We start from the raw sequence: 72089 nt of genomic DNA on the forward strand, positions 1-72089 counted from the left end.
CACCCTTCCTGAGGTCACATCCCTGATCCAATGTAAAGGGAGTTTCCCTGGGATGTGGCCTGCAAAGAGATAAAAGGAAAGGGAAGCAAGAAAAGTTGGGGACCTTATACCACCGTGAAAAAAGTTCTGGGAGCAGAGTGTGTCCTGTGGACCTAAGGTTCCTACACTGAGATGCTCCCAAACCAAGGGAAGACTCACAACAAGGACCTTCCTCCAGAGCTGACACAGAGAGAAAACCTTCCCCTGGAGCTGATGCCCTGAATTTGGACTTGTAGCCTAGCAGGCTGTGAAAGAATAAACTTCTCTTTGTTAAAGACATCCACTTGTGGTATTTCCGTTATAGCAGCACTAGATAACTAAGACAGAATTTGGTACCAAGAATGGGGTGCTACTCTAACAGATAACCTAAAATGTGGAAGAGGTTTTGAAACTGCAAATGGATAGCAGAGTGGCAGTGGTAAAGGACCACCAATAGCAGAGAAGCGACAGCGACAGAGAACCAGCACCAGTAGAACCAGAAGACCAGTGCCAGATAGCACTGGAGCTGACCACAGAGCAAGAGCTGAGTGCCTCTGTGCAGGAGGCTTCCTGGCACAGTGGGGTGCCTCTGGGCACTTATCGGTGGAGCTAGGCTTGCCAATCCATGGAGCAAGAGAGTTGAGTGCCTGTGCGCAGGAGGCTTCCTGGAGGAGCAGGGTGCCTCTAGCACTTATCAGCGGAGCTACAGAGATTTAGAACACTTACCCCAGCAAGGCAGACGCAGGCGGGAGGCCTGATGAGCCGAGAGGCCAAGAAACCAGGAAGCAGAAACTGAAGAGACAAAGAACACAAGAAGCCAAGCTGTCTCAGTCTCAAAATGTATGGTCATCACTTTAGGGGTTTCAAAGGGTAGAGCCACGACCTCTGGTGTTTCTAAGGGTGGTAGTCGCCACTCAGATGGACTAGGAGAGTGGTGTGCCCAAAGCCAAGGGAGCAGAGTTCCTGTCCCAGTGGGTCTAGAAGGCAGAGCTGAAGCCCAGAGCCAAGGGGTCTCCACTCAGAATCTGGAGAGTGTGGCCAATACCTAGGGTCTAGAGGGCAGGATTATTGTGTAACTTGTCTCAGAGAACAGAGGATTATTTCAAAGCCTTGAGGACTAATGTAATGCATTCTGCTGACTTGCTTGGTGCCTGGTATCCCTTCTTTTCCTCCAGTTCCTCCCATTTTTAACGGAAATGTCTAGTTTGTGCCTGTTCTGCCATTATACCTTTGGAAGCAGATAACTTGTATTCTACATCTCAGAGATGAAGAGGAATTTTTGGATTTTGGACTTGGAATTAAGACTTTTGCTATGATATAATGGGATAAATATGTTCCCCATGTTGCAAGGATGTGATTTTGGGGGGCCAAAGCGTAGAATGTCATGGATTGAATTATGTCCTCCCAAAAATGTGTGTATCAACTTGGTTAGGCCATGATTCTCAGTATTCTGTGGTGGTCCTCCCTTTTGTGATTGTACTTTTATGATAAGAGGATGAGGGTGGGATTTTAACACCCTTACCAGGTCACGTCCCTCATCCAATGTAAAGGAAGGTTCCTTGGGGTATGGTCTGCGCCATCTTTTCTCTCTCAAGAGATAAAAGGAAAGGGAAGCAAGCAGATAGCTGAGGACCCATACCACCAAGAAGGCAGCACCAGAAGCAGAATGCGTCCTCTGGACCTGGGGCAGGGACTGGCATTCTCCAAAAGGACCTCCAGGGAGGTTTGCTCGTTAATATCAGAGCCCCACCAACAGTATGTTTGGCAGTGCATACAGGCTCCACTCAAGTCTCCTGCTTCCTAGCACACAGCAGCCTCAGTCAGTAGTCCTCAGTACTGACTGGAAGGGGGGACTGACAGACCTGAACTGACCCCCAGAGAGATCTGTTCTGTCTGTTTTGGAGGCTTAAGTTATGGGTGTGCAAGCTGGCAGAGTTTTGGTTACACACCTGTTTAATCTTTGGCTGAAGGGTGAACCTCAGAAGTGACTTCATTACTGGGCTAAAAGGATGTCCAGAAGCCATACTCTCAGGGCTTTTCCAGTCTCTTTCAGGCCAGTAAGTCTGGTCTTTTTTGTGAGTTAGAATTTTGTTCTGCATTTTTCTCCAGCTCTGTCCAGGACCCTCTCTTGTGATCCGTGTGAGAGCAGGGCATGATACGATGATTAAAGGGATGACCCATCATGAAGACATAACCATAATAAACATCTATGCACCCACTGACAGGGCTCCAAAATACATAAAACAAACTAAGACCACTGAAAAGACCAACTGACAGTTCCACAACAGCAGCAGGAGACTTCAACACACCGCTCTCGGGAAAGAACAGAACATCTAGAAAGAAACTCAACAAAGATACAGAAGAGCTAAAGGGCACAATCAGACAACTTGACCTCATAGACATATATAGAATACTAAACCCAACAGCAGCAAAACACACATTCCTTTCCAATACACACGGAATGTTCTCCAGATCAGACCACATTTTAGACCACAGAGCAACCCTCTACAAAATCCAAAACACTGAGATAATACAAAGTATCTTCTCTGACCACAATGCCATCAATGAGAAATTTAAGAACAGGAAGAGCAAGGAGAAAAATCAATTCCATGGAAACTTAATAACACCCTGCTTAAAAACCACTGGGCAATAAAAGAAATCAGAGATGGAACAAAAAAATTCCTAGAATCAAACAAGAATGAAAACACATCATACCAAAACCTGTGGGATACACAAAGGCAGTGCTCAGAGGTCAATTTATAGCAATAGATGTACACATGAAAAACAAAGAAAGGGACAAAATTAAAGCATTAGCCATACAACCTGAACAAATAGAAAGAGAAGAACAAAAAAAAGCCTACAGCCACCAGAAGAAAGCAAATAAAGATCAGAGGAGAAATAAATGAAAGAGAATAGAAAAACAATAGAAAGAATCGACAAAACCAAAAGTTGGTTCTTTCAAAGGATCAACAAAATGAACAAACCACTGACCAGACTGACAAAAGAAAAGCAGGAGGGGATGCAAATAACCAAATAAGAAATGAAACTGGGGACATTACAACAGATCCAACTGAAATAAAAAGCATCAGAACACAGTATTATGAAGAACTATACTCCAACAAATTTGAAAACCTAGAGGAAATGGACAAATTTCTAGAAACACACTACCTACCCAAACTAACACAAAATGATGAAAATCTGAACAGATTCATAACAAGAGAAGAGACTGAAAAGGTAATAAAAAAAACTCCTAACAACAACAAAAAAAAAAACCCTGGCCCAGATGGCTTCACTGGAGAATTCTACCATTCAGAGAAGAGCTTACACTACTCAAATTATTTCAGAACGCAGAAAAGGAAGCAACAGTCAGAATTCATTCTATGAATGCAGCATAACCCTGATACCAAAACCAGGGAAAGACACCAAAAAAAAAAAAAATTACAAACCAATCTCTCTCATGAACATAGATGTAAAAATTCTCAACAAAATTCTAGCCAATAGAAGTCAACATCATATCAGAAAAATACACCCCCACCAAGTAGGATTCATACCAGGTATGCAAGGATGGTTCAATATTAGAAAATCAATCAACATAAATAAAAGGAAAGAAAAGAATCATATGATCATCTCAAACAATGCAGAAAAGGCATTCAGCAAAGCCCAGCACCCATTCCTGATGAAAACTCTCAATAAAATAGGTATAGAAGGGAAATTTCTCAACATAATAAAGGGTCCCCCCCCTCAAAAAAAAAAACCCAGTGCCGTCGAGCCGATTCTCACTCATAGCGATCCTATAAAGGGCATGTATCCAAAATCAACAGCCAACATCATTCTTAACAGAGAGAGGCTGAAAACACTCCCTTTCAGAACAGGAACAACAAAAGGGTGCCCATTATCATCACCCCTGTTTAACACTGTGCTGGAAGTCCTAGCTAGAGCAATGAGGCAAGAAAAAGAAATAAAGGCCATCCAAATTGGTAATGAAGAAGTTAAACTGCCCCTATTTGCAAATGATATGATACTATACATAGAAAACCCAAAAGCGGCAACAAGAAAACTACTGGAACTAATAGAAAGATTCAGCAGATTAGCAGGATACAAGATAAACACACAAAAATCAGTTGGATTCCTACACACCAATAAAGAGAACAATGAAGAGGAAACCAAGAAAACAATACCATTTATAATAGCCCCTAATAAATAAAATAGTTAGGAATAAATCTAACCAGTGGTGTAAAAGACCTATACAAAGAAGACTACAAACCACTACTGCAAAAAACCAAGAGACCTAAATAAATGGAAAAACATACCATGTTCATGGATAGGTAGACTCGACACTGTGAAAATGACAATTCTACCCAAAGCAGTTTACAAATACAATGCAATCCTGATCCAAATACCAACAAACAACATGCTTTAAAGAGATGGAGAAACTAATCCTTAACTTTATATGGAAACGGAAGAAGCCTGGATAAGCAAAGCACTATTGAAGAAGGATAAAGTAGGAGGATTCAAACCACCTGACCTGAGAATCTACTACACAGCTACGGCAGTCAAAACAGCCTGGGACTGTACAATGACAGATACACTGACCATTGGAACAGAATTGAGAACGCAGATTTAAATCCATCCAGCTATGGTAACCTGGTCTTCGACAATGGCCCAGAGTCCATCAAATGGAGAAAAGACAGTCTTTTTAACAAATGGTGCTGGCAAAACTGGATGTCCATCTGCAAAAAAAAAGAAACATGGCCCATACCTCACACTATACATAAAAACTAATTAAAAATGCATCAAAGACCTAAATATAAAGCCAAAAACTATAAAGGTCGTAGAAGAAAAAATAGGATCAATGCTAGGGGGCTTAATACACAGCATTAACAGGATATGAACTATAACCAGCAACACACGAACTGCATAAGATAAGCTAACCAGGATCTTCTAAAAATTAAACACTTATCCTCATCAAAAGGCTTCATCAATAAAGTAAAAAGAGAACCTACAGACGAGGAAGAAATTTTGGGGTATTACAAATCAGACAAGGGTCTAATCTCTAAAATCTACAGGAAAATTCAACATTTCTACAATAAAAAGACAATAATATCCAATTTTAAAAATGGGCAAAGGAAATGAATAGACACTTCAATGAGGAGGACATTAAAGCAGCAACAGACACATGAGGAAATGCTCGTGATCACTAGGCATTAGAGAAACGCAAATCAAAAACCACAATAAGATACCATCACACCCCCGCATTACTGGCATGAGTCAAAAAACAGGAAATAACAAATGTTGGAGAGGCTGCAGGGAGACCGTAACTCTTATGCATTGCTGATGGGAACGCAAAATGATGAAACCATTCTGGAAAATGATACGGCGCTTCCTTAGAAAGCTAGAAATAGAAATACCATAGCATACAGCAATCCTGCTCCCAGGAATATATCCTAGAGAAATAAAAGTTGTCACACAAATAGACATATGCACACCCATGTTCACTGCAGCACCGTTCACAAAAAGATGGAAACAACCTATATGCCCATCAACAGATGAATGGATAAACAAACGATGGTACATACATACAATGGAGTAGCATGCAACAATAATGAACAATGATGAATCAGTAAAGCATCTCATAACATGTATGAATCTGGAGGGCAATATGCTGAGTGAAATCAGTCAATCACAAAAGGACAAATATTGTATGAGACCACTACTGTAAAAACTCACAAAAAGGTTTACACATGAAAAGAAACAATTTTTGATGGTTATAAGGGAGGGGAGGGGTGGGGATGGAAAAATACTAAATAGATAATAGATAAGCGGTAACTCTGGTAAAGGGTAAGACAGTACACAATACTGGGGAAGCCAACACAACTTGTACGAGGCGAGGTCATGGAAGCTCCATTGACACATCCAAACCCCCTGTGGGACCAAACTGCTGGAGTGAGGGCTGTGGGGACCATGGTCTCAAGGAACATGTAGCTCAATTGGCATAGCATATTTTATAAAGAAAATGCTCTATGTTCTACTTTGGTGAGTAGTATCTGGGGTCTTAAAAACCTGTGAGTGGCCATCTAAGCTACTGTACTGGTCTCACCCCTTCGGGAGCAAGGAATAATGAAGAAAAGTAAACATACAAGGTAAAGATTAGCCAACAGGACTAAAAGATCACATCTAACACAGCCTCCACCAGACTGAGTCCAGTACAGCTCGATGGTACCTGGCTACCACCACTGACTGCTCTGACAGGGACCACAATATGGGGTCTTAGACAGAGTTGGAGAAAAACGTAGAACAAAATTCTAGCTCACAAAAAAAGACCAGACTTACTGGCCTAGCAGGGACTGGAAAAACCTGGAGAGTATGGCCCCCCAGAAAACCTTTTAGCTCAGTAACAAAGTTGCTCCTGAGGTTCGCCCTTCAGCCAAAGATTACACAGGCCCATAAAACGAAACGAGACTAAAGGGGCGTAACAGTCCAGGGCCAAGAACTAGAAGGCAGGAGGGGACAGGAAAGCTGGTAAGAGTAGAGAAGGGAGAGTCGTGAAGGGAGAGTACTGTCATGTCATGGAGTTGTTAACCAATGTCATAAAACAATATGTGTACCAACTGTTTAATGAGAAACCAGTTTGTTCTGTAAACCTTCATCTAAATAAAGTACAATTTAAAAAAAAAGAACAGAGACTCAAGACTGCTGAGCAGTTAAATGGAATTATGGGACATCAGGAGGCCTAATATACACATCATAGGAATTCCAGAACGAGGTAAGAAAAAGGGAGAGAAAGAATATTTGAAGAAATAACACAATTTCCTGGTTCTGATGAAGTACATGAATCTATAAATCCAGGAAGTTCCATGAAATCCAAGCAGGATAAATCAAAGAAATCTATACCGAGGGACATCATAATCAGGACCTGAAAATCCTGAAAACAGTGAGAGAGAAGTGAACAGTCACATAGAGCGGATCTCCAATGAGAGTAAATGTCAATTTCTCAGAAACATGGGAGGCCAGAAGGCAATGGAATGGTATATTTAAAGTGCTGGAAGAAAAAACAAACAAACAAAAACCTGTCAAGCAAGAATACTATGCCTAGCAAAACTGTCCTTTAATAATGAGGGTGAAGTTAAAGCATTCCCAAACAGAAGCTGAGGGTTCATATCCAGATCGGCCCTACAAAAAAATATTAATGAGATTCCTCCGGATAGAAGAGACACTAGAAAATAATTCAAAACCATACATAAAAAGAAAGAGCTCTAGTAAAGGGAACTGCATGGGTAAGTATACCAAAAATCAAACCCATTGCCGTTAGGTCAATTCTGACTCACAGCAACCCTACAGGGCAGAGCAGAACTGTCCCTGAGGGTTTCCAAAGCTGTAATCTTTAGGGAATCAGACTGCCCCATAGTTCCCGCATGGAGCTGCTGGTGGCTTTGAACCACCGACCTTTTGGTTAGCAGCCGAGTGCTTCACCACTGTACTACCAGGGCTCCTTATGGATAAGTGTAAGGACTAGTAATAAGGTATTCACACTTGATAATTCTAATTGTTTTGTTTTCATGCTTTTTAATGCCAATGTATAAAAAGGAAGGATAAAACTATGTTATAGAGCATATCAACTATAAAGATTTAATTAGTGATAACAACATTGGCGGGGAGGGGATGGTATAGGTATATAATTTTTTCCATGTTCCTGAAGTTAGGTTGGTATAAACTTACCTTAGGATGTTATAAATAAATGCAAGATATCAAATCTAATATTCATGGTAACCACTAAGAAATTACTAAAAAACATACATAAAATGAAAGGAGAAAGGAACCAAAATGGCTCACTATAAAAAAACCCAGCAAAACACAAAAGCAGGCAGTATTAGAGGGTTTGGGGACCATGGTTTCAGGGGACATCTAAGTCAACTGGCATAATAAAATCTATTAAGAAAACATTTTGCATCCCACTTTGGAGAGCGGCGTCTGTGGTCTTAAACACTAGCAAGCGGCCATCTAAGATGCATCAATTGGTCTCAACCCACCTGGAGCAAAGGAGAATGAAAACCACCAAAGATACAACGTAATTATAAGCCCAAGAGACAGAAAGGGACACATAAACCAAAGACTACATCAGCCTGAGACCAGAAGAACTAGATGGTGCCCAGCTACAACCGATGACTATCCTGACAGGGAACACAACAGAGAACCCCTGATGGAGCAGGAGAGCAGTGGGATGCAGACCTCAAATTCTCGTAAAAAGACCAGACTTAATGGTCCAACTGAGACTAGAAGGACCCTAGAGGTCATTGTCCCCAGACCTTCTGTTAGCCCAAGACAGTGACCATTCCCAAAGCCCACTCTTCAGACAGGTATTGGACTGGATCACGAGACAGAAAATAATACTGGTGAAGAGTGAGCTCCTTGGATCAAGCAGACACAGGAGACTATGTGGGCAGCTCCTGTCTGGAGAGGAGATGAGAGGGCAGAGGGGACAGAAGCTGGCTGAGTGGACACGAAAATAGTGGAGGGAAGGAGTGTGTTGTTTCATTAGAGGGAGAGCAACTGGGAGTATATAAAAAAAAAAAAATTTTTTTTTTTTTTTTATAGCAAGGTGTATGTAAGTTTTTGTATGAGAGACTGACTTGGTTTGTAAACTTTCACTTGAAGCATAATAAAAAAAAAAGCAGGCAGTATTAAAGAAAAAGTAAGGCTTCATACAAAAAACCAATTAACAAAATTGCAGAAGTCTTTCTAATCTGTAATTAACCCTTTATGTAGGTTACAACATGGATGGAGCTTAAAGATACTGTGCTGAATGAAGTAAGTCAATCAAAAAAGGACAAATATTGCATAACTTCACTTACATGAAAAGACAAGAACAGGCATATGTACAGGGACCAAAGTATATTAATGGTTATCACGGGCAGAAGCAGGGAGAGGGCTATTGCTTATGAAGCACTGAATTTCAGTTTATGGTGATAGAAAATTAGCATTCATTAAGGGTAAGGACTGACCAGCTGATTAATGTAATTGATGTAAATAAGTTGTACAGCTATGAAAACTTGAATTGGCAAAAGTTGTGTGATATATTTACAACAAAAAAAGGGGACAGCTACTCAGCCTGCTTATGTACAACCAAATGCATCATGGGATTTGGTTTCTTGGTTTAGAGGTTTAGGGTAATGGTTTCATGAGATACCCCACTTAACTGGTGTAATATCTTTTTAGTGCTTCTGTTCTACCTCCTAATTTACTGTGTAGTGCTAGTTGGTCTTTAATTGCTTGGAGCATTAAAAGCAGCAGGAGAGTCAAAAATAAGATGAAAGAGAACGCATACCTAATTGCCTCCATGAACAAATGCCTCCTTTGCCATGACACTGGAACTGCTTGGGGCCTGGCTACCATTACTGAATGTTTTGATAAAGATTCTATAGAGGAATCCTGATCAAAAAGGGGAAAATGTAGAAGAGAATTTCAAATTTTCATGGAGCTCAGACTTTCTGGAGCCACAGAGGCTGGATAAACCCCCAAAACTATTTCCCTGAGATAACCTTTGAATCTTAAATAAAAAATATGCCCTGAAGTCTCTTTAAGCCAAACAATATTTTAGCATAATTAATGAAGAATATGTCTTGAGCAGTGTACTCTTTTAAAGAACTGTCTATATAGCATCAAATTGAAAACAGCATCTTGAAAGATTAGATAAAGAGAATTATGGGGCAGAGAGTTTATGTAAATAGAGGAGGAACAATTTAGAAAACGAGGGTTAGAATGGTTGCACAACTTGAAGAATGTAATCAGTGAAACTGAACTGTAAATATAGAAATTGCTGAATTGGTATATGTCACGCTGTGCACATTCTCAACAACAAAAATAAACTATTTACAAAAAACTGCTTAAGAAGTCCTATAATATCACAACACAGTACAGAAGACAGACACCTGTTTTCATGACTCAGTTTTGTTTTTTTTAATGCTTTTAGAATAACCATAAATGAAAAAATTGAAGATGTTTTTCAAACTGCTGCAGTCTGAAATTGATCAAACGTGCAATGCAGATGCACTGATAATTACTGGTGATTGCAATGCAAAAGTTGGGAACAAAGAAGAACCAGTAGTTAGAAAATACAGCCTGCTGATAGCAACAATCCTGGAGACCTCATGATAGAATTCTACAAGACAAAGGACTTATTCATCAGAAATAGTTTTTTCTCAACAACACAAACAACTATAACCCGGATCTCACTGGATGGAGTACACAGGAATCAAATAGACTACATCTGTGGAAAGAGCTAATGAAGAAACTCAAAGCCAGGGAATGACTGCAGAGCAGACCATCAATTGATCACATGCAAGTTCGAGCTGAAGCTGAAGCAAATCAAAGCAAATCCATGACTCAAAATATGACCTTGACCTTACATCTCACCTGAATTTAGAGACTATCACAAGGATAGATTTGATGCACTGAACACTTACGACCAAAAACCAAAAAAGAGCTGTGGGAGGACACCATACATAAAAAAGCAGAAGGTCAGTAAAGACAGGAAACAAAAGACAAAAATGGATGTCAGAATAGACTCTGGAACTTGCTCCTGAGTGCAGAGTGGAAGCTCACAGAAAAAACAATGAAATAAAGGAGCTGCACAGAAGATTTCAAAGGACAGCTCAAGAACACAAATTAAACTATTATAATGAAATGTGCAACGAACTGGTGTTAGAAAACCAAAAGGGAAGAACACAACTGGCATTTCTCAAGCTGAAAGAATCAAAGAGAAAATTCAAGCCTCGAGCTGGCAATATTGAAGGATTGAAGAAAGCGTTAAAAGATGGAAAGAACCACTGGTGGCACAACCGTTATGCACTCACTCAGCTGCTAATCAAAAGGTCGGAGGTTTGAACCCACCAGCCACTCCTCAGAAGACGTGGCAATCTGCTCCCGTAAGGATTACAGCCTCGGACACCCTATGGGGCAGTTATGAGTCGGAATCAACTCTACAGCACACACCAACAACATGCTCACGTGTAGAAAGTGTGGAATTGGTGTATGTTTTGCTGTGTATATTCTCAGCAAGAACAACAACAACAAAATGATGGAAGGAATACACAGAGTCACTGTACCAAAAAGAATTGGTTCAAGTTCAACCATTTCAGGAGGCAACATACAATCAACAACCACTGGTACTGAAGGAAGAAGTACAAGATGCACTGACGGCACTGGCGAAAAACAGGGCTCCAGGAATGGACGGAATACCAACTGAGATGCTTCAACACACAGATGCAATGCTGGAAACATGTATTCATCTACGTCAAGATATTTGGGAGACAGCTACTTGGCCAACTGACTGCCTATCAAAACAGAATTCAGAAATTATCAAACGATATCATTAAAATCAAATGCAAGCAAAATTTTGCTGAATGTAATTTAAAAATGGCTGTAGCAATACATCAAGGAATTGCAAGAAGTTCAAGCCAGATTCAGAAGAGGACATGGAAGAAGGATGTCATGAATACCAGAATGATGTTTATTGTGCTTTTTCAACTACGCAAAGACATTGGCAGGGCTGTATCCTTTCACCTTACTTACTCAATCTGTATCATGAACAAATAATCTGAGAAGCTGGACTGTATGAAGATCAGAGCATCACGATTGAGGGAAGTCTCATCAAAAACTTGCAATATGCAAATAACTCAACTTCGCATGCTGAAAATGAGGATGACTTGAAACACCTACTGCTGAAGGTAAAAGACTACAACCCTCAGTATGGACGACACCTGAACATGAAAAAAACAAAAACTCTCACAACTGGCACCATAAATAACATCATTATAAATGGTGAAGAAATTGGAGTCCTCAGGGATTTCATTCTACTTGGATCATCAGTTAGCGGCCAGGGAAGCAGCAGTGAAGAAATCAAATGACGTACTGTATTGGGCAAATCTGTGGCAAAAGACCTCTTTAAATTTCTAAAGAGCAAAGATGTCACTTTGATGACTAAGGTGCACCTGACCCACGGCATGGTATTTTCAATTGCCTCATATGCATGCAAAAGCTGGACAATGAAAAGTGAATACTGAAAAAGGGCTGACACATTTGAATTGCACTGTTGGTGAAGAATACTGAATACACCATAGACTGCCAGAAAAAGAAACAAATCAGTGTTGGAGGAAGTACAACCAGAATGCTTTTTAGAAGGGAGTTGCTCACTTACTTTGGACAAGTCATCAGAAGGTACCAATCACTGAACAAGGACATCATGTAGGTAATGCAGAGGGTCAGCAAAAAATAGGAAGACCCTCAATGAGATAGACTGGCACAGTGGTGGCAACAATGGACTCAAACATACCAACAATTGTGAAGATGGTACAGTACTGGGCAATGTTTCCTTCTGTTATACATAAGGTCTTTATGAGCTGAGGTAAACTCCATGGCACCTAACAAAAATACGACCAAGAAAGCCTATGTGATAAGATACTTTAAACTGCAAATATTACCTTTAATACATCAAAAGTTTTAATAATATAAAGAGACAACAATTTAGTGTGGAAAATCAAAGTTTATTTCACAATTTATTAAACTAAGTGTAAACATTTCCAATTTAATGCTGTCACGCTTCAATACACAAAAAATGAAACATCTGTTATGTAGCCTTCTCACATTTAGAAGCAGCAAACATTGCTCAGAGGCTGCACACAAATTTGTTCACTACTGTGGCCCTGAATAACTCCATTTTTAAAACTGCACATTTCATAGGTATATGTTTTACTACAAATTGTCTATAAAAGCTTCAGCTATCATATACAAATCATGACTTCTGGTACATCACTTGTAGGTGAAGGTTTAATCCAGAATTCTGGAACAGATGCATTTCCTTCCAGAAAATATAGAATAATGCAAAATAAATGTTCAATATTTGTTGAAAATGTTCATACATTCAAACTATTTAAAATTTCAGGCCAATCATAACCAGTTGATGTTCAAAGGGATTAATTGCTTGCTAAAGGCTTTCACATGTTTATGTGGATTTTTCCTGAGATTTCTGATTTCTACTGTGTTTGACTTGCAGGTAAGAGTTTTTGATCATTATGGATGTTGACAAGAGTTCTTTTGTTATGGACTGAATTGTGTCCTGCCAAAATATGTGTTAAAATCGCAGTGGTTAGGAGCTACGGCTGCTAATCTAAAGTTTGGCAGTTAGAAACCACCAGCCACTCCTTGGGAACTCTATGGGCAGTTCTACTCTATCCTATAGGGTCACTGTGAGTCGGATTCAACTCGAGGGCAATGGGTTTCAGTTTTTTATACCTGTAAATATGACTGTTTGGAAACAAGGTTTTTCTTATGCTAATGAGCTCATGTCAGAATATGATGGGTCCTAACCCTGTTTGTTATAAAAACAGCAAAATTAATGCAGACAAAAACAGGGGGAAGACAAATGCAAAAAGGCTGCCAACAAAGAAAACACCTCCCTCTACAGCCATCCCTTGAATTCAGAGTTTTAGTCACCAAGACAGTGAGAAAGCAAATTGTTCTTTACAGCTACCTGCCTGTGGTATTTCTGTTATGGCAGCGCTAGGTAACTAAAACACCTTTCCTGTCGACTTTTTTCTGACGTACAATGAATGGCTGGATTCTCACTTCATTGGAGTCACAGGGTTTCATCCATCCTTACCAGACAGATAACTAAGCAAGGTACAGTAACAGCCAAATCTGCAAGAACTAAAGAGAACACAAACTTATTTCTTCACTGAAAAAAAAAAAAAAGTCAACTACTGAAGATACAAAAGGGAAGAACTGTGGTCAACCCAGTTATGCAAGGACTCTAGCTTCCTTCACTCTGTATTCTGCCACATTAACGGATAACATCCAAAGTTTACCACGGAAATCATCTTCATTTCAACAGGGTCAGAAACAATGTGAGGTTTAAGTTTCCGATCGGCCAGACGTGGATGTGGCATATCCAACTAACGTGCAATAGACAGTTGGAAAAACTAGAATAGCTATGAGCCTAAGAAAAAAAGAAATAGAGGTGAAGAAGTTGCCAGTGTATAAGCTGTGGGTTTCTCCCTTATGTGAATTATCTAATACGTATGACATACCTGCAAAGGGTTTCTCTCTTGTGTGAATCTTGTACTCCAAGGGTTGCCTTCCCCAAAAAAACTTTTACCACATTTATTGCATGCCTAAGGTTAATCCCGTGTGAGTTCTTTGATGTCTTCTGAGAGTAGAATAATGAGCAAAATTCTTCCCACATTCGTTACACTCATAGGGTTTCTCACCTGTGTGAATTTTCTGATGTGCACTGAGATTTTTCTTCTGAGAGAAGGTTTTCCCACATTCATTACATTCATAGGGTTTCTCCCCTGTGTGAATACTCTGATGTGCTCTGAGGCCTGAATACTGGGAGAAAGATCTCCCACATTCATTACATTTGTAGGGTTTCTCGCCTGTGTGAATTTTCTTATGTTCACTGAGGTTTTTCTTCTGAGAGAAGGTTTTTCCACATTCACTACATCCATAGGATTTCTCTCCCGTGTGAATTCTCTGGTGTACTCTGAGATTTGAATTTTGGGCAAAAGCTTTCCCACATTCATTACATTCATAGGGTTTCTCCCCTGTGTGAATTCTCTGGTGTAGCCTGAGACCTGAATTTCGGGAGAATGTTTTCCTACACTCATTGCATTTGTAGGGTTTCTCCCCAGTATGAATTCTCAAATGTGAAATTAGGTACAATTTTAGGGAGAAAGATCTTCCACATTCATTACATTCATAGGGTTTCTCTCCTGTGTGAAGTCTCTGGTGCAGCCTGAGAGTTGCATTTTGGGTAAAAGCTTTCCCACATTCATCACACTCGTAGCGTTTCTCTCCTCTGTGAATTCTCAGGTGTACTCTGAGAGATGTATTTTGGGTAAAAGCTTTCTCACATTCAGGACAGTGATAGGGTTTCTCCCCTGTGTGAATTCTCTGATGTGCTCTGAGCTGTGTCTTATGGGAAAAGGTCTTCCAACATTCATTACATTGATAGGGTTTCTCCCCTGTATGAACTGTCTGATGTCTACTGAGGTGTGACTTCTGGGAGAAGGTTTTCACACATTCATTACATTTATAGGGTTTTTCCCCTGTGTGAATTCTGTGATGTGCTCTGAGGCCTGAAATATGGGGAAACACTTTTCCACATTCATTACATTTAAAGAGTTTCTTCTCCGTGACTGTTTTCTGGTGTTCTTTGAGAGCTAACCTCTTGTAAGATTTATTATGTTCATAATGTTTCTCCTTTTTGTGAGTACTCAGATGCACACTGAGGGTTGACTTCTGACAGAAAGTTTTGCCACAATTATTACACTCACAGAGTATGACACCCGTATGCGTTCCATGATGTTGAATTAAGTGTGACTTCTGACAAAAGGATTTCCCACATTCCTTACATTCATATGGCTTCTCCCCTGAATGCATCCTCTGATGCTGAGTGATGTGTACTTTCTGGTAAAAGGATTTCCTGTGCTCATTACATTCAAAAGTCTTCTCTCCTGTGTCACTTTGCTGATGACTACTCACGGCTGAGATTTGGGAGAAATTATCAAATTCATCACATTTGCACAGTTTCTCTTCTATGTGAGATTCCTTATGTACCATTAGGTGTAACTTTGGGTAAAAAGAACTCCCGTATTCATTATATTCAAAAGATTTATCTTCAGTTGGTGTTCTCCAATGTACCATGAAAGTTGAGATCTGTCCGAAGTTTTCTTCACACGTACTCCTTTCAAAGGTACTCTGTCCCGTGACACTTCTCTGAGGTTGAGTGAGCTGTGACTTCCTGCTGAAATTATTCCCATTTTCATTACATTCACAGTGTGACAAAGCCACGTGAACTTTATTGTAGTCCATGAAAGTTGACTTCTCACAGGATTTCACACACTGGTTAAGACCAGAGTACTTCTCCACTGTGCTAGTTCTCTTGTGGTCAAACAGAATTGTCTTACCACAGGTTTTACTCAATTTGTCATCCTTACTGGATTTCTCTTCTATGTGAGAACTTTCAGGGGTAATATAGGCAGCCTTATCACAGGAACCTTTCTCAAATTCATTATATTCAAAAGCTTCTTTCAAGATTTGAAACTTCTGATTCTGGGAAAGACCTTCCTCGTAACTGAGACCCTTCACATTTTTATTACATTCATAAAATTCCTCTCCAGCATGAGTTCCCTCATTATTAATATCAAGATGTAATTTTTCACATACGGTAATATAATCAGCCTTCTTTCCTGAAGAATTTCTATCACTCATAATTAATTCAGAAACAATTGGGAAACTAATTCTACATAAGTCGCATTTACAGCGAATTTTTCTTGAAGAAAATGAAGCTGTGCCCGGATTACATGGTTTTTCCAAAATTTTCTCTCCTTGTCTAGTCAATATTTTGTTATTGATGGGTATTACTTCCCACAGATGTTTTTCTTCATTTCCTTTACTCCTCTTGAAATAGACATCTGCTTTGTAATTTTCTAAAATAAAAATAATGGGAACATTATAAATCCTACATTCCTTATCAAGGGTGGCTTATGGACACATGTCATATCATGCATTCTATTCTATGGTATCTGATTCTGTTCCCTAAGCCTAAATAATTTTCATACATACCCAAAGAAAAAGACACACATACCCTTGGTTATCCACCTCATTGTTTAAAAAAAAAAAAAAACTGGTGTAGAAAAAATGGGAGAGGAAATGAGTAGCATTTGGCATTTGGTAAACAGAATTTTAAATACTGAGTAGAGAAAGGGAAAAATAAGGAACAGTGAATAGAGGAATAGAGAGTTTTGTAGTACTGGTTTTATCAGACAACCAGAAAATCAGAGAATGGGATGAATCCAATAAATACTATAAACTTAAGCATGTGGCATAAGAAGATAACTCAGTTTACAATTTTTTTCATGGATATCAGGAGAAGGGTTTGGTATGGTAGACCAAAGTTTAGATCCCTATACCATCTAGAATCTAGAACGCACTAGTAAGATACTCACTAATCTACATGTTTCTGATTCCATATCCTCCTTTACCACTCTACCTACCAACAAACAATTACATTTATAATATCACCAATTTCCTTGTGTCCTCTAGTTCAGACCCTTAATTCTTTCAGCTGTAATTCACAGGAACACAAATATCCAACAGGAAGTTAAAAATTAATGAGAGAAAAGCCATCATTGCAGATAAATTAGATCCACCACTAGATTTTGGCAAGGGGGTCTTTGGTTTAATCTATCAGAATTGTTCAGTAGTTAACATGATCATTTCATCTTCAGTTTTCGCATGTCAATCTGCTCTTTGACTTTTCCCAAACCAGTGTATTTTTACACAAATGTGAGCCTTCTACGTTTGTTTGCCAATTGCTCCCTTCCTCTGTGAGGCATTTCCATAAGCAGTCTGTGCTGATTTTTTTATGGCAAAATGTGAAACAAATTGGCATTGCTTATGAAAATACTTCATGGGGAAAGAGAGTGGCTGGCAAACAAACAGAGCATGCATGTTATTTGTGTAAAAATATGGTAGTCATTCCCCTGAAACAAGAAGACTCCTTAATAGTTACTTTAAGAATCTAAAATATTCTGTTTCCAACTGCTCTTAAGACCTTTGGTAATATCATATATACCCTTTTATCATCAACATGTTCATGTGTGCTTGACTATCGCTACTCTGATGCTATTCACATTCAGCGCTACAATGTGACCCTAAGCTGAAAACCTTTGTTGGTCCTAAATCTACCACAATAAGGATCAGGTAAAGACAGGTAAAGGTCGCCATACTGACAAAATTCTACACTTACTGGATACATGTTAGATGTTTCAGGTACCATGCCAAAAGTACACATTACCATCAGTAGTATTCTGGCCGGGCTTTTTGCTGCATGGAAAGGCACAGTCTCAAAAATAATCCTGTACTCATACTTTTACTCAGTCTGCACTCCTGCCTTGGCCATTCTGGGGTGACGGATGGCTTTTGTGTGGTCTTTCTTGCTATGGTCTTTAACTCCCACCGAAGTGACTGAGTGGGACTGTGCAAACAAGGTAACTGTGGCCCACCGAGGGCATTGGTCAGTGTCGCCACCCCATTAGGCTTAAAAGAGAGCCAATTTCAGAGCAGGAGAGGACCTCACCACCTCCAAGGAAGGAGGGCCAAGAGCAAGAGCGGACCCAGGATCCCTGTGCTGAGAAATTCCTGGAGCCAGGAGACCCGAGAGAGCTGTGACACCGAAGATGGTGGCAAGCAGTGGCAGAGAAATGGCGGCAGGAGTGACCAGCAGAAGACAGCACGGTGGGCTTCCCAGCCCCCAGAGCAAGAAAGCCTTTAGGCAGGAGACTTGCTGGCAGAGGAAGGTGCCTCTGGGCACTTGGTAGAGCTAGGTTTGCTGACCCATCGAGCTAAAACTGAGAGCCTTCTGGCTGAGGCTTACTGGTGGAGTGGGGTGCCTCGTGGTATTTATCAACAGAACTGAAAGAGCTTTGTAAGACTTGCCCGAGCAGGGCAGAGGCAGAGGGCCAGAGAGAGGCCTGCCTGCAGGCACAGTTGGAAAAAAGGTTGCTCTGATGGAAGAATTGTATCCTGAGCATTCCTGATCCTGAAATGTAACCTATTACCTCCCTAATAAACCCCATAATCGTGAGTACTGTCTGTGAGTTCTGTGTGACAACTGCAATGAATTATTGAACCCAGCAGAGCAGTAGAGTGCCATGGGAGGGACGGTTGGCGTCAGAACTGGTAAAGATTGCCAAGAGAGGAGGCATGTCTGACCTCCACCTCATTGGAATCAGCCTTGGGCTGTTGATCTTGACTCTCCCTCCCCCTTGTGAAGTTACAGAAGGTCAGATGCTACCCCCATGCCACTTTTACAGCCCTAAACAGAACCTAGATATCTTATAGTACAAGGCATTTTCTCAAACCTTGAAGAAAAACTAAACAAAAAAGCTTATAAAAGCCTTCTCCCATCTTCCTATACACATTTTAAAGTCAAAAAGCTGTTACTACCTATATCATTCATTCATAATTTTTTAAATGAAAAAAGTTACTGTTGAATCAACTCCAACTCATGGCAACTCTGCATGTGTCAGAGTACAGCTGTGCTCCATAGGGTTTTCAGTGGCTGAGTTTTCAGGAGAGGATCACCAGGCCTTTCTTCCAAGGCACATCTGAGTACACTCAAACCTCCAAGTATTTGGTTAGCAACTGAACATGTTAACCATTTGACCACCCAAGGACTCCCTTTTTAAATGAAAAAATATCATAAATACAGAAAAGTGCATATATAAGCATACAACGTAATGATTTTCAAAACCTGAGCAAATCAATGAAACAAGAACCCAGTTAAGGACACAAACGTTTACAAGTGTCCCACAAGCGCTCTTGAGTACCTTTTCACTCACTACCCTCTGACAAAGATAAACACTTATCACGACCTCGTCTTTGTATTTCCTGTAAGTAACTTTATATATATATGTCTGTTTATGTATCAGATTAGCTGGCAAGATCCGTCAAAGTTTCCAGTGTAGGACTTCCATATCCCAACGGGATGCACTGTTATTATTGTTGTGAGCTGTCAAGTTGACTCCAACTTATAGCAACTATATATGACAGAGCAGAACTGCCCCATAGGGTTTCCTACACTATAATATTTATAGAACAGATCACCAGGTCTTTTCTCCCACTGAACAACTGGTGGGTTCAAATCACCAACCCTTCTGTTAGCAGCCAAATGTTAACTGTTTCACCACGAGAGCTCCTAAGGGGATGCACGACCCTCCCCAAAACAGATGTTCACTCTTACCAACCAGGAAGTTCCATCTGAGCCACAGGGCTCAGGGCTCTTAGCGGCCTCATCACTTGATCATGATAAATTACATCATGACATATGAAGCCTAGTCAACATCAAGCACCCAAGTGGTACAGTATTTATATTTTAAAAAACTGCACTGAGCATAAATCATACTGCTAGCATAAACTGTCTGGTGTGGTTCAATGCCACGAGTATACAGAGACACATAGTAGACCCAACACTACAAGTAGAATGGAGTTGAGCATTTCTGAAAACCACACGCCTAAAACCCAGGGAGGACACAATCCATCCAATAGCTGAATTTAATTATTCTCAATTGCACATGGAATATTCATCAAGATAGACCACATTTTGGCCAATAATCACTGTCAAAATTCTCAAAATTAAAAGAATAGAAATCATATAAAGAATGTTCCTGAGCCACAACAAGGTTAAACTAAAAATCAACAGCACACCAATACACTGAAATTCCCACGATATTTCAAATTAACCAATGCATTTGTAAAGAAACTACTGGTCAAAAGAAAATTTCAAGAGAAATTAAACATTTTTAAAACTGAATGCAAATTAACACAGTACACATGGAGACTGTGGCACGCTGCTAAAGCTGTGCCCAGCAGAAAACATATAAATGCTCACGTCAGAAAAAAGGAAAGATCCAAATCAGTAATAGGATCAGAAACTAGAGAAAGCAGAACAAACTAAACCTAAAATAAACAGAAGGAAAGAAATGACAAATATTTGACCAAAAATATATGGAACTGAAAACAGAAAAATGGACAAAAATCAATGAAACCAACATTGGTTCTTTGAAAAGATTAAAAAAAAAAGATAAACTCCTAGACATATTGACCAAGAAAAAAAAAGAGAAAAGAAATAAATTATCAGTATCAACAACACAAGAGGACATAACTACTGATACAACAGTCATTAAAGACATACATAATAAGGGAATATTACAAACAACTCTATGCCCAATAATTTGAAAATTTAGATGAAGTGGGCCAATGTTTCAAAAGACAGAAGCTGTCAAACTCATCCAAGAAGAACAAGAACATTTTCCATCTTGTCTCCTTTGACTTCACGGTGAACTTCCATCTGTCACAGTAAAACCGTGGGTGTTTTTTTCAGAAACAGATCACCAGGAGTTTCTCCCAAGGCACCCCTGGTTAGACCTTTGGGACAGCAGCTAAGCAAGTTAACTGTTTGCACCACCCAGGGACTTACATGACCTAAATGAATGTATATTTGTTTTAAATATTGAATACATAGATAAAAGCCTTCCAAAAAGAAGGTGACAGGTCAAGTGATTTTATTAGCGAATACAACCAAACATTCTCCACAATCTCTTCTGCAAAACAGAAGATAAGGGAATATTTCTAAGATCATTTTATAAGGCCTACATTACCCTCATTTACCAGAAAAATGGCAGTTCAAGGGAGGCTGTAGACCAATACCCCTCATGAATGTAAACATAAACATTCTCATGAAAATAACAGCAAATCAAAATCAGCAATTTATAAAAATAACATGTCACAACCCAGTAGAGTCCATCCCAGAATGCAAGGCTGTCTCAACATTCAAAAGTCAATCAATGTAACCCACCATATTATAAGTCCAAAGAATGAAAACCACATGGTCACATTAACTGATACAGAAAAACCATCTGACAAAGCTGAGCATCCATTCAATGTAAAAATCTCACCAAAACTGAAAGAGAAGGCAACTACCTTAACCTAATGAAGGGCATCTATAAAAAATGTACAGTTAACATCACAATAAAGGGTGACAAACTGAATGCTTTTCCCTTACTACAGGAAAAGAACAAGGATATTCTCTGCTGCCACTTCTACTCAACATCACATAGGTAGTCTCTCCACATCTCTCATTTTGTTATATAAAACCTAGAAGCTTAATAATCAAATGAACACCCACATCACCACCAGTTTAAGATCATTAGCAACACACGTAAAACTACCTAAATACTCCTCACCTATCCAGTCTCCTGCCTCCCCTCTCACACCCAGATGCATTTTTACTATTGTGCAGTGACGGGCTGACTCAGCAGTCTTGGGTATTCAAACTCTCACCCGTTCAAAAGAGAAGGCTGTCCCTTGACCTGGCCTGGGAGATCACCTCTAAGCCCTTGGAATATCCTGCTTAATAGGAGTGTCTCTGTATACCTGTGTCCTTGAACCACATCAGACAGTTTATGGTAACAATGTGATTTATGCTGAACAAATTTTTTATTAATATAAATGAAATTACAAATTTACCTCTAATCACAACTTTAGCTATATCCATAAATTTCTAACATTGTTGCTGTTGGGTACCGTCAAGTTGATTCAAACTCATATCGACCCCACGTGATAGCAGAATTGCCCCCAAGGGGTTTTCTAGGATACAATCGTTACAGGAGCAGATCACCACGTCTTTCTCTTGCAGAGCCATGCGATGGGTGTGAACCGTTAACCTTTCCAATTAGCAGCTGAGAACTTAACCACTGTGCTACCAGGGCTCCTTAAATTTCTAATACACATGGTTATTGTTTTCATCATTTCACAAATGTTCTGCAATATTGGATATGATTTTAATTTTTATCCACATTATTGAGATAATTTCTAAAATTCCCATGTGGAAGAGATTTTTATTTACCTATTTTATTATCAATTTCTAGATTTGTCAAACTGTGACCAGAGAATAGTACTTGTGATAATTCTGATTTGTTGAACTTATTAGCTTTCTTTTTGGACTAATAGTGTATTTTTACTTTATTTAGGTTATTCCGTGGGCACTGGAAAAGTGTCCTTGTTTTCAGCATACACAAATATACACATAATATATGGTTCACATTAATATAAATGTTATTTATTTGTCTCTATATCACCAACAACTAACAACAATATCCATACTTATTGAATGTCCACTGTACCTGCTATGTAATCAGACGAGGACATTCTGATCTCCTAGTTCTAATGATTTTTATCTTCTAGTTATATATATAGCTCCTGTATTTTTTTTGTCTTATGAACATCAATACTAGGTTATTTGGTGCATAGATATTCAAAATGTTTATAGGTTCACTTTAAATTGTGCTCTTTAGCTTGAAGTGCCTTCCTTCTTTTAATGAATTTATTTCCCAAACTGAAACCTCAAAGATACTTAGATTATGAAACCCTAAATGACTTTGTTTGTATTGATGTAACAATTTACAATTCTTTCATTGCACCCTTTCTAAGTTACTTATTGAAGGATTTCCTTTTCATTAAATTCAATCGGTTTGATCCAATCATTTACATTTTTGACTGGCAGGCATGCTTATCTAAACTATGCCAATTTTTATATTATGCTGTTTATAGAGCTTCATAAATATATTTCAGTAAGTATGTTTTACTTCTCATAACTAAAATGATTTTATTCCTGCTCTTGGGAATATACGTAAAACTACTTTTTGAAATTCATAAAATTGTCTATCAGTTTTGGCAATAACTAGATATTGCCTCCTATAAGGAATAACGATATTAGTACAGTGAAACTTGTGAAAGCCAGAACTCCACGGGATTGCCTTGTTTTTCCAGGTCTCGCAAGTTTTCCACTTTCAATGGGTACAATCTTATCACTTTTCTACTGCTCGTTTTAGTGGAAAATATTTGAGTTTTCCTTCTCTGACAGGTTTCTGCCTTAGAGTTTCCAGCTTTTGCAGCTTCTACTGTGTATTTCTTCCCTACCTTTACCTCCTCCACTCACAATTTGTGCTGACTTTATAATGTGTTATTTGGATCTTAGACTATTAAATAAACTTGTAACTCTATTACTTGATTTGTCAGATTTAAAAACTATGTTTGGAACATCAGCTTTTACAGATGAAAAACTCATCATGCTTATCTTCCTTCCTCCATGTTACAATGTCCCCTTCTATAATTTCTCAGACACAACCTTTCTAAACTCACAAAAGCACTGTGCCTCTTAAAAAGTTTCTGAAAAAGTTTTCAAAAGATTTTTACCCTAAGGTCTAACTGTTCCAGAATTCCTTCTGCCAGGGTTCAGAAACTCACCCAGGTAGCTATGGTTTGGGGATTCTTCTTCTAAGGACCAAGGCTCTTCTCCTTGTTCCAATTTGAAGATCACCTCTGGTTTGGTAATGCAATATCCTGTAAACAGGGAAAAACTGAGAGTTTAGACCACACGAAGGCAAAAGAATATGCCTCCAAGAAAGGCAAAATGAAAGTGCTGATTTGAATTTGTCAGTGGGGCAATGACAACAGGAATGTCGTTTCTGTTGCTCAAAATGGTTCAGTACCTTAGACCCCTAAATCCAAACACTGATTAATGTTAAGTTTTACGAAGAGTTTAAAAAAATGAAATGCATTCTAAATGGAATCCCACGGTGAGGTCTGCTCACCCACTGAGACGAGGTGGCTGTAGTTCTCCAGCATCACGTCTCTGTACAGGGTCCTCTGAGCGGGGCCCATGTGCTGCCACTCCTCCTGGGTCAGCTCCACAGCCACGTCCTTGAATGACACCGATGCCTGTAACAGCACATCTCTGATCAATCTGAGGGGTCCAGAAACAGGTGTCATGGAAAACATATGTGGGATCTAATTCTTATCACGTCACTCCTAAAGTTGTAAAACAAATGACTATAAAAAGATGTCCATTTTGGGTCCAATTTTATGTTATCCTTTGGGATTACTCAAGTAGTTAGAGGTTGAAGTCACCATAAATCATTATGTATATATTTATGAATTACAGATGTTTTAAGAGGTAAAATGTTACATGTAAACAGACCTCCTACAACTTTTTCCATATCCCAATAGATTGTTCCAGTATATCCAGAGTATTCACATTCTCCTTTAAGATCACCACGGTAAACAGTGGGGAGACAAAGAAGAAAACACATGTAAGCTCTGGAGACACTATTACTGGATTCGTATTCTTGAAGGAATGCTCTAGAAGGGTGAAAAAAAGCTTAAAAGGTACTGAGAACCAAAGACAGCAGTATAACAGATTAACTTCTTCATTAGTGTAACTGCAACGCACAAAGGAAGAGGACACTCATCCTATACCAGACGCATCGACAGAACTTGCTCACTAGTTTCTTGTTGCTGGGAGGGCAGTCTGCCTTTACAAGTCCCATCCAGGACAACTCAGTTGTGGCCTTGGTCTCAGAGCACTCTCTGATAACGAGGCTGGGAACTGAGTCTCACTCTCTTTCCTATTTTATTGTCCTTGTCAGAGAAGCCTTCCTTCTGGTTCTGAGCTCACAGTAATTTTCTCTGTCTCCATGACCATCGTTAACTAATCTTGTAACTAAAACCAAAAATCAGACCTGTTGCCGGGTCAATTCCAATTCACAGCAACCCTATCGGACAGAGTAGAACTGCCTCATATAGTTTCTAAGGCTGTAATCTTTATAGAAGCAGACTGCCATATCTTTCTTTCGCGGAGCAGCTGATAGATTCGAACCACTCACTGATCTTTCAGTTAGCAGCTGAGTGCTTAATCACTGTACCACCAGGGCTCCTTCATCTAGAAGGAAAGAAATGTTCTTCTGGTTATGAAGTCTTGCATCTAAACAAGACAAAGCCAAGGCCAGGTGCACCTGAACAAAGGCACTTCATCTTACCTCCGCTCCCCTTGCTTCCCTGTAGTGCAGGACATATGCCCCTCCAGTTTATCTATATAAGTCCCAGGCCTCTTTGTTCTCTCATCCATGGTGCACTGAGAGGCATGCACGGAAGTGACAAAAATATCCCACCATTAGACAGGAGCCTTTTGGAATAACCTGGCTCTTGATAAACCCTGCTCCGTTTATTACCATCCTGATTACTGTTACAAAAGCCTGTGACAACGCCACGAGTAGCGTATTATCCACTCTGATCCAAACAGCCTGGCACCATTTCATCTGATTTGTCTCACTCAGTTCGTTGCACTTGGGCAACTAAATATTCTAGCTGCATTGCTGTTATTGTTGTCAGGAGTCATTGAGTTGATTTTCAACTCATAGCAACCCAATGTGACAGAGGAGAACTGCCCTATACAGGTCTGCAGGTTGTCATCTTTACAGAAGCAGATGACCAGGTCTTTCTGCTGCAAAGCTGCTGGGTTGGTGTTACATTCTGATAATGTAGTCGCACCACCAACCCTTCAATTAGAGGCCATGCGCTTAACCGCTGCACCACCAGGGCTCCTCTCTATCTGCACTAGCAGCTAGACAACTTTCCATGCCATGTGAAATACAGAAATCAGAAGAAGAACATATCAGACTGAGGCACATCATATTCATGTAGCTACTGAAGGGTCTGTGGAACACAAAGGGAGCGCTGTCCCTGAAACAGGTGGACACATGATTTTACAGCACAGAAGGAAAGTGCAGGATGGAGACACGCGTTCAGTAGTCATTAGCAAGTTAGGTCACGACCAAAGTCATCAGGGGCAAGAAGGCATCCCAAAGTCTATACAGATTAAGGAAAGAAAGTACCATGAGGAAATGTCAGTCATAAAGAGGCTGGCTGAAAAATAGAATATGATGGCTCAGAAGAAATTTTCAAAACAGTAAAACAAAACCTGGAGAGGGTAGAGTCTTGGAAATTAAGTTAAAAAAAAAAAAAAGCCTCTTCCTATTCAAGCCAACAAACTGACATACACATTTACCTCCTTTGCCTGCAAACATATCATCAGAAGCAGTGTAACATCTACAATAAACGTAGAAAAATAGTGCAATAAGGGGGAGGAGTACCATCAAAAAGCCAGACATTTCCAGTAATTTCTGAAAAATACATAGTTGAACAACCAGACAGGAAAAACCAAGGACTTATTTCCTAAAACTTAATATAGGAACAAAAGACTGAAGGAGCAGGATTCCTAAAGTCAAAATGATCTTCCAGTTCAAACTCAACAAAAGCTGGTACTTAAGAGTGGGCAGTAGGTGAATGAATGACAGAACAATTAACCAGAGTGTCCTGGGTGCTCCCCATTGTGTAAATACTAGAAAAGCCTGGAGGAAGAGTTGATGGAAAGAGCTCTCCCCACGGAATGGCAGAATTGCTTTAAGATCTTGGCTGTATGGATGCAGCCAAAGAAGGAAGAAGAGACCTATTCCTTGGTATTTCATTTTGACAATGTTTTAGTTTCTTAGAACTGCTGTAACAGAAATACCACAAGTGGGTGCCTTCAAAGAAAAGACATTTATTTTCTCATTTTGGGGGGCTAGAAGTATGAATTCAGGGTGCTGGCTCTAGGAGAAGGCTCTCTCTTTGCCCACTCTGAGGGACGATCCTTTTCTCAGTTTCACTAGTGCTCTTGGTCTTCTCAGTGTTCCTTGGTAATCTCCACCTGGCATCTATCTTTCCCTCATTTCTTCTTACTTGCTTCTGTGCCTAATCTGCTCCCTATATATCTCAAGCGAATGGTTAAGAAACACGGTACAGAGAGGCAGAGCCAAGATGGTGGAATAGACAGACACTTCCAGCAAGCCCTCTTACAACAAACACCCGAAAAAACAAGTGAAACAAGTATATTTATGACAAGCTAGGAGCCCTGAATATCAAAGGCAAGGTTAGAAAATGAATTGAGGGGCAGGGGGAAGAAGAGGCAGTTCAGAAGCGGAGAGGAGTTACCGGACCTAAATTACCGGGAGCCCTCAGGCACTATTCCAGGGAGCGGCTGTGGCGGGTTGATACTAGTGTTCAGCAGCAGTTTCCTCAGGGAGAAGCAGCCAGCCGTACAGCCTACTCACACCTCTGGAACCAGAGAAGAATGGCGCTCTTGGCAAAAACTAAGTGCTTGCACATATTTTACTGCTCCCCCCACCCACAAGCCAGCTTCAGCAGCAGTTGATTTCCCTGGGCCTGAGATAGGCCCTGCTGAGTGCCTAGAGCCATCCTCCAGGCCCTGGAGAAGCAATAAATTCGCAATTGGGGGAAAAGATAATTTGCCAGCTCCATTAACCGTGGAACTCAGGACAGGAGCGGCTCCTGTCCAGGCATAAACGGTCCGTTGACTCTGAGTACCATTCCCCCATATATGGACCTGTGTGGGCCTATTTCAGGAGAATAGGCCCTTGTTGCAGACTACAACTGTTTCACCTGTGCGATAGAGAGATGGGTGTTTGATGTTTGACACCACTTTGCCTATTGAATAGGGTCCTCACCTACCACATCAGGGGCCCAAGGACTGGTGGCTTCACTCAGGTCACCCGGCCACCCGCAACAGAAGTCCAAGGACAACTGGTACCTCCCAGTCCTTACAACCAAAAACATTGGGCACCCATGGTCCGTCTGCAGAACCCACCCACCTGTATGCTCTAGGAAACAGGGATACGCTTTCCTCAGAGACATGTGCGGGACGATTCTCAGCCCCCTGACTTGTTCAGAGCATGACCAACTGTTGCAATCAGATACCGGCACTTGCACCAATCATCCTGCCCCTTTAAGACTGTAGGACAGAGCCTGTGCCACACACTTGATAACCAGCTATGTGGACACCTGAGTTGAATTATACAAGAAAAGTGAATGGACTCCCAGAATGATATACCTGATAACAGCTCTAGCCAGCTGGGGACAGGATGTCAGAGCTCCAAACGTGAAAATAATCAAGCTAGCTCACTCAAGCAACCCATCTGGGCATATCAAAACAAAACAAAGCAAGAAGCTACAATACAGTAAGCAAACATAAAATAAACTAATAACTTATAGACGGCTCGGAGACAACAATCAATATCAAGTCACTTAAAGAAACAGACCATGATCACCTCAACAAGCTCTCAGAACAAAGAATCCAGGGATCCTCTAAATGAAAGTGCATTATCTGGAACTACCAGAGGCAGAAAACAAAAGGTTAATATACAGAACTCTTCAAGATATCAGGAAGGAATCAGGTAATATGCAGAACAAGCCAAGGAAGACACAGATAAAGCAGCTGAATAAATTAAAAAGGTTATTCAGGAACATAATGAAAAATTTAATAAGCTGTAAAAATCCATAGACAGAGAGCAATTAGAAATTCAGGAGATTAACAATAAAATTACAGAATTAGACAACTCAATAAAAAGTCAGAGGAGTAGAACTGAGCAAATGGAAGGCAAAATTTGAGAACCTGAAGATAAAGCACTTGGCACTAATATATTTGAAGAAAAATCAGATAAAAGAATTTTGAAAAATGAAGAAATCTCAAGAATCATGTGGGACTCCATCAAGAGAAATAACCTACAGGTAATTGGAGTTCCAGAACAGAGAAGGACAACAGAAAATACAGAGAGAATTCTTGAAGATTTGTTGGCAGAAAACTTCCCTGATATCGTGAAAGACGAGAAGGTATCTATCCAAGATGCTCATCGAACTCCACATAAGGTGGATGTTAAAAGAAAGTCACCAAGACATATTATAATCAAACTTGCCAAAACCAAAGATAAAGAGAGAATTTTAAAAGCAGCTAGGGATAAACAATAAGTAACCTACAAAGGAGAGTCAATAAGAATAAGCTTGGACTACTTAACAGAAACCATGCAGGCATGAAGGCAACGGGATCACATACAAAAAAACGAAGGAAAAAAATTGCCAGCCAAGAATCATATATCCAGCAAAAATGTCTCTCAAATATGCAGGTGAAATTAGGACATTTCCAGATAAACAGAAGTTTAGGGAATTCGTAAAACCAAAGCAAAACTGCAAGAAATACTGAAGGGAGTTCTTTGGTTAGAAAATAAATAATATCGGGTATCAACCCAAGACTAGAACACTGGGCTGAGCAATCAGGTATCAATCCAGAGAGGGAAATCACAAAAATAATTCAAGAGAAAAAAATGCTGAAAACAGGGAAACAGTGATGTTAGAATGTAAAACATTAAAACAATAAAGACGGACTAAGAAATGGCGTCACAGATCTTTCATATGGAGAAGAAGACAAGGCGATACAAAGAAATAAAAGTTAGGTTTAAATTTAGAAAAATAGGGGTAAATAATAAGGTAACCACAAAGGAGGCAAACTATCCTACCCATCAATATAAAATACAAGAAAAAAACAGACATTCAGCAGAAATAAAATCAACAACGAATATGAGGAAAAACCAATATATAATCTACTCAGCACAAAAAATTAAGTGTGAAAAAGAAACTGTCAACACACAGAAAAAGACATCAAAATGACAGCACTAAATTCATACCTATGCATAACTATGCTGAATGTAAATGGACTAAATGCATCAATAAAGAGGTAGGGAGTGGCAGAATGCATTAAAAAACACGATATGTCTATATGCTGCCTAAAAGAGACATACCTTAGACTTAGAGACACAATAAACTGAAAAGGATGGAAAAAAATATATCAAGCAAACAACAATCAAAAAACAGCAGAAGTGCCAATACTAATTTGACAAAATAGACTTTAAAGTTAAATTCTTCATAAAGGATAAGGACACTATATAATAATTAAAGGGACAATATATCAAGAAGATATAACCATATTAAATATTTATGCACCCAATGACAGGGTTGTAAGATACAACTCTATCAGCATTGAGAAAAGTGAGATAGACAGCTCCACAATAATAGTAGAAGACTTCAACACACCACTTTCAGTGAAGGACAGAAATACAAAAAGAAGCTCAATAAACACATGGAAGACCTAAATGCCACCACCAACTAACTTGACCTCGTAGACATATACAGAACACTCCACCCAACACCAACCAAGTGTACTTTCTTTTCTAGTGCACATGGAACATTCTCTACAATAGACCACATATTAGGTCATAAAGCAAGCCTTAGCAGAATCCAAAACATTGAAATATTACAAAGCACCTTCTCTGACCATAAGGACATAAAAGTAGACATCAATAAGAGAAAAAGCAGGGGAAAAAAATCAAACACTTGGAAACTGAACACTACCCTGCTCAAAAAAGACTGGGTTATAGAAGACATTAAGGACAGAATAAAGAAATTCATTGAATCCAATGAGAATGAAAACACTTCCTATCAGAACCTTTGGGACACAGCTAAAGCAGTGCTCAGAGGTCAATTTATACCAATAAATGCACACATACAAAAAAGAAGAAAGGGCCGAAATCAAAGAATTATTCCCACAACTTGAACAAATACAGAAAGCAACAAAAGAAACCCTCAGGCACCAGAAGAAAACAAATAATAAAAATTAGAGCAGAGCTAAATGAAATAAAAACAGAAAAATAACTGAAAGAATTAATAAGACCAAAGCTGGTTTTTTGAAAACAATCAAAAAAATTGATAAACCACTGGTCAAACAGACAAAAAAGAAAAACAGGAGAGGAAGCAAATAACCAGAATAAGAAATGAGATGGGTGATATTACAATAGACCCAACTGAAATTAAAAGAATCATATCAGATTACTATGAAAAATTGCACTTTAACAAATATGAAAACCTAGAAGAAATGGATAAATTCCTAGAAACATACTACCTACCTAAACTAACACAAACAGAGGTAGAACAACTAAGTAGATCCATAACAAAAGAACAGACTGAAAAGGTAATCAAAAAACTCCCAACAAAAAAAAGCCCTGACCCGGATGGCTTCACTGCAGAGTTCTACCAAACTTTCAGAGAAGAGTTAACACCACTACTACTAAAGCTATCTCAGAGCACAGAAAAGGATGGAATACTCCCAAACTCATTCTACTGGTATCAGCATATCCCTGATACCAAAATCAGGTAAAGACCCCACAACAAAAGAAAATTACAGACCTATATCCCTGATGAACACAGATGCAAAAATCCTCAACAAAATTCTAACTAATAGAATTCAACAACATATCAAAAAAAATAATTCACCATGACCAACTGGGATTCATACCAGGTATGTAGGGACGGTTCAACATTAGAAAAACAATTAATGCAATCCATCATATAAATAAAACAAAGGACAAGAATCACATGATTTTATCAACTGATACATAAAAGGCATTTGACAAAGCTCAATGCCCATTCATGATAAAAACTCTCAGCAAAATAGGAATAGAAGGAAAATTCCTCAACATAATAAAGGGCATTCCTACAAAGCCACTAGCCAACATCACCCTAAATGGAGAGAGCCAGAAGTATTCCCATTGAGATCGGGAACCAGACAAGGATGCCCTTTATCACAACTCTTATTCAACATTGTGCTGGAGGTCCTAGCCAGAGCAATCAGGCTAGATAAAGAAATAAAGGCATCTAGATTGGCTAGGAAGAAGTCAAAGTATGACGTGATCTTATACACAGAAAACCCTAAGGAATCCTCAAGTAACCTACTGCAACTAAGAGTTTAGCAGAGTATCAGGATACAAGATAAACATAAAAAATCAGCTGGATTCCTCTACACCAACAAAAAGAACATCGAAGAGGAAATCACCAAATCAATACCATTTACAGTAGCCCCCAAGAAGATAAAATACTTAGGAATAAATCTTACCAGAGATGTAAAAGACTTATACAAAGAAAACTAAAGAACACTTCTGCAAGAAACCAAAAGAGACTTACATAAGTGGAAAAACTTACCTTGCTCACAGATAGGAAGAGTTAACATTGTAAAAATGTCTATTCTACTAAAAGCGATCTACAGATCTAATGCAATTCCAATCCAAATTCCAACAACATTCTTTACTGAGATGGAGAAACAAATCATCAACTTCATATGAAAGGGAAAGAAGCTCCGGATAAGCAAAGCATTACCGAAAAAGAAGAACAAAGTGGGAGGCCTTACTCTACCTGATTTTAGAACCTATTATACTGCCACAGTACTCAAAACCATCTGGTCAGAGGCGGGGCCAAGATGGCTGACTACGTAGACACTACCTCAGATCCCTCTTGCAACAAAGACTTGGAAAAACAAGTGAATCGATCACATACATAACAATCTACGAACCCTGAACAACAAACACAGATTTAAAGAGTTGACCTGAATGACAGAGACAGAGAACGAACAAATACGGGGAAACAGCGACTGTTTTCGGAGCCTGGAGCCAGGGTCCCAGTCAGGTAACCTTGGCGCCGGGCTTAGGACTGGGCCCAGGAGAGCTGAACACAAAATCTTGTGACAGCGCAAACAAGGGGCACAGCCCTACCCCCGTGAACTGACCTCGGGAGGGGAACCAGCCGGTCCGCGGGCGGCGTGGCGACACAGCTGGTGGCAGAAGTCCCCGTGACGCAGTGACTGGTTTTGGAGCTGGGAGTGCAGCGTCCCAGCTGGGGAGCCTTGGCGCCGGGCTTTGGACTGGGCCCAGGGGAGCTGAACACGGCATCTACTCACGGCACGAACATGGGGTGCAGCCCTACTCCCCTAAACTAACCCCGGGAGGGGGCCCAGCCAGTCCGCAGGGGCGGTGCGGCGACGGGGCTGGCGGGACGAGAAGGCCCCGGGAGGCAGTGACTGGTTTTGGAGCCGGGAGTGCAGCGTCCCAGCAGGGGAACCTTGACGCTGGGCTTTGGACTGGCAGCGGAGGATCTGACCGCGGCTTTAGCGGGCCAGACCCTCGGGGGCAATCTCCACACAGCCAGCACACATAGGCAACAGATAAAATAGTCATCCCAAGCAAGATAAGCAACTTTGGCTACATTCTGGGGTGCTACTCTCCCGTTTTTCTGAACCACCCCCTCCCCTTCCCAGGCGGCTTCGTTAACATTGGAATTTCCTGAGGCAGAGGGAGAACGGCTCCGGCTCCGCCGCTGTTTTGCTTTTCCCTTTTTTTTTTGGTCTTTTCCTAACCCAGTCTTCCGGCCTGAGAGAAGCAACCACAAAAAACCAGAGACGAAAAATCCTTCCCTAATTGGACTAAAAACACAGAACCAGCTCCAGCCAAGCATATATGATCCAAATCTCGGACGTTCATCCTTACAGGGAACAAGGTGGCAGTTATAATCCAAAGGCAGTTCTCATAGGGATCTGACTGCACTTTTTTTAGCGGATTTACTAAAAAACAAGTTTCCCAGGTCTGATATCTCTGCTTATTCAGCAGAGCCCTAACTGACCCACAACAGGGAACTGAGGGCTGAAGCTCCCCCCAGACCACCTAGCCTCTTGCCTTAGGGGTCTAAGGAGGGTGACACCTACCAATCAGTAGAGGTACTTGCATTGGGGGCCTAAGGTACAGCTGCAGTGCCCTCCCACCAAGGTGCTATAGGAATAGAGACACACCTACCTCACTGACACTTGGGGGAACCTGTCAGCATCTGCCCCCCCGGAGGGTGAACCCCAGCTACTAATACAATCTGGTGCACACAAGTATCACCACTACTCGAGGTGGATAGGTGTTAGGGTGCAGCACACACTTGATGACCCAAAATCAAATTCTACTCAGGAATAGTGAATACACTCAGGCATATATATCTGGCAACAACCCAAACCAGCTGGTAACAGGTCATAAGTAAGTCAAGGGCTACAACAAACAACACAGCACAAGCTAGTAGCCCATCCACGTATACTGAAAGAAAACAAAACAAGATAAGACTCAGTGAGCAATTATACAATAAACCACTACTATATCTTTTTTTTTTTTTTTTATATCTTAGTGATGGCTCGGAGACAGCAGTCGATATCAAACCACATAAAGAAGCAGACCATGACAGCTCCTACAACCCCCCAAACAAAAGAATCAAAATCTTTCCAAAATGAAGATACAATCCTGGAATTATCAGATACAGAATATAAAAAACCAATTTACAGAATGCTTCAAGACATCAGGGATGACCTCAGAAATGAAATAAGGCAAACTGCAGAAAAAGCCAAGGAACACACTGATAAAACTGTTGAAGAACTGAAAAAGATTATTCAAGAACATAGTGGAAAAATTAATAAATTGCAAGAATCCATAGAGAGACAGCATGCAGAAATCCAAAAGATTAACAATAAAATTACAGAATTAGACAACGCAATAGGAAGTCAGAGGAGCAGACTCGAGCAACTAGAATGCAGACTGGGAAATCTGGAGGACCAGGGAATTAACACCAACATAGCTGAAAAAAAATCAGATAAAAGAATTAAAAAAAATGAAGAAACCCTAAGAATCATGTGGGACTCTATCAAGAAGGATAACTTGCGTGTGATTGGAGTCCCAGAACAGGGAGGGAGGACAGAAAACACAGAGAAAATACTTGAAGATCTGCTGACAGAAAACTTCCCTGACATCATGAAAGATGAAAGGATGTCTATCCAAGATGCTCATCGAACCCCATTTAAGATTGATCCAAAAAGAAAAACACCAAGACATATTATCATCAAACTTGCCAAAACCGAAGATAAAGACAAAATTTTAAAAGCAGCCAGGGATAAAAGAAAGGTCTCCTTCAAGGGAGAATCAAGAAGAATAAGTTCAGACTACTCAGCAGGAACCATGCAGGCGAGAAGGCAATGGGATGACATATACAGAGCACTGAAGGAGAAAAACTGCCAGCCAAGGATCATATGTCCAGCAAAAGTCTCTCTGAAATATGAAGGCGAAATTAAAATATTTACAGATAAACACAAGCTTAGAGAATTTGCAAAAACCAAACCAAAGCTACAAGAAATACTAAAGGAAATTGTTTGGTCAGAAAACCAATAATATCAGATACCAGTACAACACAAGGTCACAAAACAGAACATCCTGATATCAACTCAAATAGGGAAATCACAAAAACAAATTAAGATTAAAAAAAAAAAAAAGCTCATAACAGGGAATCATGGAAGTCAATAGGTAAAAGATCACAATAATCAAAAAGAGGGACTAAATACAGGTGGCACAGAACTGCCATATGGAGAGTGATACAAGGTGATATAGGACAATACAAGTTAGGTTTTTACTTAGAAAAATAGGGGTAAATATTAAGGTAACCACAAAGAGGTATAACAACTCCATAACTAAAAATAAAAGCCAAGAAAAACATTAACAACTCAACAAACATAAAGTCAAATACTATGAAAACGAGGATCTCACAATTTACTAAGAAAAACGTCTCAGCACAAAAAGTAAGTGGAAAAACGAAACTGTCAACAACACACATAAAAAAGCATCAAAATCACAACACTAAACACTTATTTATCTATAATTACGCTGAACGTAAATGGACTAAATGCACCAATAAAGAGACAGAGTCACGGACTGGATAAAGAAACACGATCGGTCTATATGCTGCCTACAAGAGACACACCTTAGACTTAGAGACACAAACAAACTAAAACTCAAAGGATGGAAAAAAATATATCACAGCAAACAATAAGCAAAAAAGAGCAGGAGTAGCAATATTAATTTCTGACAAAATAGACTTTAAACTTAAATCCACCACAAAGGATAAAGAAGGACACTACATAATGATAAAAGGGACAATTGATCAGGAAGATATAACCATATTAAATATTTATGCACCTAATGACAGGGCTGCATGATACATAAATCAAATTTTAACAGAACTGAAAAGTGAGATAGACAACTCCACAATTATAGTAGGAGACTTCAACACACCACTTTCAGAGAAGGACAGGACATCCAGTAAGAAGCTCAGTAGAGACACAGAAGACTTAATTACAACAATCAACCAACTTGACCTCATTGACTTATACAGAACTCTCCACCCAACTGCTGCAAAATATACTTTTTTTTCTAGCGCACATGGAACATTCTCTAGAATAGACCACATATTAGGTCATAAAACAAACCTTTGCAGAATCCAAAACATCGAAATATTACAAAGCATCTTCTCAGACCACAACGCAAAAAAACTAGAAATTAATAACAGAAAAACTAGGGAAAAGAAATCAAATACTTGGAAACTGAACAATACCCTCCTGAAAAAAGACTGGGTTGTAGAAGACATCAAGGAGGGAACAAGGAAATTCATAGAATGCAACGAGAATGAAAATACTTTCTATCAAAACCTCTGGGACACAGCAAAAGCAGTGCTCAGAGGCCAATTTATATCGATAAATGCACACATACAAAAAGAAGAAAGAGCCAAAATCAGAGAACTGTCCCGACAACTGGAACAAATAGAAAGTGAGCAACAAAAGAATCCATCAGGCACCAGAAGAAAACAAATAATAAAAATTAGAGCTGAACTAAATGAATTAAGAGAACAGAAAAACAATTGAAAGAATTAACAAAGCCAAAAGCTGGTTATTTGAAAAAATTAACAAAATTGATAAATGACAGGCTAGACTGACTAAAGAAATACAGGAAAGGAAACAAATAACCCGAATAAGAAACGAGAAGGGCCACATCACAACAGACCCAACTGAAATTAAAAGAATCATATCAGATTATTACGAAAAATTATACTCTAACAAATTTACAAACCTAGAAGAAATGGATGAATTCCTGGAAAAACACTACCTACCTAAACTAACACATTCAGAAGTAGAACAACTAAATAGACCCATAACAAAAAAAGAGATTGAAATGGTAATCAAAAAACTCCCAACAAAAAAAAAGCCCTGGCCCGGACGGCTTCACTGCAGAATTCTACCAAACTTTCAGAGAAGAGTTAACACCACTACTACTGAAGGTACTTCAAAGCATAGAAAATGACGGAATACTACCCAACTCATTCTATGAAGCCACCATATCCCTGATACCAAAACCAGGTAAAGACATCACAAAAAAAGAAAATTACAGACCTATATCCCTCATGAACATAGATGCAAAAATCCTCAACAAAATTCTAGCCAATAGAATTCAACAACATATCAAAAAAATACTTCACCACGACCAAGTGGGACTTATACCAGGTATGTAAGGCTGGTTTAATATTAGAAAAACCATTAATGTAATCCACCATATAAATAAAACAAAAGACAAAAACCACATGATCTTATCAATTGATGCAGAAAAGGCATTTGACAAAGTCCAACACCCATTTATGATAAAAACTCTCACCAAAATAGGAATTGAAGGAAAATTCCTCAACATAATAAAGGGCATCTATACAAAGCCAACAGCCAACATCATTCTAAATGGAGAGAACCTGAAAGCATTTCCCTTGAGAACGGGAACCAGGCAAGGATGCCCTTTATCTCTGCTCTTATTCAACATTGTGCTAGAAGTCCTAGCCAGAGCAATCAGGCTAGACAAAGAAGTAAAGGGCATCCGGATTGGCAAAGAGGAAGTAAAGTTATCTCTATTTGCAGATGACATGATCGTACACACAGAAGACCCTAAGGAATCCTCCAGAAAACTACTGAAACTAATAGAAGAGTTTGGCAGAGTCTCAGGTTATAAGATAAACATACAAAAATCACTTGGATTCCTCTACATCAACCAAAAGAACATCGAAGAGGAAATAACTAAATCAATACCATTCACAGTAGCCCCCAAGAAGATAAAATACTTAGGAATAAATCTTACCAAGGATGTAAAAGACCTATACAAAGAAAACTACAAAGCTCTACTACAAGAAATTAAAAAGGACATACTTAAGTGGAAAAACATACCCTGCTCATGGATAGGAAGACTTAACATAGTAAAAATGTCTATTCTACCAAAAGCCATCTATACATACAATGCACTGCCGATCCAAATTCCAATGTCATTTTTTAAAGTGATAGAGAAACAAATCACCAACTTCATATGGAAGGGAAAGAAGCCTCGGATAAGCAAAGCATTACTGAAAAAGAAGAAGAAAGGGGGAGGCCTCACTCTTCCTGATTTCAGAACCTATTATACAGCCACAGTAGTCAAAACAGCCTGGTATTGGTACAACAACAGACACATAGACCAGTGGAACAGAATTGAGAACCCAGATATAAATCCATCCACATATGAGCAGCTGATATTTGCAAAGGCCCAGTGTCAGTTAATTGGGGAAAAGATAGTCTTTTTAACAAATGGTGCTGGCATAACTGGATATCCGTTTGCAAAAAAATGAAACAGGACCCATACCTCACACCAAGCACAAAAACTAACTCCAAGTGGATCAAAGACCTAAACATAAAGACTAAAACGATAAAGATCATGGAAGAAAAAATAGGGACAACCTTAGGAGCCCTAATACAAGGCATAAACAGAATACAAAACATTACCAAAAACGACGAAGAGAAACCAGATAACCGGAAGCTCCTAAAAATCAAACACCTATGCTCATCTAAAGACTTCACCAAAAGAGTAAAAAGACCACCTACAGACTGGGAAAGAATTTTCAGCTATGACATCTCCGACCAGCGCCTGATCTCTAAAATCTACATGATTCTGTCAAAACCCAAACACAAAAAGACAAACGACCCAATCAAGAAGTGGGCAAAGGATATGAACACGCACTTCACTAAAGAAGATATTCAGGCAGCTAACAGATACATGAGAAAATGCTCTCGATCATTAGCCATTAGAGAAATGCAAATTAAAACTACGGTGAGATTCCATCTCACTCCAACAAGGCTGGCATTAATCCAAAAAACACAAAATAATAAATGTTGGAGAGGCTGCGGAGAGATTGGAACTCTTATACACTGCTGGTGGGAATGGAAAATGGTACAACCACTTTGGAAATCTATCTGGCGTTATCTTAAACAGTTAGAAATAGAACTACCATACAACCCAGAAATCCCACTCCTCGGAATATACCCTAGAGAAATAAGAGCCTTCACACAAACAGATATATGCACACCCATGTTTATTGCAGCACTGTTTACAATAGCAAAAAGCTGGAGGCAACCAAGGTGTCCATCAGCGGATGAATGGTTAAATAAATTGTGGTATAGTCACACAATGGAATACTACGCATCGATAAAGAACAGTGACGAATCTGTGAAACATTTCATAACATGAAGGAACCCGGAAGGCATTATGCTGAGCGAAATGAGTCAGAGGCAAAAGGACAAATATTGTATAAGACCACTATTATAATATCTTGAGAAATAGTATAAACTGAGAAGAACACATACTTTTGTGGTTACGAGGTAGGGAGGGAGGGAGGGTGGGAGAGGTTTTTTTACTGATTAGTTAGTAGATAAGAACTACTTTAGGTGAAGGGAAGGACAATACTCAATACACAGAAGGTCAGCTCAAATGGACTGGACCAAAACCAAAGAAGTTTCCAGGAGAAACTGAATGCTTCAAAAGTCAGCGAAGCAAGGGTAGGGGTTTGGGGACTATGGCTTAAGGGGACTTCTAAATCAATTGGCAAAATAATACTGTTATGAAAACATTCTGCATCCTACTTTGAAATGTGGCATCTGGGGTCTTAAATGCTAACAATCCGCGATCTAAGATGCATCAATTGGTCTCAAACCACCTGGATCAAAGGAGAATGAAGAACACCGAGGTCACACGACAACTATGAGCCCAAGAGACAGAAAGGGCCACATGAACCAGAAACTTACATCATCCTGAGACCAGAAGAACTAGATGGAGTCCGGCCACAACCGATGACTGCCCTGACAGGGAGCACAACAGAGAACCCCTGAGGGAGCAGGAGATCAGTGGGAATCAGACCCCAAACTCTCATAAAAAGACCAGACTTAATGGTCTGACTGAGACTAGAGGAATCCCGGTGGTCATGGTCCCCAAACCTTCTGTTGGCCCAGGACAGGAACCATTCCCCGAAGACAACTCATCAGACATGGAAGGGACTGGACAATGGGTTGGAGAGAGACGGTGAGGAAGAGTGAGCTACTTGTATCAGGTGGACACTTGAGACTGTATTGGCATCTCCTGTCTGGCGGGGAGATGGGAGGGTAGAGAGGGTTAGAAACTGGCAAAATTGTTACGAAAGGAGAGACCGGAAGGGCTGACTCATTGGGGGAGAGTAAGTGGGAGTACGGAGTAAGGGGTATATAAGCTTATACGTGACAGACTGACTTGATTTGTAAACTTTCACTTAAAGCTCAATAAAAATTATTTAAAAAAAAAAAAAACCATCTGGTACTGGTACAACAGATATATAGACCAATGGACCAGAATCGAGAATCCAGACATAAATCCATCCACGTATGAGCAGCTGATATTTGACAAAGGCTCGAAAGCAGTTAAATGGGGAAAAGACAGTCATTTTAGCAAATGGTACTGGCATAACTGGATATCCATCTGCAAAAAAATGAAACAAGACCCATACCTCACTCCATGCACAAAAATGAACTCAAAATGGATCAAAAACCTAAATATCAAATCTAAAATGATAAAGATCATGGAAGAAAAAATAGGCATAATGTTAGGAGCCGTAACACATACCATAAACAATATACAAAACATTGCTAACAATGTAGAAGAAGAACTAGATAACTGGGAGCGCCTAAAAATCAAACACTTATGCCCATCCAAAGACTTCACCAAAAGAATAAAAAGATTACCTACAGACTGGGAAAAGGTTTTTAGCTATGACATTTCCGATCAGCGCCTGATCTCTAAAATCTACATGATACTGCAAAAGCTCAACTACAAAAAGACAAATAACCCTATTAAAAAATCGGGAAAAGATATGACCAGACACTTCACTAAAGAAGACATTCAGGTAGCTAACAGATACATGAGGAAATGCTCACGATCATTAGCCATTAGAGAAATGCAAATCAAAACTACAATGGCTGGCAATAATCCCAAAGAATACAAAATAATAAATGTTGTAGAGGTTGTGGAGAGACTACAACACTTATACACTGCTGGTGGGAATGTAAAATGGTACAACCACTTTGGAAATCGATTTGGCACTTTCTTAAAGCTAGAAATAGAACTACCATAAGATCCAGCAATCCCACTCCAATATCCTAGAGAAATAAGAGCCTTTACACAAACAGATATATGCACACCCATGTTTACTGCAGCACTGTTTACAACAGCCCATCAATGGATAAATGGATAAACTATGGTACAGTCACACAATGGAATACTATGCATCCAAAAAGAACAGTGATGAATCTGTGAAATATTATATAACATGGAGGAATCTGGAAGGCAGTATGCTGAGTAAAATTAGTTGCAAAAGGACAAATATTGTATGAGACCACTATTTAAAGAACTCAAGAAGAAAATATTCTTTGATGGTTACGAGAGCGGGGCAGGATAGAGGAAGGGAAAGGGGTGTTCACTAATTAGATAATAAATAAGAACTACTTTAGGTGAAGGGAAAGACAACATACAATACAGAGGAGGTCAACACAACTGGATTAAACCAAAAGCAAAGAAATGTCCTGAATAAACTGAATGCTTCAAAGGCCAGAGTAGCAGGGCCAGGGGTTTGGGGACCATGGTTTCAGGGGACATCTAAGTCAATTGGCATAATAAATTCTATTAAGAAAACATTCTGCATCCCACCTTGGAGAGCAGCATCAGGGGTCTTAAACACTAGCAAGTGGCCATCTAAGATGCATCAATTGGTCTCAACCCACATGGAGCAGAGGTGAATAAAGAACATCAAGGACACAAGGTAATTACGAGCCCAAGAGACAGAAAGGGCTACGTAACCAAAGACTACACCATCCTGAGACCAGAAGAACTAGATGGTGCCCGGGTGCAACTGATGACTGCCCTGACAGGGAACACAACAGAGAGAGCCCCTGAGGGAGCAGGACAGCAGTGGGATGCAGACCCAAATTCTCATAAAAAGAGCAGACTTGATGGTCTGACTGAGACTAGAAGGACCCTGGCGGTCATGGCCCCCAGACCTTCTGTTACCCTGGGACAGGAACCATTCCCAAAGCCAACTCTTCAGACAGGGATTGAACTGGACAATGGGATAGAAAAAGAAGCTCGTGAAGAATGAGCTTCTTGGATCAAGTAGACACTTGAGACTATGTTGGCATCTCCTATCTGGAGGGGAGATGAGAGGGAAGAGGGGGGTAGAATCTGGTGGAATGGACACGAAACGTGAGAGTGGGGGGAAAGCACGGGCTGTCTCATTATAGGGAGAGCAATTAGGAGTATATAGCAAAGTGTATATAAATTTTTGTATGAGAGACTGACTTGATTTGTAAACTTTCACTTAAAGCACAATAAGAAAATTTTTTAAAAAAAGAAACGTTACACTGACACAGCCTCATTAATATAACAAAGAAATCCTTTTGCCACATGGGATCATATCTATATGTATAAGGGTTAGGATTCCAATACCTATTTTAGGGGGACACAATTCAATTGATAACAGACAATGCTTTTGTAAACAGTACTTCTTAAAAGTTTGTTTCCTATTATTTTAGCTGAGACATAGACATATATTTTATTCCTAAATTTTGACCTCATGTCTAACATCCCTGCTTACCAAAATAACCAAACCTGTTGCCATCGAGTCAACTTCAACTCACAGTGACCCTGCAGGACAGAGTAGAACTGCCCCATAGCATTTCCAAGGCACAGCTGGTGGATTCGAACTGCCAACCTTTGGGTGAGCAGCCGAGCTCTTAACCACTGCGCCACCAGGGCTCCAAAGACCCTTCTAAATACACTTAATTCAATATATCATCCATAGATTACTTTGAAGTTTGCATCTACTCAACGTAATCTGTAAAATATGACACTTTTATTCCTTGCTTTTCAATCTTTGTATATTTTATATCTCTTTTGTGCTTTATTTCACCAGCAAAGACTTCCAGTTAAATGATCGTGTAGATACACTAGATCATAAGGCAAAATGTTATTACATAATATAGTTTTGAAAGAAATACAACAAATACTTTATATGCAAATGCGTAACAAATTAAGATGAAAAGAATAAATCCAAGTATAAAAACAAAAGTAAATGGTTTAACTTCTCTGATTCAATCCATTGATTAATTAATCAGCTACTTCTTTCTCTCAGCATGTCTCCCATGTATGAGCAAGAAATCGTCTCATAATCCCTAATATCTTCTATATTTTAACTCCTCCAAGAAACTTTTACTGGCCTACAAGAAGCTTAGTGGTTCTCACAAGGGCACACACAGTGCAGAAGAGGTTAGTCTTCAGGACTGTAAGAATGACTGCCACAATACTGGGGGAAGCATAAGGACAGAGAACAAAGCGCTCAGGAAAGACTGTGCCTGGGTGTATCTCATTCAGAACGGGCCTAGTGTTTGTGCACAGGTTTCTCTGGGATGAAAACAGTGCACAGGCTCTACTTGAGAAATGAGGTGGCATTTAAGAGAAAAGGGAAACAAGTTCTCTTGGGTGACCCAGCTGTGTATTCAGGGGGTATGATCTTTCATTCAGAACTGAGCTTAATGTGCAGCCGCCATCAGTGAGGCCCAGAGAAAGAAACTGAGCTGGGCCCATTTTGGTTCAGGACCTTGAAGGATAGAGGTATAACTGCAGGGAGAAAAGCAGCAGTTCATTTCCACCACTGCATGAAGTGCAGACAGGGGCAAGGCAGGGGCCTGTGAGGACTCAGAAAGCAAGGGGTAATTGGTGAAGACATAGGCCAGGCAAAAGAGACAAGCAATTGTTTCCTTCATGGGGCAACCAGATCTGCTCGTGACAGACCAAGACAGCCAGTTTAAGGGAACACAGGTCAGTGCAGACAATGAGAACATGACACGAGGCAGGGCCAGGTGTAAACTATATTGAAGAAATTAAATGAGACTTGGTTTTGATTTAGAATAAAGTTACATTTCCAATTTTTTTAAATGTCATCTTCCCCACTAAACTGTGAAATCCATTAAGAAAGGGAAATATCTGTACTGTTCAATATGTAACTATAGCACACATCTCATCCCTTGGGACATCACAGCAGTTTAAGAAATACTTTTTGAATTAAGCTTTTCAATTAAAAAAGGTGAAATGGGCTACACGAACCACGGCCTCATCCACCCTGAGACCAGAACTGGATGGTACACAGCTACCACTACCACAACAGATGGATCCTCATAGAATGGGAGAAAAACGTGGAACAGAACCTCAAATTCTTTAAAAAAACAAAAAGACTCACTGGACCAGTTGAGACCGGAGGACTGAGACTATTGCTCTCCGATACTTTTTAAACCCTGAACCAAAACTAGCACCTGAGATCACCTTTCAGCTATATAACAGATTGGCTCACAAAATAAAGATTATCACCCATGAGTACTGTGTTCCTTTAAAAAAATCATCTGTATGAGACCAATCACTTTAAAACAAAGATGGATATACACAAAGGGGCAGGGACACTACATTAATGGATATAGAATCACCATAATGGAAATAATGAGAACATTCACGCATTATGAAGAATGTAACCAACGTCACTGAACAATCTGTGCAGAAACTGTTGGGTGGGAAACTAAACTGCTGTGCAAACATTCACTGAAAACACAACATTATTTTTAAAAAATGGGAAGGGATTGTGCCTACAAAGGCCTGTATGTCCTTCTAAAATGCTAGGGCTTTTATTGTATAGGGGTGAGGAGCCACTGCAGTGATTTCCACAGGGAACAAATGGTAGCACTCAGATGAGTTACCTAAGAGGCAGATGTAGTTGAGTGGAGGAACAAAAAGAGAAGACTCATAAAAGCTGTTACACAAGTTCAGTGAAGAAAAAATGAAAGCTTGGCAGAAGTAGGAAAAATGGAGGAATAAACTTGAGAAATACTAGGCTAACTCATTAAGATCTTTCAATCTCTGACCTACGATAGCCAACTTGAGAAATACTAGGCTGACTCATTAAGATCTTTCAATCTCTGACCTACGATAGCCAAAATAGCAAGATATAATTACTCAATGGATGTCCCAGGTGTTGGAAGACAGACGTGCTTAGAATGAATCCTACTATTATAAACTGGGTGACTGTCTCAGTTGAGGTGACATCATCTAATGATTACCAAGGTTTAGTTTGGGAGCAGTTGTCAATGTTGACTTTCATTTTGGACCAGTTGAGCTGAGGAGACCTTTTAGAAATCTACATCAATGTGAAGAGGTAGTCGGACATAGAAATGTAAAGCTGTGCTGTCCAATATGGTGGCCACAAGTGACTAAGTTTAATGTAAAATTAAGAAAATTAAATAAAAACCAAGAACCAGTTGTTTAGTTGCACTGGCCACCTTTCAAGTACTCAACAGTCACACGTGGTTAGTGGCTACCCTTTAGAGAGTGCAGATATAGGACATTTCCATCATTGCAGAAACTTCTTACATCACAGTGCATAGGTCTAACGTTGGGAGAGAGGTCTAAGCTGAAGAGACATATTTGGGAGGGCCAGCATATAGGTAACTGTAAAAAGCACTGAGACAATGAAATCGGTCAGAGACAATAGAAATTAACTGGTCAAGCATGGAAACTTGGAGATGAACCATGTGAAAGGACAAAAGAAGGAAGATGGCCATGTAAACCTCAACAGGGTAGCTGAGAGCCAGAGGAGAGTGTCACAAACACTAACAGAGAGACTTTTCAATGGACACAGCGAGGAGACAAATGCTGCAGAAATGTCAAAAAAGGCGCAGACTAGACAAGGGCCACCTGATTTGATTACAATCAGGTCACTGGTGAATGGGGATCCCAGGCAAGTAGGGAGAGAAACTAAGACGTCATCCACTGATTTTAAGTGTGAATAGTATGTGTGGAAATATTTGCCACAGAATAAAACTGTAAGCCCTCTGCAGATCAACCTCCATAGTATAAGGACTGAGAAAGATATTTATGGAGAGTTACTTTAAGGTCATGCAGTCCATTCATCAGAAAGGTGTCAATTCAACCCTGTGTTCTTGTCCCCTGGACACAGTACCGACTGAGCTCTGCTTTGGCACACGGCCCTCTACCTCCGTGCAAGAGAAAGTAGAGGTAACATACTGTACTCATTATTTTGGGGTTATTACTGGAAGGCTGTTTACTGAATCACCTACTTTAACACCAACAAAGATTTTTTCACCTTCGATTGCATTTACATCCCATGAGGAATCAGTGGGTTTACTCTTTTCATCGATGCAAATCTTTAAATAAATACTGTCTGTCTCACTCTGCCATGGCAGTCAGAAAGCTCAGACATAAACTTGCAACTCCACCTTCGAAAACCTGTAACATCAGTGGATCTGTGTCAATCCACATGCCAACTTGGCTATCGATTTGCTCTTCTATGTCTTCCATGAATGATTCTGATGCATTTCTACTTTGCTGTGTTTTTGGATGGATGCTTAAACACCTATAAAATCTATTATAAAGCAAAGTGGTTTAACAACTCATCCAAGATTTATTCATTTTCTCTTGCTCCTGGGAGACTGTAGAGAACAGAAGATTCAGCTGAGAGGGAAAAAAGAATGGATCATAAGAAACCTAGTCAACTCCTACACTCACCTGCCTAAAAACTGCATCACACCAGCTGGAGAAAAGGCCTCCCTGAGGGAGAATGGTCCCTTGACCCTCAAGGAGCTAGAAGCACCACATGTGGGCAGCACTACCTGAATAAGTACATCTCTGATATGACCATGTGGGATTAACCTTGCATTTTCACTGGCGAAAGGAAACCATTTTCCATTTACATGTTAGTAATTATGTACCCTTCTTACTAATTAGGGAGCCAGGGAGCCCTGGTGGCACAATGGTTAAGCATTTGGCTGCTAACCAAAAGGTCGGCAGTTTGAATCCACCAGCCACTCCATGGAAACCCAATGAGTTGGAATCAACTCAATGGCAATGGGTTTGGTGTTTCTGGTTTGGTGGTGCAATGCTTAAGCGTTCGGCTACTAACTGAAAGGTCAGCAGTTCAAACCCACCAGCCACTCTGGAGGAGAAAGATGTGGCAGTCAGCTTCCTTAAAAGATTACAGCCTTGGAAATCCTATGGGGCAGTTCTAGTCTGTCCTATAGGGTCGCTTCAGCTCCACAGCATCAGGTTTGTTTTTAGTTTTTCTCTTACTAATTAACAAGAAATTTTAAAAACAACAGAGGGATGGTTAAACAAATTAATTTACACCAGATATGAAACCCTCTTACACCTTCGTTAAAATTAATGTTATCCAAGAAGTGTTCAAGCTAGATTGTTAATCTAGTTTCTATTAATAGTGTTTATAGTGTTAACGATGTTTAAGTGTTAAAAAGCAAAGATGTCACTTTGAAGACTAAGGCACACTTGACCCAAGCCAGGGTATTTTCAATTGCCTCATGTGCGATTATATCATGGACTGCCAAAAGAATGAATAAATCTGTATTGGAAGAAGTACTGCCAGAACACATTATCAGGAAAGACCAGATCCTGGAGAAGGACATCGCGCTTGGTAGAGGGTCAGCTAAAAAAAAGGAAGACCCTCAACAAGACGGAGTGACACACCAGCTGCAACAATGGGCTCAAACATAGCAACGACTGTAAGGATGGCGCAGGACTGGGGAGTGTTTCGTTCTGTTGTACAATAGGGTCACTATGAGTCAGAACTGACTTGACGGCACCTAACAACAACATAGTGACACGTTAGACCTTGAGTTAGAGGATCCATGGTAAACTCTGAAAAATGTGATGGCACACTTTATGACATGCAATGCATTTTTAAGTTTTTATTCTAAATTGGTTGCAGTTTCCCCAAAAGACCTTATGATAAGCTGCTTCTAGTGACTTAGCTGTGGCAGATTAAACAGCAATGAGTTTTGTGCCTGGCTGTGTACTGGGTGACCTAACAGCGTCAATTCATGCCAGGTTTAATGCTGAGGGGCTTTCAAGAGTCAGTTACAGAACTCCCTGCCAGTACTATCATGTTGTGATTCTATATGTCCAGGATAGAAGGAGCCTTAGGATATGTCTAGATGCCACAGCGAGAATCTGGAAAAAAAGAAAAATGAGGGGCTGTTTAGGTTTTTATCAGACCTGGCTGCTTTTGCTGTCCCCAGAAACCATGCCTCACCAGCCCTCTAGTGAAGTGCTTTTCCTGTGTTCCCTGACAGTCACCCATCCTTCTCAATCCCAGGTCATCACCTTCTCCAGGTTGGTCCACAGTGTTCACTGGCACAGTTTGTGATGGCTTCTGGAGGTAGTACTCCCTTCGTGAATGGGCATATGAGCATCCCTTGGGGGCACTTCTGGCACCAAGTCTGAGTCTTTCTGGGTAGGAGGATCAAGAACTGCTTCTGGCTGTGAAAACCAGAACCTGTTCCTTTCTAGCCTCTTCTGCCTCTGCTCTGAAACTCTCATGAGGGGTCTCTGTCAAAAAGGGTGTTCTTCCAGATGAGACTCCTGTCCCTGGGGCTCCCTCTTCCTGCCTCATGAGACCTGCTTTGTTCCTGAGGGTCTGGATCTGGGCTGGGAAACAAATTTACTTTAGTTGAACACTTCAATTAAGATACTAAACCTGACTCTCTTACAATTCAGTGCAACTATGCAAACAGTACTATAGCCGCTTGTTGTTGTTGTGTGCCATCAAGTTGATTGCAACTGTTAATACCCCATGTGACGGACTAGAACTGCTCCATAGGGTTTCCTAGGCTGTAATCTTTATGGGAGCAGATCACCAGGTCTTTTCTTCCATGGAGCTGCTGGTGGGTTCAAACCACCGACTTTTCTGACAGCAGCCATGCATTTAACCACTGCACCACCAGGGCTCCTTCCTGTAGCCCCTAATCAAATACACTTAATGAATAGCTAAATGTACTCACTGCCTCAACTGCAAATAATATTGTGGGGTTAAATACACAATGTTATTGAAAATAATTTCACCTGTTTGTTTTTGTGTACTGTCTTTCCTGTGGCTACTAAAAAATTAAAAATCACATATGGGATTGGCATTATCTTTCCATCGGAGAGCACTGCACTGAATATCAGACAGTGCCTTTGAGGACAGAGAGAGTCTGACAGTGCAGGAGAGGCCAGGAGCCTCAGTCTGACCCAGGGCTCTGAGACACCAGAATTCCCAGAAGGTACTTACACATAGTGAGATTCTGTCCATAGTCTCTTCACAGTTGCATCCCTGAGGACTTGGGGACAGGATCCCGTACTAAGCGCTGTAAAAGCTGCAAAGCTGGGTTTGGGGCAGAAAGGATGTTAGAACAAGTACGAGATCGGGAGTAAATAATATTGCCTTTGCACCCTGTCCCCTCACTCAGGTTTGCGGCGTTGGGTATATCATTTCGCCTCTCTCAGCCCGTGTTTTTTCTAATGGTATGTTTATAACGACAAAGATGATTATGATGATTAAATGAGACAACAAAAGATTGGAATAAACTTCTAAATATGGTAACAGGTTACAGTTACACGGTACACTTGGCAGTTACGGTACAGTTAACTGGCAATCGGCAAAATGTCTTAGGTGACAACTTATTCTCACAATAATACCAGAAATATTATTATTATCGCCAGTTTCAGACGACCTGACTCGCACCTTGGTTATTTCTTTATCTCGGCGCTGGTTACAGGTGATTGAGCTGTAAGGCTCGTGAATGGGTGTACGAGGATCCCTTGGGGGCGCTTCCCGCTCCCGCCTCCCGGGCACAAGCTAAACCCTCCCGCCAAGCTCCGAGGCCCGACGGGGCACCCGCACCCCTGCGCTCTCACCCTCTACGCGGCTGAGACCCAGAAGCTGCAAAACCATCTTGACCAGACAAAGGAGATGGCGGAAGGGAAGAGGGGAGTAGTTGCTGAAACTGCACATGCGCAGGGCGACCCCAGAGGACCCGTTCCCAGAGTGCTGCGCTGTGAACTAGTCACGCTCGAGACTGCATTTCCCAGAAACCTCCGGGATGGATGAAACCAAAAAACCAAACCCATCGCCACGGAGTGATTTCTACTCATTGCGACCCTGTAGGACAAAGTAGAACTGCCCCATAGAGTTTCCAAGCAGCGCCTGGTGGATTTGAACCGCCAACATTTTGGTTAGCTGCCTTAGCTCTTAACCACTACGCCACCACGGTTTCCCCAGCATCTATAGAAGTGATTTTTTTTTTTTTTTTAAATATGAGTTTCTGCTTCTATTAACAATCTGGAAGGTGTCTTGGTTGTGTTTGATTGTAGATCCTCTCACATTAAACAAATAACGTTCCAGATTTAAATGTTTCCAAAAAAATCTAATTTCTTCAAGAAAACATAACGTTCTATATTTATACGTTCTGGTTGGCACAAGCGGTTTGCACTGGACTACCCAGGCTCTGTTGGAGAAAGACCTGGCCATCTGCTTCCGTAACAATTACAACTGTTGAAGAGAAAAAATTAATAACAGACATCCTATTTGATTTTAAGGTTTTTCTTACCCATAAAAAAAAATATATATATAACCATAAAAATATTCCTGACCAAAAATTAACGCTGCCAGCGGTCTTTTCACCCAAAGTTGCTCATCTTTTCTTTCCCGTTGTAAGTCTACTCCAAAAGGTTGGTTGCACGTAGGTGGAGATTCCAGAAACCACCTTATAACCAAGTATCAGTTGATCTCAGTAAAAGGGGGAGGAACAGGGTTCATCAATCATGTTAGGATTAGCCAATGGTTGATCATCTATTTTTCTCCTTCCCTTTCTCTTTATAAGCCTTTTAACTAGCTTACTTCCAGCCATTTGCTTTTTTTGAAATCAGAAGTCTCCCTATATGTGTAAATAATAACTGCAAGTAATAACTGCTCAGAGTAAACTTTATGTTTCAATTTCTTTGAGTTTTTAATACAGTCAAGAAAACCCTATAGGACAGTTCTACTTGGTAACACATGGAAATACCAAGAGTAGGGATTGACTGGAAGGAAGTAACAACAAAAATAAATATAAGTATGTAAATATAAAATAATCAAATCCTTTCCTAGAAACAGTCACCCCCAAACCACTACCTCACTGCCTCTTGGGACCCCAACTTAGAACCCTGTCTTGTGCTCCCAAACACAGCCTTGGGTTTTCTAATAAATTCAGCACTCACCATAGAACGTACTCTGCATGATTTCAATCGTTTGAATTTTATTACAACTACTTTTATGGCACAGATAAAATCTATTTTGGAAAGGAAGCACCAGAAAAGGCATTCTCATTAACCATTGTTTGTAGTGTTCTATTAATTTCCATTAGCTCAAGGTGGCTGATAGTATCGGTGAAAACTTATACTTCCTTACGGTTCTGTTTTGCTTTGTTTTCTTTTTGGGTATACTTGTTCTATTAGTAACTGAGAAAAAAAAAAAAGGTGGTGTTAAATAGGTTAGGATTAGGATTCATCAATTTCTCTTTTCAGTTCGGTCAATTTTTTGCTGTATGAATTTTTGAATCTGTTATTAGTGTGTACATATTTAGATTTTCCTCTTTGTTCAATTTTTCTTTTTTAATATGTAATGTTTCTCTTTGTTGCTAGAAATATTCCGTATCTTTAAATCTGTGCTGTCTGATACTAGTATTGCTGTTGAGTCCTTTCCAAATCACAGCGACCCTATAGGACAGAGTAGAACTGCCCCATAGAGTTTCCAAGGAGTGCCTGGTGGATTCCAACTGCCAACCTTTTGGTTAGCAGACGTAGCTCTTAACCACCATGCCACCAGGGTTTCCCATAGCCACAATACCTCTCTTATAATTAGTGTTTCCAGAAATTTTTTTTCTCTTTTTACCTTCAACGCTATTGTTATGTATGTTTATATAATGTCTAAAATCACATTGGTATAAGTTACTATTATATATGTTTCTATAATGCTTTCAAACACTGCTATGCTTTTAAACTCCAACTCACTCATAATATGAAATCAGAAACAAATATATATATATACTTCTGTGGTGCCCATTAAGCAGAAAACTCACAAGCCATTAGCAGCTTATAAGCCTATAGAAGCTATCCCTATAAGTCACCAGAAAGTTATTTAGAATATTTCTAACTTTATTGTTGTTAGGTCCTGTCAAGCCGATACAGACACATAGCAACCCCATGTAAAACAGAATGAAAAACTGCTCAGTCCTGTGCCATCCTCACAATCTTTGCTATGTTTGAGCCCATTGTTGCTGCCACTGTGTCAATCCATCTTGCCAATGGTGTTCCTCTTTTTTGTTGACCCTCTACTTTACCAAGCATGATGTCCTTGTCCAGGAACTGGTCCACCTAATAACACGGCCAAAGTACGTGAGACAAAAGTATCACCATCCTTGCTTCCAAGGAGTGCTCTGACTGTACTTCTTTCAAGACACACTTGTTCATTCTTCTGGCAGTCCATGGTATATTCAATATTCTTTGACATACCACAATTCAGAGGCATCAATTCTTCTTTGGTCTCCCTTATTTATTGTCTAGCTTTTGCATGCATACGAGGCAACTGAAAATACCATGGCTTGGATCAGGCGCACCTTAGTCCTCAAAGTGACATCTTTGTTTTTCAACACTTTAAAGGGGCTTTTTGCCACAAATTTGTCCAATGCAATACATCGTTTGATTTCTTGACCACTGTTTCCACGGGCGTTGATTGTGGATCCAACTGAAATGAGTCCAGTTGTGAGGATTTTCATTTTTTTTATGTTGCGATGCAGCCATACGGAATGAAGACTGTAGTCTTTGATCTTCGTCAGTAAGTGCTTCAAGTCCTCTTCAATTTCAGCAAGCAAGGTTGTGTCATCTGCATATTGCAGGTTGTTAAGGAGTCTTCCTCCAATCCTGATGCCCTGTTCTTCTTCATATAGCCCAGCTTCTCTAATTATTTGCTCAGCATACAGACTAAGTATGGTGAAAGGATACAACCCTGACACACACCTTTTCTGATTTTAAACCATGCAGTATCCCCTTGTTCTGTTTGAACAACTGCCTCTTGGTCTATGTACAGGTTTTGCACGAGCACAGTAAAGTGTTTTGGAACTCTCATTCTTCACAATGTTATCCATCATTTGTTATGAATCACACAGTTGAATGCCTTTGCATAGTCAATAAAACAGGTTCTCTAGAGAAGCAAAACCAGTGAAGCATATACATATGTATAGAGAGAGATTTATCTCAAGGAAACAGCAGTCGTAGTTGTAGAGGTTGGCAAGTTCCAAGTACATAGGTCAGGTATCAGCTGTGAGGCTTCTCCTGACTCACTAGCTACAGGGGCTGGTGAACCCAAGATCAGCAGGCAGTACAGAGGGCAGCTGGCTCAACTCCCAAGAAGAGGAGGCAAGATGATGACAATCTGGATTCAGGATCAAAAGAAAGCAAATGAGCTTTGCCAGAACGTCCATATGTATACTGGATACAGGCCACACCCCCAAGGAAACTCCCCTTACAACTGATTGGCTGATCACATCAGATCACATCATGGAGGATGACTACATCATTACATAAGTTCCAAATTACATCATTACATAACTGCCAAACCACTGAGAATCATGGCCCAGCCAAGTTGACCCGCAAGCTTAACCATCACAGGGATTAATACCCAGAATACATAACTCCTAGAACAAAAAGACAACCCAATTAAAAAAATGGGCAAAGGACACGAATAGACATTTGACCAAAGAACATACACAAATGGCTAAAAAATACATGAAAAGACGATCAACATCATTATTCATGAAACCAACAAACAAACCCATTGCCATCATGTCAATTTGGACTCATAGCAGCACTACAAGACAGAGTAGAACTGCCCTCAAGGGTTTCCAAGGCTATAAATCTTTACAGAAGCAGACTGCCACATCTTCCTCCTGTAGAGCAGCTGGTGAGTTCAAACCACCAACGTTTCAGCTAGTAGCCAAGCTGTTAACCACAGTGCCACCAGGGTACCTGGGTGAAATAAGTCAGTCACAAAAGGAAAATTTTGTATTTTTCCACTTATATAAGATATTGAGAAGAGGTAAATGTATACGGACCTGAGGTTATCAGTGGTTATCAGGGGCAGGCAAGAGGGAGGGGGAAAAGGGGACCCACTACTTAGGAGACACTAGCCTTTTGTTAACGTGATGGAAAAGCTTGGAAATGAATAAGGGTGATGGTTGCACAACGTGAATACAATTAATGTCACTAAGTTTTACATGTGAAGAATGTTGAAATGGCAAATATTTTGTTACAAACACATTTACCACAAAACATAAGGTGGTATATTTCACAAAATTATCAAATTGAAAAAGAAAAAAATATTTTATCACCTGAAAATAGGCAAAGATTAAAAACACAGAGCAAACTAGTACTAAAAGGAAACTTCTCCAACCTAATAAAGTCATTTACAGAAAAACCTACAGGTAACATCATATTTAGTGTAGTATGACTACATGCTTTCCCCCAGAGATCAGGAATAAGACAAGGATGTCAGCTCTCGCCACTTCTATTCTTGATTATACTGGAGGTTCCAGTCAATGCAATAAAGCCGAAAAGAAAGAAAGAAAGAAAGAAATTTAAAGGCATGTGGATTGGAAAGGAAGAGTAAAATTGTTTTATTTTCATAAGACTTGACATTATCATCTATATAGAAAAATCTCATAAAATCCAGTAGAATTAAAAATTGAGTTAAGGAAGGACACAAGATGGATATACCAGTGTCTTCCTGTATGCTAGCAACCAACAAGAGAAAATTAAATTTGAAAAATACAATTTATAATGGCACCAAAACAATGAAATAGTTAAGGATAGATCTGACGAAAAAGTGTTAAGACCTTTCTTCTGTAAATTACAAAACGTAACTTGGGAGTAATGAAAGAAGCCCTAAATAAACTGAAAGCTCCATGATGTTCAGGGGTCAGAGGACTCAATATTTTTGAGATGTCAAATTAGTCATTCAGGACCATCAAATCAAAAGCCCAGGGGATCTTTTCAGAGAAATTAGCAAGTTGATACTAAAATTCATATAACAATGCAAAGGACCTAAAATGACCAACATTACTTTGAAAATGAAAAATAAAGTTCAACAATTAACACAACTGCTGGTAAAATTACAACAATCAAGATGTGTCTTGCTGTAAAGATAGACAAATAGAAGAAACAGAATAGAGGGTCCAGAAATAAATCCTCACATATATAGATAGCTGATTGTTTGCTTTGTTCCCTAGATTGCTCCATTAAAAAACGTAAAAATTGGCGGAGCCAAGATGGCGGACTAGGCAGACGTTACCTCGGATCCCTCTTACAACAAAGACACGGAAAAACAAGTGAATCGATCACATACATAACAATCTACGAACCCTGAACAACAAACAGCTTTAGAGACGGAGAACGAACTAATACAGGGAAGCAGCGATAGTTTCCAGAGCCTGGAGCCAGCGTACCAGTCAGGTACGGCACAAGCACAGAGACCTGCTCCACCCCCCTGAACTAACCCCGGGAGGGGGACCAGCCGGTTCCACGGGCGGCGTGGGACGCAGCCGGTAGGAGAAGTCCCCGGGAGGCAGTGACTGATCTTGGAGCAGAAAGAGCAGCATCCGAGCCGGGGAACAGTCCCGCAGGGATTTGGACTGCTCGCAGGCGGCTTCATTAACATCTGAATAGCCTGAGCCAGAGGGAGAACTCTGATAGGGATCTGACTGCATTTTTTTTTAGCGGATTTTCTGGAAAAACTAGTTTCCCAGTGATGGCTCGGAGACAACAATCCATATCAAACCACTTAAAGAAGCAGACCATGACAGCTTCTCCAACCCGGCAAACAAAAGAATCAAAATCTTTCCCAAATGAAGATACAATTTTGGAATTATCAGATACAGAATATAAAAAACTAATTTACAGAATGCTTAATGATATCACAAATGAAATTAGGATATCTGCAGAAAAAGCCAAGGAACACACTGATAAAACTGTTGAAGAACTCAAAAAGATTATTCAAGAACATACTGGAAAAATTAATAAGTTGCAAGAATCCATAGAGAGACAACATGTAGAAATCCAAAAGATTAACAATAAAATAACAGAATTAGACAACACACTAGGAAGTCAGAGGAGCAGACTCGAGCAATTAGAATGCAGACTGGGACATCTGGAGGACCAGGGAATCAACACCAACATAGCTGAAAAAAAATCAGATAAAAGAATTAAAAAAAAATGAAGAAACCCTAAGAATTATGTGGGACTCTATCAAGAAGGATAACCTGCGGATGATTGGAGTCCCAGAACAGGGAGGGGGGACAGAAAACACAGAGAAAATAGTTGAAGAACTTCTGACAGAAAACTTCCCTGACATCATGAAAGACGAAAGGATATCTATCCAAGATGCTCATCGAACCCCATTTAAGATTGATCCAAAAAGAAAAACACCAAGACATATTATCATCAAACTCACCAAAACCAAAGATAAACAGAAAATTTTAAAAGCAGCCAGGGAGAAAAGAAAGGTTTCCTTCAAGGGACAATCAATAAGAATATGTTCTGACTACTCAGCAGAAACCATGCAGGCAAGAAGGGAATGGGACGACATATACAGAACACTGATGGAGAAAAACTGCCAACCAAGGATCATATATCCAGCAAAACTCTCTCTGAAATATGAAGGCGAAATTAAGATATTTACAGACAAACACAAGTTTAGAGAATTTGCAAAAACCAAACCAAAGCTACAAGAAATACTAAAGGATATTGTTTGGTCAGAGAACCAATAATATCAGATATCAGCACAACACAAGGTCACAAAACAGAACGTCCTGATATCAACTCAAATAGGGAAATCACAAAAACAAACAAATTAAGATTAATTAAAAAAAAAATACACATAACAGGGAATCATGGAAGTCAATAGGTAAAAGATCACAATAATCAAAAAGAGGGACTAAATACAGGAGGCATTGAACTGCCATATGGAGAGTGATACAAGGCGATATAGAACAATACAAGTTAGGTTTTTACTTAGAAAAATAGGGGTATATAATGAGGTAACCACAAAAAGGCATAACAACTCTATAACTCAAGACAAAAACCAAGAAAAACGTAACGACTCAACTAACATAAAGTCAAACACTATGAAAATGAGGATCTCACAATTTACTAAGAAAAACGCCTCAGCACAAAAAAGTGTGTGGAAAAATGAAATTGTCAACAACACACATAAAAAGGCATCAAAATGACAGCACTAAAAACTTATTTATCTATAATTACCCTGAATGTAAATGGACTAAATGCACCAATAAAGAGACAGAGAGTCACAGACTGGATAAAGAAACACGATCCATCTATATGCTGCCTACAAGAGACACACCTTAGACTTAGAGACACAAACAAACTAAAACTCAAAGGATGGAAAAAAGTATATCAAGCAAACAATAAGCAAAAAAGAAGAGGAGTAGCAATATTAATTTCTGACAAAATAGACTTTAGACTTAAATCCATCACAAAGGATAAAGAAGGACACTATATAATGATAAAAGGGACAATTGATCAGGAAGACATAACCATATTAAATATTTACGCACCCAATGACAGGGCTGCAAGATACATAAATCAAATTTTAACAGAACTGAAAAGCGAGATAGATACCTCCACAATTATAGTAGGAGACTTCAACACACCACTTTCGGAGAAGGACAGGACATCCAGTAAGAAGCTCAACAGAGACACGGAAGATCTAATTACAACAATCAACCAACTTGACCTCATTGACTTATACAGAACTCTCCACCCAACTGCTGCAAAATATACTTTTTTTTCCAGCGCACATGGAACATTCTCTAGAATAGACCACATATTAGGTCATAAAACAAACCTTTGCAGAGTCCAAAACATCGAAATATTACAAAGCATCTTCTCAGACCACAAGGCAATAAAACTAGAGATCAATAACAGAAAAACGAGGGAAAAGAAATCAAATACTTGGAAAATGAACAATACCCTCCTGAAAAAAGACTGGGTTATAGAAGACATCAAGGAGGGAATAAGGAAATTCATAGAAAGCAACGAGAATGAAAATACTTCCTATCAAAACCTCTGGGACACAGCAAAAGCAGTGCTCAGAGGCCAATTTATATCGATAAATGCACACATACAAAAAGAAGAAAGAGCCAAAATCAGAGAACTGTCCCTACAACTTGAACAAATAGAAACTGAGCAACAAAAGAATCCATCAGGCACCAGAAGAAAACAAATAATAAAAATTAGAGCTGAACTAAATGAATTAGAGAACAGAAAAACAATCGAAAGAATTAACAAAGCCAAAAGCTGGTTCTTTGAAAAAATTAACAAAATTGATAAACCATTGGCTAGACTGACTAAAGAAATACAGGAAAGGAAACAAATAACCCGAATAAGAAATGAGAAGGACCACATCACAACAGAACCAAATGAAATTAAAAGAATCATTTCAGATTATTATGAAAAATTGTACTCTAACAAATTTGAAAACCTAGAAGAAATGGATGAATTCCTGGAAAAACACTACCTACCTAAACTAACACATTCAGAAGTAGAACAACTAAATAGACCCATAACAAAAAAAGAGATTGAAATGGTAATCAAAAAACTCCCAACAAAAAAAAGTCCTGGCCCGGACGGCTTCACTGCAGAGTTCTACCAAATTTTCAGAGAAGAGTTAACACCACTACTACTAAAGGTATTCCAAAGCATAGAAAATGACGGAATACTACCCAACTCATTCTATGAAGCCACCATCTCCCTGATACCAAAACCAGGTAAAGACATTACAAAAAAAGAAAATTATAGACCTATATCCCTCATGAACATTGATGCAAAAATCCTCAACAAAATTCTAGCCAATAGAATCCAACGACACATCAAAAAAATAATTCACCCTGATCAAGTGGGATTTATACCAGGTATGCAAGGCTGGTTTAATATCAGAAAAACCATTAATGTAATCCATCACATAAATAAAACAAAAGACAAAAACCACATGATCTTATCAATTGATGCAGAAAAGGCATTTGACAAAGTCCAACACCCATTCATGATAAAAACTCTTACCAAAATAGGAATTGAAGGAAAATTCCTCAACATAATAAAGGGCATCTATGCAAAGCCAACAGCCAATATCACTCTAAATGGAGAGAACCTGAAAGCATTTCCCTTGAGAACGGGAACCAGACAAGGATGCCCTTTATCACCACTCTTATTCAACATCGTGTTGGAAGTCTTAGCCAGGGCAATCAGGCTAGACAAAGAAATAAAAGGTATCCGGATTGGCAAGGAAGAAGTAAAGTTATCACTATTTGCAGATGACATGATTATATACACAGAAAACCCTAAGGAATCCTCCAGAAAACTACTGAAACTAATAGAAGAGTTTGGCAGAGTCTCAGGTTATAAAATAAACATACAAAAATCACTTGGATTCCTCTACATCAACAAAAAGAACACCGAAGAGGAAATAACCAAATCAATACCATTCACAGTAGCCCCCAAGAAGATAAGATACTTAGGAATAAATCTTACCAAGGATGTAAAAGACCTATACAAAGAAAACTACAAAGCTCTACTACAAGAAATTCAAAAGGACATACTTAAGTGGAAAAACATACCTTGCTCATGGATAGGAAGACTTAACATAGTAAAAATGTCTATTCTACCAAAAGCCATCTATACATTTAACGCACTTCCTATCCAAATTCCAATGTCATATTTTAAGGGGATAGAGAAACAAATCACCAATTTCATATGGAAGGGAAAGAAGCCCCGGATAAGCAAAGCACTACTGAAAAAGAAGAAGAAAGTGGGAGGCCTCACCTTACCTGACTTCAGAACCTATTATACAGCCACAGTAGTCAAAACAGCCTGGTATTGGTACAACAACAGACACATAGACCAATGGAACAGAATTGAGAACCCAGACATAGATCCATCCACGTATGAGCAGCTGATATTTGACAAAGGACCAGTGTCAATTAACTGGGGAAAAGACAGCCTTTTTAACAAATGGTGCTGGCATAACTGGATATCCATTTGCAAAAAAATGAAACAGGACCCATACCTCACACCATGCACAAAAACTAACTCCAAATGGATCAAAGACCTAAACATAAAGACTAAAACAATAAAGATCATGGAAGAAAAAATTGGGACAACCCTAGGAGCCCTAATACAAGGTATAAACAGAATACAAAACATTACCAAAAATGATGAAGAGAAACCCGATAACTGGGAGCTCCTAAAAATCAAACACCTATGCTCATCTAAAGACTTCACCAAAAGAGTAAAAAGACCACCTACAGATTGGGAAAGAATTTTCAGCTATGACATCTCCGACCAGCGCCTGATCTCTAAAATCTACATGATTCTGTCAAAACTCAACCACAAAAAGACAAACAACCCAATCAAGAAGTGGGCAAAGGATATGAACACACATTTCACTAAAGAAGATATTCAGGCAGCCAACAGATACATGAGAAAATGCTCTCGATCATTAGCCATTAGAGAAATGCAAATTAAAACTACGATGAGATTCCATCTCACACCAGCAAGGCTGGCATTAATCCAAAAAACACAAAATAATAAATGTTGGAGAGGCTGCGGAGAGATTGGAACTCTCATACACTGCTGGTGGGAATGTAAAATGGTACAACCACTTTGGAAATCTATCTGGCGTTATCTTAAACAGTTAGAAATAGAACTACCATACAACCCAGAAATCCCACTCCTAGGAATATACCCTAGAGATACAAGAGCCTTCATACAAACAGATATATGCACACCCATGTTTATTGCAGCTCTGTTTACAATAGCAAAAAGTTGGAAGCAACCAAGGTGTCCATCAACGGATGAATGGTTAAATAAATTGTGGTATATTCACACAATGGAATACTACGCATCGATAAAGAACAGTGACGAATCTCTGAAACATTTCATAACATGGAGGAACCTGGAAGGCATTATGCTGAGCGAAATTAGTCAGAAGCAAAAGGACAAATATTGTATAAGACCACTATTATAAGATCTTGAGAAATAGTAAACCTGAGAAGAACACATACTTTTGTGGTTACGAGGGGGGGAGGGAGGGAGGGTGGGAGAGGGTTTTTTTATTGATTAATCAGTAGATAAGAACTGCTTTAGGTGAAGGGAAAGACAACACTCAATACATGGAAGGTCAGCTCAATTGGACTGGACCAAAAGCAAAGAAGTTTCCGGGATAAAATGAATGCTTCAAAGCTCAGCGGAGCAAGCGCGGGGGTCTGGGGAGCATGGTTTGCGGGGACTTCTAAGTCAATTGGCAAAATAATTCTATTATGAAATCATTCTGCATCCCACTTTGAAATGTGGCGTCTGGGGTCTTAAATGCTAACAAGCAGCCATCTAAGATGCAGCAATTGGTCTCAACCCACCTGGAGCAAAGGAAAATGAAGAACACCAAGCCCACATGACAACTAAGAGCCCAAGAGACAGAAAGGGCCACATGAACCAGAGACCTACATCATCCTGAGACCAGAAGAACTAGTTGGTGCCGGGCCACAATTGATGACTGCCCTGACAGGGAGCTCAGCAGAGGACCCCTGAGGGAGCAGGAGATCAGTGGGATGCAGACCCCAAATTCTCATAAGAAGACCAAACTTAATGGTCTGACTGAGACTGGAGGAATCCCGGCGGCCATGCTCCCCAGACCTTCAGTTGACACAGGACAGGAACCATCCCCGAAGACAACTCATCTGAAATGAAAGGGACTGGTCAGCGGGTGGGAGAGAGATGCTGATGAAGAGTGAGCTAATTATATCAGGTGGACACTTGAGATTGTGTTGGCAACTCTTGTCTGGAGGGGGGATGGGAGGATAGAGAGAGAGGGAAGCCGGCAAAATTGTCAAGAAAGGAGAGACTGAAAGGGCTGACTCAAGACGGGGAGAGTAAGTGGGAGTAGGGAGTGAGATGTATGTAAACTTATATGTGACAGACTGATTGGATTTGTAAACGTTCACTTGAAGCTTAATAAAAGTTATTATAAAAAAAAAAAAAAAGTAAAAATTCACAATGTATCATAAACCACAAAACCAAACCCACTGCCGTCGAGTCGATTCCGACTCATAGTGACTCTATAGGACTGAGTAAAACTGCCCCATAGAGTTTTCAAGGAGTGCCTGGCAGATTCGAACCGCCGACCTCTTGGTTAGCAACTGTAGTACTTAACCACTACGCCACCAGAGTTTCCAAAATTTATCATAGACCTAAGTTTATAAATTAATACTAAAGAATTTCTAGAGAAAACACACGGGAGAAAATCTTTTGTGAATAAGACAAATACCTCTCAAGTTCAATGCCTAAAAAATGATCCATACAAAAGAACTATAAATTGGACTTCTTTAAAATGACAAAACCTCTGCTCATCAAAAGACACTGTTACATGAATGAAAAGACAAACCACAGACTGAGGGAAATATTTTCAAAGTTTATACCTAATAGGAGCCGTGGTTAAGCAGTCGGCTGCAAACCAAAAGTTTGGCTCTTTGAACCCACCAGCTGCTCTGCTGAATGAAAGGCCTGGGGACTGCTCTAGTAAAAGATTTCAGCCTAGGAAACCCTATGGGACAGTTCCACTCTGTCTTATAGGATCTCTGGGTCAGAACCGATTCTATCGCACGTAACAACCTACCTGATAAATAAAGGACTTATATTCAGAGTATCCACCACGCATCTGTCAGTTTGCCATACTATGGTGGCTTGCGTGTTGCTCTGACGATGGAAGCTATGCCACCAGTATTTCAAATACCAGAAGGGTCACCTTTGGTGGACAGGTTTCAGTGGAGCTTCCATACTAAGACAGACTATGAAGAAGTACCTGGCAGTCTACTTCTGAAAAAAATTGGCCAGTGAAAATCTTACAAATAGCAGAGGGACACTCTGATATAGTGCCAGAAGACAAGCCGCATGGGTTGGAAAGTACTCAAAATACTACTGAAGAAGAGCTGCTTCCTCAAAATAGAGTTGACCTTAATGACATGGAGCCCTGGTGGTGAATTGATTAAGAGCTTTACTGCTAACCAAAAGGTTAGCAGTTCAAATCCACCAGCTGCTCCTTGGAAACCATATAGGGCAGTTCTACTCTGTCCTATAGGGTCACTATGAGTTGAAATAGACTCAACAGCAACCAGTTCAATGACATGGATGGAGTCAAGCTTTTGGGACCTTTATTTGCTGATGTGGCACAACTCAAAATGAGAACAGCTTCAAACATCTATTAATAATCAGAACACGGGATGTACGAAGTAGGAATCTAGGAAGATTGGAAGTTGTCAATATATATATGATTGTCCAATTCAAATATATCAAATATCATATACATAGAGACCATATATATGATTGTATAGACCATATATATATGATTGTATAGACCATATATATGATTGTCCAATTCAAATATATCAAATATCATATATATAGACCATATATATGATTGTATAGACCATATATATGATTGTATAGACCATATATATGATTGTATAGACCATATATATATATATGATTGTCCAATTCAAAATGTCCAACACCAGTCCATTTCAGCTCACTAATGCCTAGGATATCTATCTTTATATGTTCTATTTCATTTTTGACAACTTCCAGTCTTCCTAGATTCCTACTTCGTACATCCCGTGTTCTGATTATTAATGGATGTTTGCAGCTATTCTCATTTTGAGTTGTGCCACATCAGCAAATGAAGACCCCAAAAGCTCGACTCCATCCACGTCATGGAAAACCTGGTGGTGTAGTGGTTAAGTGTTACAGCTGCTAACCAAGAGGTCGGCAGTTCAAATCTGCCAGGCACTCCTTGGAAACTCTATGGGGCAGTTCTACTCTGTCCTATAGGGTCGCTATGAGTTGGAATAAACTCGATGGCAGTGGGTTTGGTTTTTTGGTTACATATGGTCTACTGTGCCAAGAATGACAAAATGAACAAGAACGGCATTCCAAAGTACAACACTGTCAGTGATAGGAAGACCAATTAATTTGAATATTATTCAAATTTACACACCAACCGCCAAGGCCAAAGATGAAGAAATTGAAGATTTTTATCAACTTCTGCAATCTGAAATTGATCCAACATGCAATCAAGATGCACTAATAATTACTGGTGATTGGAATACAAATAGAGGAAACAAAGAAGAAGGGTCAGTAGTTGCAAAATATGGCCTTGGTGATAGAAACAACCCCAGAGATTGCATGATAGAATTTCACAAGACCAACAGCTTCTTCATTAGAGTACCTTTTTTCAAAAACGTAAAGGGGGACTATACATGTGGACCTCACTGGATGGAAAACACAAGGATTGAATCAACTACATACGTGGAAATAAACAATACAAAAGCTCAATATCATCAGTCAGAACAAGCCAGGGACCAACTGTGGAAAAGACCATCAACTGCTTGCATGGAAGTTCAAGATGAAGCTGAAGAAGAAAATAAGAGCAAGTTCATAAGAGCTAAAATACGACCTTGAGTATATCCCACCTGAATTTAGAGACCATCACTCTAATGACCAAAGACCAGATGAGTTGTGCGATGACATCAAGGACATCATACATGCAGAAAGCAAAATGGATGTCAGATGAGACTCTGAAAACTTGGAAGAAACGATGAAGTAAAAGAGGTGAACAGAAGATTTAAAGTGCAACACGAGAAGACAAAGTATTAAAACAAAATGTGCAAAGACCTGGAGTCAGAAAACCAAAAGGGATGAACATGGTCGGTATTTCTCAAGGGAACTGAAGAAAAATTTCAAGCCTCGAATTGCAATTTTCAAGGATTCCTTAGGCAAGATAATTTTATCCATTATTTGTTATGATTCACATAGTCAAATGACTTTGCATAGTCAATAAAACACAGGTAAACATTTTTCTAGTATTCTCTGCCTTCATCCAAGATCCATCTGTCATCAGCAATTATATCCTTTGGTCCATGTCCTTTTCTGAATCCGGCTTCAATTTGTGGCAGTTCCCTGTCAATGCACTACCGCAACTGTTTTTGATTTATCTTCATCAAAATTTTACTTGCTTGTGATATTAACAATATTGTTTGATAATTTCCACGTTCTGTTGGATTACTTTTCTTTGAAATGGGCACAAATATGGATCTCTTCTAGTCAGTTGGTCAGGAAACTGTCTTCCAAATTTCTTGGCATAGACAAGAAAGCACCTCCAGTGCTGCATCCCTTCGAAATTTCCCAATTTCTATTCTGTCAGTTACTGGAGCCTTGTTTTTTTTACCAATGCCTTCAGTGCAGCTTGAACTTCTTCCTTCAATGAACTCCTGAAATGGCTGAACATTGACCAATTCTTCTTGGCACAGTGGCTCTGTGTATTCCTTCCACCTTCTTTTGATGCTTCCTGCATCATTTAATACTTTCCTTATAGAATCCCTCAATATTGCAGCTCAAGGTTTGAATTTTTCTTAAGTTCTTTCAGCTTTAGAAATGTCAAGCAAGTTCTTCCTTTTTGGTTTTCTAATACTTTACTCTGTTTTCTCCAGCCACCTTTAGAAATCTTCTGTTCAGCTTTTACTTCATCATTTCTTCCTTTTGCTTTAGCTGTTCTACGTTCAAGAGCAAGCTTCAGAGACTCTTCTGACATCCATTTTTGTCTTTTCTTTCTTTCCTGTCTTTTTAATGACCTTTTGCTTTCTTCATGTATGATGTCCTTGATGTCATTCCACAATTTGTCTGGTCTTCGGTCATTAATATTCACCGTTTTAAGTCTATTCTTGAGATGATCTCTAAATTCGGTGGGATAAACTCAAGGTCGTATTTTGGCTCTTGTAGACTTGTTCTAATTTTCTTCACCTTCAACTTGAACTTGCATATAATCAGTTGATGGTTTGTTCTGCAGTAGGACTCTGGCTGTGTTCTGACTGATGATATTGAGCTTTTCCATCCTCTCTTTCCACAGATAACAGCCAATTTGATTCCCGTGTATTCCATCCGACAAGGTCCACGTGTATAGTCTCCATTTATGTCGTTGAAAAAAGGTTGTTGTGATGAAGAAGTCATTAGTCTTGCAAAATTCTATCATGCAATCTCTGGGGTTGTTTCTGTCACCAAGGCTATATTTTCCAACTACTGACCCTCCTTTTTTGTTTCTAATATTTGCATTCCAATTACCAGTAATTATCAATGCATCTTGATTGCATGTTTGATCAATTTCAGATTGCAGAAGTTGATAAAAATCTTCAATTTCTTCATCATTGGCCTTGGTGATTGGTGTGTAAATTTGATTAATAGTCGTATTAACTGGTCTGCCTTGTAGGTGTGTGGATATTATCCTATCATTGACAGTGTTGTATTTCAGGATAGATCTCTGAAGTGCTTTTTTGACTATGAATGCAATGCCATTCTTGTTCAATTTGTCATTCCTGGCATAGTAGACCATATGATTGTCAGATTCAGAACAGCCATTACCAGTCCATTTCAGCTCATTAATGCCTAGGATATCAATCTTTATGCGTTCCATTTCATTTCTGATAACTTCCAATTTCCTAGATTCATACTTCTTACATTCCACATTCTAATTATTAGTGGAGTTTGCAGCTGTTTCTTCTCATTTTGAGTCATGCCACATCAGCAAAGGAAGGTCCCAAATGCTTTATTTCATCTAGGACATTGAGTTCAACTCTACTTTGAGATGGCAGCTCTTCCCCAGTCATATTTTGAGTGCCTTCCAACTTTAGGAGTTCATCTTCTAGCACTATATCAGACAACTTTTTGCTGCTATTTATAATGTTTTCACTGACCAATTTTTTTTAGACGTAGATTGCCAGGTCCTTCTTCCTAGTCTGTCTTAGTCTGGAAGCGCCACTGAAACCTGTCTACAATGGGTGACCCTGCTGATATTTGAAAGACCGGTGGCATAGCCTCCAGCATCACAGCAACACGCAAGTGACCACAGTATGACAAACTTATAGACAAGTGGTGGAAAGGCCACATAAAGTAATTCATTTCACCATAGGCACCAAAAGCACAAGCAACAGAATAGGTAGTTTGGACTTCATCCAAATTAAAAGCCTTTGTTCACCAAAGGACTTTATCAACAAAGTGAAGATAGACCTACAGATTGGGAGAAAATGTTTGAGAATCATACATCTGATAAGGGTTTAAAATCCAGTATATATAAAGAAATCTTACCACTTAACAATAAAAAGACAACACAATTAAAAAGTAGGCAAAGCACTTCAAAAGGCATTTCACCAAAGAAAAAATGATGCCCAACAAGCACATGAAAACACGCTCAGCCTCATTAGTCATTAGGGAAATGCAAATCAAAACCACAGTAAGATGCCACTTCACACCCACTAAGAATATTGTGATACGTTTAAAAAAACAAAACAGAAAACAACATGTTTTGGTGAGAATGTGGATAAATTAGAAACCTCACTGATGGCTAGTGGGACGATAAAATGGTATAGCCACTACGGAAAACAGCTTGGAAGTTCCTCAAAAAGTTAAACATATAATTACCACAAAAAAAAAAAACAAGAAACAAAACCCATTGCCGTCGAGTGAATTCTGATTCATAGTGACCCTATAGGACAGAGTAGAACCGACTCACAAGGTTTCCACGACTTGGCTGGTGGATTTGAACTGCCGACCTTTTGGTTAGCAGCTGAGCTCTTAACCACGGTGTCACCAGGGCTCCATAATTACCATATGACCCAGCAATCCCACTCCTAGGAATATACCCAAAAGCAGGAACATAAACAGATGCTCATACACTAATGTTCATTTCAGCCGTATTCACAATAGCCAAAAGACTGAAAGGGCCTAAATGTCCATCAATAGATGAGTGCGTAAACAAAATGTAGTACGTACACACAATGGAGTATTATGCAGCCATAAAGAGAAATGAAGTTTTGGTATATGCTACAACATGGATAATCCTTGAGAACATTATGCTGAATGAAACAAGACGGTCACAAAAGAACAAATATTGTATGATTCCACTTACATGAAATATGTAGAACAGGCAAGAGCATATACATCTAAGTTTATTAGTAATTATCAGGGATGGGTGGGAGAAGCAAAGGGGGACATTGCTCAGGGGACACTGAGCTTCTGTTAAAGGTGACAGAAAAAAACAGTAAATGGACAGTGGTGATGGCTGCACAACGTGATGAATATAACGTCCCTGAATTGCACGTGTAAAAGATGTTGAAATGGCGAATGTTTTGTTACACATATATTTACCACACACACACACATAAAAAAAGTGCAGAGTAAATTTTTCACAAATGTGTTTTCTGAAAAACTGCAATCAATCAAGACCAATTTCTGTGGGAGTCCTCCAGTTCTTATATTGCTGACTTTGTTCTTGTTCTTTGTTGCCTTCTGGTCGATCCTGACTCATGGTGACTCCATGTGTTCCGAGTAGAGTTTTCATAGCGTTTTCAAAGCTGTGACCTTTTCAAGCAGATTGCCAGCCCCGTCTTCCAAGGTACTTGTTGTTAAGTTCTAACTGAAATTGGGGTTATGTATCCCCTCTTCTGGTTTATGGTTATTTATATTAACTTTTAAAATAATTTAAATAGGTGCTCTCAAACTTCAGTTCAATGACATTTCCTTCTGCTCCTTCTCACTCTCCCCGTCCTTATACTTACACCTGCACATTTTTCTCTAGGACCAAAGTTTCGATGAATTTTTGATTCACTAATAATATTTTATGTTATATACCTCTGGTTTCATCCTGTGGGCAAACTTGAGAGGGAGACAGGGCAAGGAACTTTTTGTAATATATATCTCTAAAATGAAGACTCGTTGTGGCTAGGTGCTGTCGTGTCAGTTCCTACTCATAGTGACCCTATGTTCAACAGAATGAAACACTGCTTGATCCTGTACCATCCTCATAATCACTGCCATGTTTGAGTTCATTGTTGCAGCCACTGTGTCAATCTATCCCTTTGAGGGTTTTCCTCTTTTTCACTGACCCTCTACTTTACCAAACATGACGTCCTTCTTCAGGGACTGATCCTTCCTAATAACATGACCAAAGTATGTGAGATGAAGTCTCACGACCCTTGCTTCCAAGAAGCATTCTAGCTGTCCTTCCAAGACAAGTTGGTTCGTTCTTCTGGCAGTCCATGGTATATTCAATATTCTTTGCCAACGCCATAATTCAAAGGCATCAATTCTTCGGCCTTCCTTACTCATTGTCCAGGTTTCACATGCATATGAGGCGACAGGAAACGCCGTATCTTGGGTCTGGCAGACCTTAGTCTTCAAGGTGACATCTTTGCTTTTTAACACTTTAAAGAGGTTTTTTTGTAGCAGATTTGCCCAATGCAAGGTGTCATTTGATTTCTTGACTTCTTGTCCATGGGCATTGACTGTGAATTCAAGTAAAATGAAATCCCTGACAACCTCAATCTTTTCTCCGTTTGTCATGATGTTGCTTATTGGACCAGTTGAGAGTAGAACTGCCCCATAGGGTTTCCTAGGCTGTAATCTTTAAGGGAGCAGATTGCCAGGTTCTTTTCTTCAGTGGAGCTCCTGGTGGATTCAAACTGCCAACCTTTTGGTTAACAGCTGAGTGCTTAACATTGTGCCACCAGGGCTCCTTGTGAGGTCAGTAGTCAGCCATTAACAGAACATATATAGATTTCTCAAATTTAATGATAATAGATTGATTTGCACTTTTCAGAGTCAAACTAAAATGTATTCTTTTGATTTTGTATCGATCTTAGCTTTAGTAACCTTTTCTTGCCTTTATTAGTCAACCAGAGTATGAGAGCTCCATTTGTCACAGGGAACTCGGCCATCCCTTGGGTTATTTACCTGAGTGAAGAATGTTTTCTACGTTACGTATACAAACTATTGATAACTGTTTAGGGATTACTTTGGAGGAAAAAAAAGTAGTCATCAGGGGCCGAGAATTGAGTTCTATTGAAATATAAATGTACATATTAATAAAATTGGAAATCAAAGTAGATTTTGATTTTTTATAGTGTTCACATTTTCATTTTATTCACAAATTTTTTTGAAAGTTGACAAAAGAAAGACATAGCAAAATTTCTATGTTGCTCTGTGTCTGAAATTCTGTAGAGAACATTTCTTTAAGTGTGGAAGACAATAGGAAATAGAAGTTTAATAGAACACAAATTACTGATGGTAGTTACTGGATTTGAGTACATTGTGCTGATGGATTTAAGGGCAATGACACACACAATCCAAGCACAAATCTTTTTTTTTTTTTTAATTTCTAGGCTATTTGTAATTTAATAATTGATGAGTAATATCCAAGAAAAATATACCCAAAAGCAGGCCTACCCCTGTGTCCTAGTGATGCTGGCCCAGCAGAACCTTGGGGCCAAATGGTCACACGCTCAGAGCACACAGGTGGAGACATCACTGACCATGGCCCAGGAGGCAAAGACAGGGTTTGGGGCGGACACTGAGGAAATAATGGAGAAAAAACTGTTTGGGATAGACAGGCATTACTCTAGACAGAAAAAAGTAAACAGTAAAATCCTAAAAGAGGTACCCTTGAAGGCACTGGATAAAATAAATTGGGTACCGAAGAACAATGTGGAATGATGATAGTCATTAGGATAAGAAAATACTATAGTAACTGGCAGACATTGCAGATTATCAAAGGACTTCCGCAGAAACCTGATTCTCTACACAGTGATCTAGGAAACAAAACAAACCAAGCCCCTCACCCACAGAAGATGTCCAGAAGGCATGCTGGTTTTGGCCCAGGTGAGCAGGACTGGGCAGGAATGCCACTCCTCCCTGTGGGGTTGACTCCCCAGCTGAATAAAGTAGTTCTAGAAGAGAAAGTCCCTGGGTGGCACAAATGGTTTGCGCTCATCTACTAACCAAAAACGTTGGCTGTTGGAATCCACCCAGAAGCACCAGAAAAGAAAGTCCTGGCTTGAGTAAAGGAATTTGCTTCCGTAAAGATTTGTTGTTAGCCCCCGGACACCTTTATAGCTCAGTACTGAAGTCACTCCTGAGGTTCACTCTCCAGCCCATAAAACAAAACAAGACTAAATGGGCACGCCAGCCCAGGGGCAAGGATGAGAATGCAGGAGGGTACAGGAAAGCTAGTAATGGGTAACCCAAGGTGGAGAAGGGTAGAGTGTTGACATGGTGAGGGGTTGGCAACCAATGTCACAAAACAATATTGTTACCAATTCCCAACCTGACACAAAAGGGCCTTGTTTTTTCCAGAATAAGAACACACACGAAAAACAAACTTTATCTGCAGCAAGCTTTATTTTGCTTGAGTCAAGCAAAAGGAGTCATCTGGGGGACTACACCTCTCCAAAAGACTGACTCTCTTTATCAGGGAGGTTACTGCTTTTATGTACAGGGTTCTGTTAAGTGGCCTTTCTTTATTCATGCAGTTTCTGAGAAAAAGGCAGGGGTTTCAGGGAATTGGTATGGCTATGGAAACGAGGTGCGCATACAGCCCCTGGCCAAGATGGGGTCTGCGGCAAAGGGTTCTGGGACTGTTAACATCACTCGTTATGGGATGTGGCACTTGCACAGCTCCCTCACTCCACCGGGTCGAATCCCGCCAGTGGGTTGGATAGCACAGTGGATTCTGAGAGAAGGTCATCTCGCAGACCTGGCTACCTTTTGCATGCATGCTCGGCACCTGTTTTCTTGAAAGACAAGGTTGTGGTTAAGCTAGGCTAAGCAAGTGAAGCAATTTCTAGATCGCTTCTGCAGATTATGGGCTCTGTGGTGAGA

The 72089-nt window shown here is 39.7% G+C and overlaps 1 protein-coding gene across 2 annotated transcripts; it reads right to left on the minus strand.

Annotated features, from left to right (window-relative positions):
* Positions 1 to 8894: 8894 nt before the first annotated feature.
* Positions 8895 to 50279, minus strand: LOC100655684 (zinc finger protein 658). 2 transcript variants are annotated; one of them, XR_010322941.1, is made up of 6 exons: positions 50148 to 50279; positions 49522 to 49614; positions 24231 to 24357; positions 23884 to 23979; positions 14100 to 16502; positions 8895 to 14008 (listed from the first exon to the last, which is right to left on the minus strand). XR_010322941.1 is itself a non-coding variant. In XM_010600657.3 (5 exons), exons 2-5 carry the CDS (start codon positions 49540 to 49542, stop codon positions 14173 to 14175), a joined length of 2574 nt encoding a protein of 857 aa, XP_010598959.2. In that variant the 5' UTR covers positions 49543 to 49614; positions 50148 to 50279; the 3' UTR covers positions 8896 to 14172. The 2 variants fall into 2 exon arrangements, 1 of the variants encoding a protein (XP_010598959.2); XM_010600657.3 differs by having other exon boundaries at positions 8896 to 16502.
* Positions 50280 to 72089: the final 21810 nt, after the last annotated feature.

Source organism: Loxodonta africana, chromosome 9, assembly GCF_030014295.1.
Source record: "Loxodonta africana isolate mLoxAfr1 chromosome 9, mLoxAfr1.hap2, whole genome shotgun sequence".
NCBI classification, from domain to species: Eukaryota; Metazoa; Chordata; class Mammalia; order Proboscidea; family Elephantidae; genus Loxodonta; species Loxodonta africana.

Coding starts and splice junctions, on each gene's coding strand:
- LOC100655684 (XM_010600657.3), bottom strand. CDS start 49,542: ATGGACAGAATCTCACTATGT. Junction 24,358..49,521: donor TGGACAGAATCTCACTATGT/GTAAGTACCTTC, acceptor GTGCTGTTACAG/GCATCGGTGTCATTCAAGGA. Junction 16,503..23,883: donor CCCAAACCATAGCTACCTGG/GTGAGTTTCTGA, acceptor TTTTTATTTTAG/AAAATTACAAAGCAGATGTC.